Below are 63,003 nucleotides of genomic sequence, written 5' to 3'. Positions count from 1 at the left end.
TGTTTTGACTCAAAGTTTTCTGTCACATTCAGAAAAGTCAGAGATGTTCAGCTGTCAACTTGATTCACAGCAACATAAAAAAAACAGACAGCTGAAGACCCAAGCAGCCAGCTGAAGCTTTGTGAACACAGTTGATGTCAGCAGAGGATAATCAGGTATAGTTTTCAACTTTGGTAAGTAGAGCACAATACTACCACATTTGTTTGAGGACCTATGGTAATATACAGAAGGTAAATCGTGCTTGTGTATTTTCAATACTGTACCACTTTGATGCAGCTACCACATAATCAGTATGAGCTTAAGGTTGATTACAATGACTCACAAGACATTTTTGATCACTAGACAACTGTCCTTCTACCCTGTGAGGAGTACAGGCCTCCTGCAGTTTTGTCCTGACCTGTTGCCTCCAGTAGTCCATGTAGTCCCCCATGGATCAAAACCATACTCTGCTAACAACATTGTACTGGCAGCTGAGCCATCCCTTACACTGACAGACAATGATTCATCCAACATGTGTTGTTGCTCTGAATGAGTCAACATCGTAATCCAGTCATTCCTTATGTACCCCATCCTACCACCTGTACATAGATTGCCTCCTAAACCAGGAATTGTTGGTTTGAGATTCCCATCTGGTGGGATTTGCAGCAGAGGGGCCCAGAGGAGAGGAAGCGTGCTCGGCCAATTATATCACCTGTATTACGCAGTAGGTTTGATTTAATCTTAGCCATCTACTGTAGATGTTAATGGCATTAGTAGTTGCAAACAAAGTACAACTTGTAACAGTATGCTAGTCATTTGTTTCCTCACTGCAGAGATGTTAAAGAAATGTTATATTTGAGCTTTAGTATGCACACTAAATACTTCCACATTTGTATTTTTAAAGGTTCAGTAAGCGGAATGGTCAGTTCAGCTAACTTCCTGTCAGTTTACTGCAGTTAGCGGTCCCCTCCCTCTTTGATAAAAACCATCAAAACAGACATTGGGAAGGATTTTTACCTGCTCCGCCATTGTAGGCGCATACACATTCACCCATCTGTCGCTCTGCACGTACATCGGCACTGAGACGGGTGTTGGTTTGTAGCGTTCTCTCTTCTGATTAGATGCCAGTTTCGGGATCCCCGAAAAGTTTATTTGCCGATTACATGCAGAGCGAGTGACTTAGAGATCGGCTTTATGAAACGCACACACTATATAAGTGATCACTGTACGAATAAAGAGCGATTTAACACTTATATTAACATAAATAAATCGCTCACTTCACCTTTAACTTTACCCTTTTGGAAGCATTTTTTGTGTTTTTTCTTGTTATCTATGCAGGCAGTGCCCCATCTCCCTGTACTCTTTGTGTCTCTCTAGAGCAGCGTCGGCCCTGGTCACATCCTTCAGAACCATATATCAATGTCCTTTCCAGCCCCAGTGGCCTCACGTTTAAGGCGCTGCTCTCTTAAACCAGGGATAGTTGACTTAACTTGCTCACCAATGAAGTTTAACTTCATGGTAGAAAGAAATTGCCACAACCTTGAACCCATCCAACACCTTTGGCCTTAACGGTCGACCTCACTCACACACGTGGCTAAATGGGAGCTAAACTCCCTGTTACAAGTAGTAAAATCCTCCTTTAGATGGGCAGAGGCTGTTTTCAGCATTGTAATGGGTTCAGCAGCATGCAGTGTATTCAAACTGATTTACAAGGCAAAGACAAATGTCAACGTTTACACACTCATGCACAGTAAAAGAAGCGATGGAAATAAAATCATGTTTAAAGATAGTTTATTTGGGAATGTCATTTCTCCATCTGTAGTGATGAGACGTAATCTCAATTCTTTCTTTTAAAATAAAATTCTGCCTACAATAGAATTTCACCCTAAACATCAATGACCATCATTTATTCATTCATCATTTGAAGGCACAATGTGATAAAAGACAGAAAAAACAAAAAAATTATGAATGTGATTTCAACCATCACATAATTTAAAAACATTTCAGTGGCTACATCTTTAACTGGGGTTGACCTTAAATAAATGTTTACTCAGGGGATCTCAGAAAGTTAACATCGACTGTAAAGATGGCTATCACATTGCAAAGGGATTAGCTGCTAGTCTTCGGGACCATGTAGAATGATATTTTTGAGTAGTCTGAACCTTGAATAATTGTAATTCTGCTTTCACAAGTAACAGTGCTTCTCCTGGAGTGGAATGTTGTCATACAGTATATTATGTTCACGCCTGCAGTGTACCTCGAAGAAGGCAGAGGCGTTACTCATTGAGCAGGAAAAACAGCTCAGTTAATACAATGCAGAATCCTCCTTTTGCATTGAAGTACAAAACGATGTATAAAAATAGTAACATTTTGGCATTTTTTCGACAAAGGAATAAATAATTTAAAGAGTCAGTGATTCTGAAAAAGGTTTGTTGTCAAAATCGTTTAAGTCAAAATCAGTGAACGTTGCCACACAATCGAATACCTGTAGGCTACGTACTGTGTGTGCAGCCTAGGCTCTGTAAACAGGCATGTTTGCAATCAGCCAATAAAATCAGAGAAGAAGAAGAAACAATTATTTTCAGACACAAATAATTGTCTTATCCTCACGGTCTATAAACATTACGCTAACGTGGTTATCAGCTAATTGCTAATAGTTAAACTTATAAAGTTCACGGGTGCCGCCGGACAGTTTAACGTTCATGATGACTGTAAAATCCAAACGGGAGCTTTACTGACCACTGAAAATGTCTCATTAAGGCCGGGGTTTTGGTCTTTCATGTTCAGTTTTTTGCTGCTAGCAGCTTAAGTGTGGTGAAAGGCCTGTGTGTCTCTGTGATGTTATGTGGGTCACCAGGAGGAGGCGAAGACGGCACTGTTCATAACGATACTACTGAAAATGATTATATAATGCGATATTAATTTCTAGTATCTGAGTATTGATGTTTTTGACAATCCTAGCGTACACACAGTACAGAAAGGTAGTGGATTGTGAAGAGATAATCACTGATTTAGCCAAAAAGTGATTTTATCAACAAGCGTTCTCCAGAATTGCTGACTCCACCTTTTAAGTAAGCGCTTATAAAAAATATTTAGAATTCATTATTGCACATCTGGCATTTTCTCCTCTTCGTCGCTGCAGCTGGTGGAAGATGACGGCCCACCCTCGCCCATCTTCTTGAGCTTGGCTTTGTAGTAGGCTTTCTTGGCTTCAGAAGCCTTCCTCTTCTCACACACTGCTTTCTTCTCTTCCTTCACCAGCTCCTGCTGCATGGTCAGCAGCTTCATCTTGTTCTCCCACTCCACCATCTTCATCTGCTGCTCTAGCTCCAGAGCCTCCTGCCTGGTATCAGCTGTTAGCTGGTATTTCAGTTTGGAGCGGTCTGCTGTGGGCTGGTGCTGGAGTGGACAGCGGCCCGGCTCATCAGAGGTGCCTGTGAGGCCAGACATAAAGAAGATCAGGGAGGTGAACCTTGTGGCGAGAATGCAAAACACACTGAGGGATGACTCAATTTTTCCTTCTTTTGCTTTAAATGTGCACTGTTAACACAACATAAATTGTCTAAAATTCCTTTTTGGTGGACCCCCAGACATCCATTCATGAACATATTAAACCAAAACTCCAGACAGAAAGGTTGCTGCACAAGTGTCTCTTGGCAACCAACACTGTGGCAGCTTACAGATCTTCATCTGGTGGGTACCTGGTGGTATGAGGACAGCAGAAGATGTTACTTCCTGGTTTGCTGCATTGTGGGAGTAGGAGTGTGTGGTGGGGCTGTGGTGCCGATCCGACTCATTGTCGGTCGTCCTGTTGTGGGCGTCACGCTGGAGGCAGATGGCTAGCTGCTCCTTGCTGTCCTCGGTCTGAGACAGAGAGCAAAGTGGGTTTTTAAGTCATTACTTTAGTCTGCCATGAATGAATCACGGCTGGACGATAATATGAGCTGCTCCAGTTTCAATTCAATGTTGTTTTGTTGTTTACTTTGCTTTTAAACTTGAGATAATTTTGGAATATTTACCTGATACTCAAAGCCATTCATCTGCACAGCAGCATTTCTCAGCATCAAATTGTCTGTTCACGAGGAAAAAAGTGACAGGGAGGGACAGCAGTGGAATGTAAGTTTCAAGAAAAATAAGCAGAGCACGCCTCCCATTGGTGAAAGCAGGTACAACACCAACTTTACCATTTACTGTCAGTAAAATAGTTTCAGTAAATAAATCCAACACTTTAACATCAACAACAACTTCAAATTCTGGGACTTAACAATAACAGGCTGAATTCCTTTTGAAGTTGCCGTTTAACAAACTGATCAGGAGCAGGATGCTACAGACAGTAGGGAGGGTAGACAGACTTTATAGAGGATTTGTATTAACATTCTCATGGCAGCAAGCATACGATCCACCCTGCTGACGTGTCCTTGAGCAGAATTTCTAAATCCATAAATAAGTCTAGTGCTGCAGTTTTGTAGCCAATTCTGATTTCACTACTGGAAGAAAAGGGAAGTCTAATTAAATCCTAAACTTTGAATTTACATTTAAAACTTAAGTTTAACCACTGAAACGTATGACTTTAAGTGCTTTCAGTCATAAGACTGTGGGAACACTTCAGAAGCAGTCAAATAGTTACTTGGAGCTTTTATCAACGCTGTGAGCACCATCTCACACAACCAGGACAAATAACAACACAACCCTGTGCTTGTCTAAATAGCATTAGAGAAACCTGTATGTGAGAATATCTTTTTGTAATATGATTACTGACCCGAGTTTGGGTTTTAACTTGTTCAAACCAATGCTCTCCTGTTATGAAGGAAGAAATCAAATTGACCAAATATGTTGAAAACTACTAATTAAGTTGTGCTTTAAAGAATGTACCATATTTGTCTAATTATACCGCAAATTCAGGGGTGACTTCGTTAATATAAGGGTTGACTACTGATTTGTTTATTCATGGTTACATTAGGCTAATTATTGTAATACAAATCAAGATTTATCTGATTTATCTGTCTTGCTTAATTTTTTATATTTTTTAAATTTATTTTACCATTTAACTGTGCAGAAAACCCATTCATAGACCTACATTTTACAATCAATTAAGAATTTTCTTTAAACCCATTAAACACAAATTACATCATTATTATAGGGTGAATAAATAGCCCAATCCAAGTTTAACTAATTCACTTGTTCAACCATCTTAATATAGAGCAATGTATTCAGATTAATAAGTGTAGGACTTGAATTACTTTTTTATTGTTATTACACTTTATAATGGTTTATTGAATATTTTTCCCATAATTAAAAAAAAAATACTCCCATATAAAGGCAAAATTTTACAAAATAAACTTTTGGGGACGCTGCAACATAAGAATGGAGGTAATGAATATGTTTCTCTTCGGTCTCCCCTCATAGCGAACAATGTTATCAGTGGAGCTTACACAGGACGTCTCGTTTAGGTTAAAATGAGGTTGTAGCCCATTGCCTGCCTTACTACGATAGCAAGGATGCATCTTAGAGAAAGTACATTAAAACAACCAACCATAACTCACTATATGCAAGCCTACGTGTTGTTGTCATGCAGAAATTAATAGATGCGCAGAAAGCATACATGGACATGGCAAGAGGGGGCTGGTGTGGTTTATGACAGAGGACAGATGTGTCAGCAGTCACGTGTCTGGGCTGATGTTTTCAAACACACAGCTACGAAGCAAAACACAGCCTGCAATCACATCGTCTATAAAATCAAGGGCTTGAATAGCATGCACGAATACCCATAATCAATGTCAGGCATGCACTTAAACTGTATTGGCTGAAGTTAAGTTACCCTCTGCTAGCTTGCGGACAGCTATTTTGTGGCCAGTTCCCCCTGCGTGGCTAGTGAGAGCAGCTTCGCCCATGCTCTGAAGTTTGATGGATTTGCAACAGGCTTCGCATCGGGCCAGGTGAATGTCCTGGGCGTCTTTAGCCAGCCAGTCCTGGTAAATGCCCTTAAAGAGCCAGCTGTCTTGGAATTTACACTTGCCAGGCATAATTAGCTGTTAAGTCAGCTGGGCAGCTACAATGAATTATCCGGTGCTAGTCGACTAGGGGTGCGACACCTACACCGTTGTTCCGCATACTCATGCTGCTTTCAGGTCGGCTCGGAATATACACCTGAATTCTACACTTCCAACTCAGTTAGTAAGAATAACTGAATGTCTTTTAATATAAAGCATAAGTTAGGAAGTGTTTATACAACAGTAGCCTAGTACTAGATTTACGTACCTTATGAGTTCCTATACTACCTCAAATATTAAATGTTTAAAAATAAATCAATAATGAGAGTCATGAAACAGCGCAGTTCATGTGATTAAGTAGCCTAAATATAAATAAAAAAAACATATAGGCCAAATACAAAACAACAAAAAAAATAGCCTTTCATTCGTTTGTAAATAAAGGCACGTGGTACAACTGCTGCTAATCAGGCTAACAAACCAAACAAATCATATATTTCTGTAAAACACTTAAACGCATTCGGTCACAACCTTTTTTCTAACCAATCAGCGTTCAGGAAGCCAACAGTGCCGCCTGCTTATTGGTTATAACGCGGCACGGAAGACGGGAGAGAAACCACGACAGACAGAAACACATGGCTACCAGTTTGCTCATGGTTGGTGCACATGCATGTTTTATTGCCGATTTATAACACATTTATGTGGATCTTGGGGCCTTTTTGTAAGTACACCATGTAGCGGGATTGATACGGTCCAAGAAAAAGCAGTGTTCATTACGTGTATATAGCAAATAACGTTAGAAGCGCTCTTGCTGTTAGCTTGTCTTGCTAACTGAAAGGCTATACATGGCTATCACCGCCGACTTACCACACTCATATATTGTATATAAAGACCACATTGTCCGTTCTACCATCTTTAATTAAGTGTGTTGTAACTTCATATCTTCCAGGCATCATTGGTAAAGTGATTTATGACAGATGGAGACAGCAGCTCTGCTAGCTCCAGTCACAGCTTTGGAGTTCCTTCAAGATGCATTTCTGCTGACAGGTAGGAGTAAACATACAGTAGTAGAGCTATTTTTAGTGTACAATATTCACGTTTCAAGTAATGGGGGTGGGTGTAACTTAATTTTTTTGCCTACTGGTAAGAAGGCTGGACTTTGCAAAGGACCAACATTCTGAACTAAACTTTCTGTTACCCTTTCCTGGCAGGCGAAGGTCCGGTGTTGACGGTGTACACTATCAAACCTCGCCCTCAAGCCTGTGCCTCACTGAGTGTACTGCAACACTACAGGATCCATGGCATAAGACCTAGAAGTGTGAGGGCTGGCCCAGCACAGAGCTCTGCCACAGGGACCCACAGGGAGGACAAAGATGGTTAGCACAAGGACTGCTCTCTCTTTCTTATAGTTAATTCCTTCTGTTGTGTTCAGGGAGGTTGTTTAATGTATGCACTTCTGTTAGGATATATGAAACATTGAGTATGTTTACATGCACAGTAATATTCTGATATCAATCCGGTTATGATCATATTCTGAATAAGACATTGCCATGGAAACAGCTGTTTCTGCTCAAAATAAGGTCATAATCGCATTAAGCCATAATTAACCTTAATTGGACCTTAATCAGAATCTGCTTAAATTTAAACATAGTCTTTGACTCACCAAATTGAGTGAAATGAGACCAAGGAACAGATAATGTTGGTGTTATAGTGATGCAATTGCAGCATTTATTATACAATTAATGAAAATACAATCTTTTTTCAGAAAATTAAAGTGATAATATATTTAGCTGTAATAGCCACTTAAAGAACTGTCCAGTGTGCACTACCTGACATCCCTTGTCTTACTTTGTAAATTTGCTGTTTTTCAATCTATTCACTCTCATAAATTCACTATAAACCTTTTCATCTGTCGATCCCCAGAGCTGGTCTCCACCTCGGCAGAGTCTACCTCCTATGACCTGGCCGTATTTGGAGGGAAGGCTGTGAGGCTGCTGAGGCTCTGTGCGGATCTCCAGGATGGGGAGCAACATTTGCGCTGGGAAATACTGGGCCCTCTCACGGAGCTCAAGGACTGGGCCCTGGACGTCCAATGGCTCCCTGGACACAAACCCTCGCTTCTCTGTGTGGCTGTGGCCCACAATCGAGTTCTTCTCCTGGACATCGATACAGGAAATACCCTGGTCGAGCGCTCCTGTCTGGAGGGCTGTCTGCTGTACTCTGCCCTCCTCCTGGTGCATGAATCGTGGGCTGATACCGTCATAGTAGGAGGGACTGTTTTCAACCAGCTGGTTCTCTGGAAGCCTGGAGGCACAGACAACAACCAGAGCGGGGATTCTGCCGAGCACAAAGCCCCAGTCCAGAGACGTCTGCTGGGCCACAGCGGGGTCATCTTCAACATCTCTTACCTCCAGGAGAAAGGATGGCTGGCGTCTGCATCCGACGACCGCAGTGTGAGGGTGTGGGGCGTGGGTGCTTTAGGGGGCCCTGGGGGGCAATGTGGGGACTTGAATCCAGTTTGTTTAAGGGTTCTTTACGGGCACCAGGCTAGGGTGTTTTCGGTGCGTCTCTCCCCAGGGAAAGTGTTCAGCGCTGGGGAAGACGGGGCATGTTTGGTGTGGGACTGGGCCGGAGGCGCCAAAGTGGTACGGACGTTAAAGGGCCACAGAGCGGGTGGGGTTCGTGCGCTGGCAGTCAGTGAAGGAACAGCAGATGGAGAGAGATGGGTAGCTACGGGGGGAGCGGACGGAGGGCTGAGGTTATGGAAAGTAGAAGGGAGGGAGGAGACAATGGAGGAGGCAGAGGCAGACAAGCTCACCGACCTGAACTGTCCCGGTCCAGGCTTGCCTAAAGCGGTTTGTATAACAGGGGAGGAGGATACTAACGCAAGCTGGTGTCAGAGTAAGTTTGTGGTTTGCACCGACCAAGGAACGGTCTACCAATACAGCAATGGGCAGTGGGAGACGCTATGGCAGGGGACCACTGAGTTCCAATCTTATTGTGTGATGGAAACAATAACTGTCAATGTTAAAGACTCGGCAGCCACGGTTGATTTGTGTGCCGTGGGAAACCTCAGCGGGTCCATACAGGTCTTCCCCTGCTCTCATCCTCAGTGTGGAATCCTTCTCACAGGCGCATCAGGGAAGATCCACAGTCTTATCTGGCAAAAGGCAAAAGAGAGCTTGTATTTGCTGGCGTCAGGCGCTGAAGGACTTGTCTATCGCTGGTGTATAGAAGCAACATCAGATGAAAACAGTTCCTTGGCTCTCGACGCAAGCCAGCTCCCCGCCTTCCTCCTTCCCCCCTGCGCCAAACGCTGGCTGACGGCCGCGTTGCCAATCCAATCCAAGTCACAAGGGCTGCTGTGGGTGTGTGGGGACAGGAGAGGGTCCCTGCTTTTGTTCCAGGAAAAGGAGCAAAAAACAAGAGAAAGCAACACTACAGATGAAGGCTCAATGACAGTTTGGCAACACACTGATAATAAAGCTTTTGAAGTTGAAGAAAATGGAAGAGAAATGACAGAAGAGGAGAGAGAAAGGAAAGAGTTGAGTGACCTAACGCTGAACCCCCTCTCCTGCCTGTTTGGGGTGCATGGGAAACAGGGCGTAACGTCAGTGTGTGCCTACCAGGGCCTGCTCTACAGCACCGGCAGGGATGGCTGTGTGAGGGTCTTCAGAGTGCAGCAGACACCACGGGAAAAAGCCCAAGAAAACACTAGTAAAGAGGGAGAGCTTCAACTGGAGGTTCTCAGAGTCCAGCGGGCCTGCAAGGGAATGGAGTGGCTGGAAAAGGTTTTGATTCTGGAACCTGAAAATCCAGTAGAAGAAGAGGAGGAGGAGGAGGAGGACTGTGAGAACCACTACAACACAAATGAATTAAGCGTTCAAAAGACTGAGAACAAGAGCAGGGAAGCCAGGTTTGTTATTGTGGGCTTCCATGCCGTGCATTTTGTAGTCTGGGACCCGGTGAGGCAGCAGAGGCTGTTTGCGGTGCCTTGTGGCGGGGGGCATCGCTCTTGGGGGCTCTGGCCGTCTCACAGAGGGGTTTGGCCTGGATATGGGGCTCTGGTCTTCATCAAGCAGGGGGCTGTCATGGCCTCTGCAGAGGTACAGGGCTTGGTAGGGAAAGCAGGAAGGACCGGTGGATGGGGCCTGAGAGAGGGAGTCCATGGGAGGGGGATCGGGTGTGTGTGCAGGCTGGGGAGGATAAGGGGAGTGGGGAACTTGATAAAGAGCACAGAAAAGGGAGGGCATTGGGAGATAGCGGTGACTGGTGGAGAGGACACTAGCCTAGCAGTCGTAGCTATACATCCAGACTCTGGCAGAATAGAAGTTCTCTCAGTCATTACCGATCACATCTCAAGCGTTCGGACGATAGCGGCGGTCACACAGAGTGACGACCACACCCGGTCTCTCTCGGCCCTGCTGGTGTCAGCCGGGGGGCGGGCTCAGATGCAGTGTTACCGTCTGTTGATTGGCTGGGACGGGCAGAGAGCGGCTCCCTCCTGTCAGGTCATCCAGGTCGCCGGCCACCGATTGGACGAGCAGTGGGAGAGGAGGCGGAACCGACACAAGACGGTGAAGGCAGACCCAGAAACCAGGCAAGTTAGTTTTTATTTATATATATTACTATATTATTGTTTTTATTGTTTGAACCCATTTGTGATTTGTCCACTCAGAATTTACGTTTTCCAAACATTTGACACACAAAGTATTGGACGTGAGTGAAGGTCTGGGTCCAAAATGACACATTTTGTATGCAGAATGCTCTCACAGTAACAAAATATTTAACAGATGCAACAAAATCAAATATTTAATATTTCATTTATTATTACACTATATATTTCCCCCAAACTAAAAATGTTGTCAAATCAATATATTCCTTCATTCAATCATGACACAATGGACAAAAAAAATACTTAATATACATACATGCCATCTATTGGATTATATTCTCAAAAGATGAGCATGGGTAGGGTATTTTAACAAAGGAGGCCTAGGCTGTGTAATAAAACTGGATTTTTTTTCAGCACACACACAGTATGAAAATATTGACTGATCACAAGCATTCTCAAGAATCGCTGACTCTTCCTTTAACGGCAGCATTCATCTTCACCAATAAAAGCCCACAATATGTTTGTACTGTAAGAATGTGCAACATCTGAGTGCTGAAGAAACTCAGCTACTTTATTTCAGTTCAACCCACATTTACCCCCACACCCTTCTCCTTTAAACATTCATCTGATCCAGTCTCACCAGTTGTGTCTGTGTGGTTTCAGGTACATGTCTGTAGCGGTGTTGGACGAGAAGGCAGACGGTTGTCTCCTGGCTCTGGCCTGCAGCGACGGAGCTCTCAGGTAAGTGTCTATCACAACAAATTAAATATTTTCCATGCATCTGAAACTTTTTTCTCAAAATGTTGAAAAAACGTTAGAAAGAAGGTCTTCCAACTGTTTAAATGCTGTCCAATTCTTGTGTTTTTCTTCAGTAGTGATAATGGCAAAAAATAAATTAGTTCAATCTGAATCTTTCTGAGTTAATTGACTTTCAATCATTTTACCCAACGCTGTTTGTATTCCACTGCTGTCCATTGTTCTGACCTTTCACCTGCATCATTCTCCAGATTGTTCTCAGTCAGTGAGGTTAACCGTCAGATTGACTTGCTGTGGGAGACATTCTACCACCAGCGCTGTGTGCTCAGTGTCGCCACCTGCAGTCTGGAGGATGGAACAGGAAACAGGTGATGCATTGTTATGTTTTATTCCCTGAACCTGAAGTGTCCTGGGTACTTCCATCAAAACACGAACACTGATTACTTTCTAAATACTTTTGAATATTATTGCTTTTCCATAACGTAAATATGCACTGAAACAAAACGCTAAAATGGTATGCAACAATATGTAAACAAAATGGGTTCCACTTTAGTTAGAAACATGCCCGTTTACAGAGCCTAGGCTGTGTATTAACACCAGATAATTTTTCCGTGCACCCATAGTACATACAAGCAGATCGTGCGGAGATATTCACTGATTCTTACAAAAAGTGATTTTGACAACAAGCGTTCTCCAGTATCACTGACTCCACCTTTTAAGAGCTTGGTTCATTTAGCTTTAACATTTCTGTTTTGGGAATACGTGAAGAAAGCAATCTCACATTTGCATATTTGTATTGATGTACCCCTCTCTCAGGTACAAGCTGCTGTTCAGTGCTGCTACCGATGGCAAAATTGCAGTGTGGGACTTGACTGACACTTCTTCCTTATCAACTGATCCTTCGGGCAATGCCCCAACTCAACCAATCCCCTGCCTGGTCATCCCCGCCCACCAGAGCGGTGTCAACTCATTGGCTGTTTGGGCCAAGAAACCGGGACCACAGGAGGACTTTTGCTCGGTTACTGTTGCTAGCGGAGGGGATGATGGACAGCTGACGGTGTCCACGATTAGGGTGCAGTACCCAGAAGAAAGACAGACTGGGGTTAGCAAAGGGGTTTCACAGCTTTCTCTTAATCTACACTCTCAGTTCCACATCCCTCTGGCTCACGCTGCTCCTCTCACAGCCCTGAAGCTCCTCAGCCCAGACCTGCTGGTGTCCACTTCTTCAGATCAGAGGGTGTGTCTGTGGAGGGTCAGCAGTACTGGTATCAGCCACACAGGGGCACTGTTCTCCCATATAGCGGATTCTGCAGGACTGGCAGTGTGGCAAGGGCAGATAACAGAAGAGCAGGCAGGAGATAACAAGAGTAAATCAAGGCTTGTGTCTGAGCAGGAGATTTCAGTCTGTGAAGGCGACCCAGTTGGTAAGACCAGCGAGGAGATGGGAGGTGAGACGGCTGGTGGTGAGCGTATAAATCAATCAGAGAATGACAGCGTGGGTAAGACAGGCAGTGAGACAGGTTGGGTGCTGGTCTGCGGCCAGGGCCTCCAGCTACTACGAGTCAAACATGCAGAGCTGTGTTCAACAAGAAGAGAGACAGAGGAGGAGAAAGGTGAATCACAGAGTTAAAGTGACTGTAAAAAGAAAAGTCAACATAAATGGGATGGAATGATAGAACTGGTCCAAACTATAATGTTTTCCAATTCAGCCTACACATTTTTTTTAATGTAAAATCTATTTCAGGAACATTACTGTTATCAAATGAGTTTTAATTAAATTTTTAATAAAGATTATTTATACCGCTGATTTTTGGGGTATTTTTTGGTATATGCTTTTCTTATACATATAAATGGTCATTATTGTTGATCAATGAAATTTAAAAAACCTGTGTTAGAAGATATTAAACAGTTTTCCTTATTGGAGTTTTAGATTGATTAAAGTTTGTCCTAACTTCCCTGAAACTTAAACCCATCAGTCACCTCTGCTAGCCTGAAATAACTTTAATACAGCATGTTGCATCTTAATCAACCGCGGATAAGCCGTTTACTTGAAAGTAGCCTTGAATTTTAAGTATGACCAAGGTCAAACCCTCAAAGTATTTAGAATATTTATGGTTTTATATCTCGTTTGTGGTTAAAACCTGCACTCCTGGCTAATGACACTTTAATCCTATAATTGTTTTCATCACATATGCCCACAGAAAGCAAAATCTGGACCTTGTGGCCAATTTAAAACTGGTAGACAGACAACATGCGATGGTATACATCAGTAAATGCAAAGTAAACAAACAGGTGAGTGCATTGAAACAATCACTACAAATAGATTGATTCTCTGGATAGTAGGAAGATGCTTTGATTAAACCTCATTAGTCATTTTGAGATGTAGATCCCAGAAACCTGTGACGATAGAGATAACATAAAGCTTGAACAAACTAAAACATTTTTTTTTTTTATATTTGTTTATAATATGTTTCAGTATCCAGCAACAGAGTAAGGACATACTATTTATTAATATTTTACTAAATGTATTATACCATTATTTTTAAACATAAGTATACATCAAGACTGTGATCATGGAGTGTGTGTTTGGCCAGAGGTAAAGGTTTGTATAACTGCCCACTCAGGCGTTCTAAAATGCTAATTTAGCATTGTTGAAGCATAATGTGTTGTTATATGAAATGCTGGGTAAGTGACAGGCAGATATGGGACCGTGCATAATTATTTGCATATTTTATGTGCGTGTGCCTGATATGCAAATGTGGTCGTGTTAGATTAAGCGTGAGACAGTTAGCAGCATGTTCACCTGCACCATGTTAAATGTTGTTCACTGCAGATAAGTGTTTTGTGTATGTGTGTGTGTGCACACGCGCGTATGCGTATGTGTGTTGGTCCAAAGAGCTGATGTTACTGAAGCTTCAGGTTAAATGAGATGTGTGTATACCTGCCTGCATCCACGTGTGTGTGCGTGAGCGTGTGTGTGTGCGCGCGGCTGGCTAGATGGGGGTCAGAGCCCATGAAGGGGCCGATTGCAGGTGTCCATGAATATTTTAATATTTAAGCCTCGTCTCACGTTGCCTTTAGTCAAGCATCCATATCACCACCTGCCACTCAAAGAGAAGAGAAAGGATGGGGAAGAGAGGAAGAAAGAAAGCAATGTTCCCAATGAAGAGGAAGAAAGAGAGAGAGGAGGAGGAAAAAGGAGGGATTTCAAGAACGTCTCCCATGTTTATTAACCCTGCCTTTAAGGTGCACCCTTTTCTTTGTTCCAAGAGAAAGAAAGATAGATGAAAGGAGGGAAAGCAAGAGACAAAGCATCTTTGTAACAACCACTATCACTTACAAGAGGAAAGAAGGTTTTAGAGAGAACAGAAGAGGGAGAGTGAAAGCTGCAGTGCTGACCAGGGAGCAGTGAGGCAGTGGTGTATAAAGGTGACCTGAAAACCATACTTGAGTAGGAGAAGAGATGCCTTATGAAAATAGTACTCTGTTTCAAGTTATAAATCACCCATGACAGAGTATTCAGATCCTTTACTTCAGCAAAAGAAAAAATACCTAACCGTTAAAATACTCTACTACAAGTAAAAGGCTTAAGTATAATCAGGAAAATGTACTTTGGCCTATTTTTTTTAAACCTTTTATTTATATAGGTTATCTCATGAGACAGTATCATTCTCAAGAGAGACCTTTTATTAAAAGTAAAACTCTAAAATGTACAACTGCTGAATTGAAGTGAAAAGCACAAGATCCTCAATTGTTGGGCATATTTGCATTACCAATGACTTATCAACATTTTTGACAGTAAATTATTCAATATACCTACTAATGTCTTATGTGTGCTTTTTCGGCTCTTACAGGCCTACATAGTGTTGGGTAGAATAAAATATATTATTAACTCTACATATGATTTGTGTGCAAAAACCTACTTGGTAAGAAAATGTAGTGAAGTTAAAAAAAGTTGAATATTTCCCTCAGAATTGTAGTGTAGTAGAAGCATAAAGTAGCGTGAAAAGAAAATACTCAAGTAAAGTACGAGTGCCTCAAACTTGTGCAGTACTTGAGTAAATGTAGTTAGTTACATTAGGTCTCTCTGGGAGACAGAAATGGGGGAGGTACCTGCTGCACTGAGCTTTCACTGCCCGAGTGTGTGTGTCGGGTCGCAGAAGTGGAGTGAAGGAATTACAAGAGAGACCAGGCAGAAAAATGAAGGACAAGACGGATCCATAATACGAGAGTACACAACCAGGATGGGAGATTCAAATTTCAAGTTGTGTGAGGGCAGACTGCTTGTTTTTTAAAAAGATCTGAATGAGTTCTCTTCGGTCTTCAAACAGCATGGGCAGCGAGAGGAAGTAACATCTGTTCTACTGCCAAAATACAGAAGGAGTGAAAGTTAACACCCACCAAAGAGGTACACACACACACACACACACACACACACACACACACACACACACACACACACACACATATATACAGCTTTCCATCAATGCTGCTGATGATACGCAATTCATTTGTGTTGTGTTTTGTATATCCGGTATTTTTTTAAATGTTGGTATTTTTAGCAAGATACCCAAGACTTTTTTACCCAATTTTATCTTGAGCTTACACATCCTAAAATATTTAGTCTTCTTGGTGAATTGTAGACAGTCTGTATCTGCCACAGTGTTTGTATTTACTTCACCCTGCTGCTGTGCTAACCCTAACTTGAATGTGTGCATACAATTGTTTCCCTCATTTATTTCCAATGCATTCTCAAAAGAGTTTCTTTCAGACATAGAGAGATTTTTTTTAATTACAGTTCCATGAGTTTGGCCTTTCTTTCTTCTCCAACATAATTTGCCAACTCTGACAAGTGGTTATGTTTTTATTCTTATATCTTTGTTAGAAGGGCATATTAAAATGGATTAAAGTTTGACAGTATTTGGTGGACAGTTAATTCAATGTGCAAGTTATTAGGGCAAGGATTTTTTAAACAAAATGACATGCATGCTAGCGGCTCTATGGGCTGCACTTAAACATATATTTAAATGCTATCTTCAGCAGGCTAACATGCTCAGTGACAACAGGAGAAGGTCAACATGTTTGTTACAAGTGCGAGCATGTAATTTTTTTTAATTTCCCAACGTTGTTATGCTGCCAGGCTCCTTGATTGGTGATGTCACGTGAACGGCTGCCTCTCATTGGTCCACCCGGGAATAAAACAGGTGATCCACTCATGACCCACTCACTATGTAGTACTATGATGCAGAATAATGGAGTATGCACAAGCACACTGTGGAGATACTTGGTCATCAGACGTTGTTGTCTTTTTTAAAGGCTATACAGGGCAGGCATAGCAATTTGTCTGGTTGAGAAACATGTTCATGTGTCATACATTAACATTATTATTATTTAATTGTGTAATTACACAGTGTATGATGTATATGTATATTTATTTATTTTATGTTTATTTGCTTATGGACATGTGTAGCATGAACCAATGCCACACACACACACACCACATAATGTATAGCCTAAGCTAATTTGCTGTGCCTGTCCTGTATAGCTTTTAAAAAGACAACAATACACAGGAAATGGTACAAATGAGACAGTATACAGCCTAACTTGTGTACAGTAAAACACCCTTAAAATAAGAAGCACATATGTAATTGAACTGGGATACAGCACTGATGTTGTACCACCGTTTTTCACTACAGACAGTATATCCACCAACTTTTTTAACCTTTTTTTTATTCTTTCATCTTATCTCTCCTTGTTTTACCCCAGCCAAACCCCCTGTCTCCTCCCCTGCTCTCCAGCGCCCCCACCAGGCTAACCGCAGGAAGCCCATCCAGCAGCAGACCCCCTCCTCCTCTCACCCTCACCCTCCCATGCTGCTGTCAGACACCACCATGACGCCATGGGGAGTGCTGGCTCTGTCTGAATCCTCCTTCACCTCCATCCCTCCTCCTCCACGGCCCCCTCCACCTCCACCCCCCACCCCTCCTGCTCCTCATCCCACCCCGTCTGCTCTGTATGAGGGGAGGCACAACCAAGAGGACCAGCTCTCAAGTTCAAGTTTTAACTCCGAGGTTCAGTCTCCACTTGTTGCAGTCCCTCTGGACAGTGCAGGTATGTATGTATATAGGGAACACAAAAGGCCACTCGTAATGATGTCATTTGTGATTTTTTTTTTTGTTGAATAACGTCAACCTAATAATGTTTACTTTAGTTTTCACTGCCCTACTGAGAAATCCAACCGTAAAGTCCCAAATGTCCAAATGTTACCTGACAGTCCCATTATTGACATGTGCAACACGTTAACTTTTTAACTGCACTTCCTACTAATGTAAGCTACGATAACACACACTCACTTTGCTGGATTTGTTTCACGCAAGTCATTTTGAAACGCCACTACAGGCAACACAAGTGTACATAATCAAATGATTCTCATGCAGCTGCTTTCGTTTCAGGATCCTAGTAAAGCAGTGCTTATACTTACTGGATATACAGTAGATAGATAGATAGATAGATAGATAGATAGATAGATAGATAGATAGAGAGAGAGAGAGAGAGGGAGAGAGCGTTATTAACACCTGTACTTTTCCTCTTATGATCAGAAAATATGTGGGCAGTTAAAAATGCTAATTCATTCTTTGCTGCAATCTGAAAAACAACATGAGATGAATGCAACTTTTCTGTTGAGAGGGTTAACCCCAACTCGTGTTTCTACTCACCACCTTTCTGGAGCAGTTCGGTATTGTTTTCTCACTGGCAACCTAACCAATACATTTCCTTATACTAGTCTATCCCCTCTCTGTCTGTGTGTGCAGGTGTAGAGGGCAGAGGCTTGCGGGCCAGGCGGAGGTTGTTGCCCCAGAGGCGGGTCCCTCGTCCCCCCCGTCTGCCTCCTCTGCGTCCAGTCACTAACCTCAGCTTCTCCAGGAGCTTCACCTTCTCTTTCTTTGAGCTGCCGCTGCACCAGACGCCTCGCTGCAGGGCCGAACGAATCAGAAACCTCATGCAGCTTCTCAGACAGATACACTACTGAAATAATCTGTTCATTATTTTATATTACTGTTCATAGGAAAACGGAATCCGCTATGCGTCAAAGGTATTATTTTAGTTTTAAAAGCTATAGTGTGTAACTTCCCCATGATGATTTTTTTATGGATGGATTTTTATTTCCTTATGCTGTACGTCCAGGTTTTTTTCTTAGCAGTAGACTCAAAAACTGAAACATTTCGTGGGCGCTTCTTGAGCTCCTGCGCCAGTGTCGGGGGGGCGGGGGGCAACACCAGTTTGTAAACGCTGCCAAACTGAGAAATACAAAGAGAGTTTTGTAGAGCTGATGGGCTTAATCGACTTTGTGTCAACTCGTTTGGCAATGGCTTGAATGTAACCGACATTCATTCAGTTACGCACTATAGCTTAAAGGAATACTTCACCCATACGGAACCAGCGTTCTATCATTATAAAATAACTATTATAATATAATGAATGAGGTTTTTCTTCCCTCAGTCTTCCCTTAGTCTTCCCTTGGCCCAGTTGTCCTGTTAATCCTAACCCTTACTGTGATGTCACAAGAAGGAAACTGTAGGGTTAGACAGTGAGACCATAAAACACTCTTTCTGCCTTTTCTCAGGCTAAGATGATCCGCTTTTTAATTTTTTTTGCACATTTATACTAAATAGGATCTCCGAGTTCAATACACCTTCATATTCCAACCGGTGAAGTAGGCCTTTAAATAGTGCTTTTGAAAACATCAACAAATGAAGGGATATGCAAAGTTTTAGTGAACTTTCCGTAAACAAAAGAAACTGCTTGTTGGATCAGTGTGTATCGTGTTTTGAAATACTGGATGACTTTTGAATTTGGAAATAACTTTGCCTAACAAAGGGAGAATCTTCCCCATACAACTTCAAGCTGAACTGTAGGTCAAAACTGTTATTTGTTTTTAAATCTGTTGATACATTTCTTTATTTTTTAATCACCTGACTATTAATAATACACCTTGTTACAATCCTGGAGTCAGAATTTTTTTTATTATTATTATTTGCTTTTGTTGAAGACTTTTCATGTATTTAAATACTCATTGTGGTTGGATTAATGCGACAATAAAAAAAAAAGTACTGTGGAAAAATGTAGCACAAGTTTATTATATTATTATTCTTCTCTCTTTGGCTTCCTCCTATCTACACGTGCCTCCCATTCTTCAGTTCCCTGTATCCATCTTCCAAGTGACTTGCCATGTTATCAGATGGAATGGCTTCCAAGAATTGTGCAGTCCAGTACATTGAAATAGTTTAAAAAAGTAAAATATGTTATATCTTCCCTCTCTCTCTCTCTGGCTCCCTCTTTCACACTGTGCCTCTTTGAAAGCTGAGCTGTGATAATAGAGGCATTCAGACACACTGAATGGGGAGGAGTGAAGGGGCCGTTAACCCGCTGTAATGTACAGAGTTCAAGGCTACCTTCCCAGGCCCACGTGTGAGAGTTTGTGGCGCTGTGTGCGTGTGCGTGTGTGTGTGTGTGTGCGTGTGTTCCCCTCATGTAAGTAAGTAAGTAAGTGTTCTCCTCATACGTACACGCTGTCTCACACGTGAACTCTTAGCACTCATGCGGCTTTAAGCTAATGCAGCCTGGGTCAGCCCTTCTCTCTCACTGCTTTGGTTTGTTATGGTTAACTACAATGTTACTACTACTACATCTACTTTTTTATTATGTAACTTTAGACACACATTTTATACACGTAATTTACTTATACATTTAAACCACGGCCAGTGCTGAGACAAGAACAAAGTTAATTGAATATGCTATCATTTGTAATCTTTGAGGTAGATTTCAGATGGACAGCGTTGAGCGGAATGGCCTTCCCCACTACAAACAGCCTTATCTCAGTGTTGGCCTGGACCAAGCTCAGCTGGATGTCCTCGGGAAGCGGTTGGAAAAGGAGCCCCTGTCATTGTTGGAGAGGCTGAAAGCAAAATGCGGGTGAGTTGAAGGATAGGTTTCCATTCTGGCCTTACTGCGTGTCACAGGGCTATCTGAAGGCCTTAAAAACTGTGTGTGTGTGTGTCTGTCTGTGTGTGTGTGTTCATCCAGGTGTTCTGGTCCGAGGTTGAAGAGCTTCCTGCTGGGTATCTTTCCTGTCCTGTCATGGCTGCCTCACTACTCCGTCAGACAGAACGCCATTGGAGACCTGGTTTCTGGGGTCAGTGTTGGCGTCATGCACGTGCCACAGGGTGAGGATGAGCAGCAAAGTATTAAGTTCTACACTATTTTCTGAATGAGAGACGTCAGTTTGAAGGGGGTGCCAAACAATGATGCGTTTGGTGCCCCTCAGCAGTGTCCAGGTGGTGAGCTGGCACATCTTCAGGTCGGCCCCAGACTGGGCTGCTTAGGTTTTGACAATAAGTTGCTACAGTAACTTCACACACTTTTCTCTAGGTGTTTCAGTTTACCCCTTGTTCTCATTACTCCACATACTGTATATCTGTATGTCAATGATGTTAAATTAAATGTTTCAATGTGTATTTTAAATATCTTTTAGATTTGGATTTGGAATAATGACAAATAAATGTATGTTTTTTTTTATAGCTTTATATGAACTAGCATGAAAAACATTCATGCACGCTTTTTTACCAGACATAGTAGAAAACAAACAGTCCAAACAAGTAATGTGACCTTTCGTTTTCAGGTTCATAATCACAACAGCCATGATGGCAGGTTCTATGGGTTGCAATTTCAGAATGCAATCATTAAGTGGACCGTGGCATGAATACATGAACGCGATATTACCATGGTCTTGTTGAAGCCCACTAACTCTGCTCCTCTTTCTTTTTCCTGGTGTCTGGGATGCTTGTTAGGAAGAGAATGTTTCCTAAGTGCAGAGTCCCTGAAAACCCCCCAAACAAGTTTTTAATGAGCCACCAGTCTGACAATAAAGCCCCTCTGAGAAATGTTCTGAACAGAATTCAGTTTTGAATGTTTTTTCCTTTGCTTTAGTATCACTCATTAGCTCCCACTCTCTTCTCATTTCCCAGGTATGGCAAATGCAATGTTGGTGGGAATTCCTCCAGTGTTTGGTCTCTACACCTCTTTCTATCCTCTGATCATCTACTTCATCTTCGGCACTTCCAGACACCTCTCCATCGGTGCGACAATCTCTATTTTTATCTAAAAGAGATGGCTGATGCAATTTCCCACAATATTAGAAGTTTATTATACTTTAGAAGTTCTGTACATGGTTTGTGTGACTGTGTATGTGTGACAGGTACTTTTAGTGTCCTAGCCATCATGATTGGGACTGTGACAGCCAACGTGGAGTTGCATAGCAACGGTACTGAAGTCAGTCAGATTGATGTGGAAGCAGCCAAAGTGAATGTGGCTGTACAAGTCACCTTCCTCTGTGGCCTCATACAGGTAGACACAAAAACACACACACACACACATATAAGACGATGCATGGACATATAATATATGTTTTCACTTTTAGCATATGTGTCTCTGAATCAAAGAGGTAGCAATATTCAAGAATTATATGGGGAGACAGAAGAGCCATAGAGAAAAAAGTACGCTAAAAGTGTGTGTGTGTGTGTGTGTGTGTGTGTGTGTGTGTGTGTGTGTGTGTGTGTGTGTGTGTGTGTGTGTGTGTGTGTGTGTGTGTGTGTGTGTGTGTGTGTGTGTGTGTGTGTGTGTGTGTGTGTGTGTGTGTGTGTGTGTGTGTGTGTGTGCGTGCGCGTGCGTGCCTGCTCCCCTAGCTCCTGCTGTACCTGCTGGGTGGAGGAGGTGTGTGTCGCTGGCTGTCTGAGCCTGTCATCAGGGGCTACACCACAGCAGCGTGTCTACATGTCATCGTCCTGCAGCTGCCACTGATGACTGGAATACCTACACAGAGACACACTGGTCTGATGGCTTCAGCTTGGGTCAGTTGAAACATTTCGGTAGTACCACACACACACACACACACACACACACACACACACACACACACACACACAATCCGCTACCAGGTTGGATTTAAATTCCTCCTAGTGGGAGAAGGTAGGGGTATACTGTCTTCTCGTAGATTGCACATACAGTATGAGTCTTATTTTGTTTTAAGATATGGTAGTTCCATATTGTTGTATTTTTGTTTTTAAAGAACATACCAAATGATTGACTGTGTGTCTCCTCTTCCAGGTTTTGAAGGATGTTCTGCATGGAGTGACCAGTGCTGTACCAGCAGCTCTGTGCGTCTCTGTGGTTTCCACTGTGTTACTCATCGGAGGCAAGATGCTGAACGAACGCTTGAAGAACAAGCTGCCTTTCGCCTTACCATGGGAACTTATACTGGTGAAGGATGCACACACACACACACACACACACACACACACACACACACACAGTAGACTCATGCCCATATGATGCATACAGATAGACAGATGCCACAGTGATGAGCTAATGACTCACAATTATATAAAAATCAATTTTTAATCGTAAGTCACAAATACAATAAATATATCTGCACCTGTCGACTGATTTAGATAGCCATCACTCCTTTTTTTCATTATAAAATGATGTTTACAAAAATAAAAACTGATACATGGAACACAAATCCATAGTGAAACTCCAACAATCACATGTTTATGTATGAACAGACTGATTGATCGGACATTAGTTGTTAAATACTGTATTAAACTGCACATTCTGAACAGAACATGTCAGGAGGACTATGTCTTTCTCCCTCAGATTGTCCTGGGCACCTTCCTGTCAGTGCAGCTAGATCTGTCTGGACAGCACAGAGTGCAGGTGGTGGGACACATACCCACTGGGTCAGTACAACTGTGTCATTGTCTGATTTTCCTTGTCATCACTTAAGCTGCGTTTTATATAAATACTAGGACTATATACATGAAGACTATTATTGTGTTGATTTATTTTTAATTTTTTCAAGACCACATTATTCATTTTGAGGCAGTTTTCTTTCTAAGTTAAACTAATTAAACTGTGGGGAAATGTTTATTTGTGACTGTATTGTGATATATCTACCAAATATGCAGAATATACACAATAGCAATCCAACCTATTTGTTTGTTCGATGATAACTTTCCTCTATATAATGTACTGTAAAGCTCCATGACTCTCAACCTCATTCTGACCTCCCACTCTTCATACTTCTACCCTCATCCTAGAAAATAACCCACATTGCTTTTATTGTGTTATCACTGATAGCTTTAAGAGAATGCAAGTGTGTGAGATGAGAAATTCATGAGGTGACTCAGCTGGTGCTCATGATAATTCTTTACATTGCCATATATTTAATTTATATCCTTCGAATAAAACCATTCAGTTGATGAAGCTGTTATATCTTCCCTTCCTCCTCCTCCTCTTCCCTAGCCTGTCTTCCCCAGCCATTCCCTCTCTCTCTCAGGCAAGACAGCTGTTGATGCCGGCTCTGTCGGTGGCTCTGGTGGGCTTCAGTTTCCTTTCAGCCATGGGCCCAGTGTTCGCCCACAGACATGGCTACCGCGTGGACCCCAGTCAGGTACATACTGTACAGTAGTATTTCAGCTGAGAGTGATGTGAAATTGAGAAATCACATGACAATGGATTCAGAAAAATGCATGTAGAGAGTGGGAGGAACTGGTTTAAGGCTGTGTTTAGACTTGAAGATAAAGCGTAATGTCTTTCAGGAAGAATTAGGAGGATATTTAATCTGCAATGACTACAGGAGCTTTGTGAAAGAGTTAGTGTTACAGTGTTTTGCAGGGATGAAATAATGCTGAGATTTAGAGTTAAGGACAAAAAGAAAAGAACAATTAACACACTGGAATCAAACATACATCCTGCAAATCTTAACGACCATTTAGTGAAAAGCGACACACTTACTTTTACAAATCAATTTTAGTGAATAGAATGTAAGTCTATGTTTGCTAAAAATCCTAAAAGTAATCCTTGCATATTAGAAACACTGAATGATGCCCTTAAAGTACTGACTTTAATATTTTGTTTATTACATTCTTATGGACTCACTGCAGATTATTTGTAACACATCCCTGATGCGACGAGTTTAAATAGCTCCAAACTCAACACCTTAAATCTGTCCGTATAACTTGTATCTCAATGTCCATGGCTGTTTAATCCTTTCAAACCCTGGAACAATATTAATCCTCACTGCCAGGCCAGTCAAGTGCTCTGTGTATACTCACCAGCAGTAGTAAGACACAATTTCCAGAATGCTTGTCTGTCTGTGCCTCAGGACCTGCTGGCTCTGGGCCTGTGTAACACCATAGGAGGAATGTTCCAGTGCTTCGCGGTCAGCTGCTCCTTCTCTCGCAGTATGGTGCAGGATAATATTGGTGTCAAATCACAGGTATAGTTATAAGTACAGAAGACATGAAAACCCAAACCCACCTTTGGACTGTGTTCAAGAATGCATGGGGAAGCAATAAGGTCCACTGCTATCTAATCTTTTTTGAATGGAGTTGATGGAGCTCTCTTCATTGTCTGTTTATCTTTACATAGATGGCTGGTTTGGTATCAGCTATGGTGATTCTCACAATCTTGTTGAAGATCGGTCACCTCTTTGAGCAGCTGCCAAAGGTAAAGAGCATTTGAGATAAAAAAATAAAAATAAAATATTATTACAGTAAACGTATATTTTCTGATCTTCCATGCGTGTGATTGCCTAAATAAGGTCTTGTACGTATGTAAACCACCATAAACCACCATTATGAATTATTGAGATGTTTTAAGAAATGTCATCCATACTCATTGTCAAGATGATTGACGTGTCAGCGTTCAGTAATGTCTTGGTGTGTGTGTGTGTGTGTGTGTGTGTGTGTGTGTGTGTGTGTGTGTGTGTGTGTGTGTGTGTGTGTGTGTGTGTGTGTGTGTGTGTGTGTGTGTGTGTGTGTGTTCCAGGCTGTGTTGGCGGTGATCATCGTGGTGAACCTGCAGGGCATTCTGGCTCAGTTCAAAGATGTGTGTGTGCTTTGGAAGTCTGACAGATTAGACTTGGTGGGCTACACACAACACACACACACACACACACACACACGCACACACAGAACTGTAGTTTATCTTTCCTCCCTCATTTCCTTTAGTTGGTGTGGGTAGCGTCGCTGATTTCCACGCTGATATTCAACCTGGACCTGGGTCTGGCTGTGGCTGTCACCTTCTCTCTGCTCACACTCATCTACAGGACACAACAGTCAGTATATATCATCACTGCATTCATTTTGGAGACACCATAATAACATGAACAAGTGCATTTTCCATAATAAGTGACCTTTAAGTAGTACTTGACCTGCAGACACATTGCAGCATGGCCCACGTTTCATCATATGTATCCCTTTCATCTAAAAAAGCTTTATAATTCCTTCCCTCATCTCACTTGTCTCTCACAGGCAGAATTGGACTGTCATTAATATTCCTCTCTCCCTCTCCTGTTTTTCATCTTGTCCTCTTCTTCCAGCTCCTCCACTCTTACTTTGGGTGGTATTCCTGGCACAGACTGTTACAGAGATGTGGGACTCTACACTGAGGTAAACCCAATCCGTCTCACAGTTCTCACAACTACGTATTGTAATTCCAAAAGCCTCCCAAACGGATTTGATTAAAAGTTTGATTTAGCTCAATGTAAGTTGAGGAAAGTTAAGGCCTATATGGTAATTAGGGACATAACATGAAACACAACCTAAGCAAACATCCCTGTGAAGGCAACCTCTTTGTTGTCACCATGTTTCTATCTGCTTTTCTTGTGCTGCTTGGCCCCGTTCTGCGCTCATTAGTACAACATTTCTTTTGTCTGGTTTTGATGGGGAACATGGTGTCAGAGCTACAATAGGCCACAACAGGGTTCTTTATACATATTCACATCCATAGAGCAAATGGATTAAATCACATACAGATATTTAAAGATTTTAAAATACCTGGCGGTTACTGTTTTTGCTGTGATATCTGTCAGTTTTTCAAGAATGGAAATCAACATTTAGGCAAACGGGGAAAAAGTATATGGAGCTGAGTGAAGTATGAAATATAAACACTATCTATTTTATCTATCTATTATCTGATTGTGTTACTCCATACACAAACAGAAATGTATCAATTAAAAGTCGCCTGGTAACCTCCCAATGATGACCGTAGTTCAGTGATGCTGAAGAACGCCTGCTGTAAAAATGACTTTCAGTCAAAATCAGTGAATAGTATCTCCTCACAATCTGCTAGCTTTCTGCATCGTGTGTGTGTGCTGCAAAACAAAATCTTAATCCACAGCCTAGGCTCTGTGAACTGGTATGTAAGCAAATGGAATGTAAACAAAGGGGGCCCAATGTAGCTAGCATCATGCGTGTTTACAGAGCCAAATTCTGACCTTCTGTCCAGGGTGTCACTATTGTGCCAAGCTACGGTGCTCTACAATGGTGAATGCATTTACTGTGTGTGTCTCGGTTTTTTTGCTTTGTTTTTAATAGGCAAAGCAGGTTCCTGGGGTGACTGTGCTCTCCTGTTCCAGTCCCATTTACTTTGCCAACTCTGAAGAGATCTTCACAGAGATCAGACAGGTGCCAACATAAACACACAAACACGCACACGCACACACACACACACACACGCACACGCACATAAACATAAACATAAACATGAAATAAATACATGAGTGGGAAAATGCAGGGGAGAGGAGAAAGTGATTGGAATCATTCAAATGAGAGATGGTTTCAAGTGAAAGAAATTCAAGATTGAATGATGGGTTTACAATAGAAATTAGGATTGTATTACAAAAAGGGTGGGCTTACTGTCTTGATAAAATATATATATATATATTGAAATGGCTTGAGTTGCAAAAAGAGTGATCAGCTTATTATTACAAAGGAACAGTGATGATACACAAAACGTAGACGTAGAGAGCAAAGAATCTAAGAACAAAACATACATCTCCCTACCAACTGATTCAAAGAGGGTTTTCAGCAATCTATGTTCTTTTATCTGTTATAAAACTACTACACAGTGTAGCTGGTACGCTGGTTGCCAGGATTATAAATGCAAAAAACCCCTTCCCTTAGATCAATCAAGTTCTCAATATAAACGACAGCAACAACAATTTGATGGCTTATTTCTTTGATAAATATCCCTTACGGAAATTAACATTTTCATCATAAAAATCTTAAATAAGCACAGACATGTTAACACAATTTCATATAGAGGCTATGCCATGGTAATGGTTATAATAGCCACTATCAGCACATCTGAGCTGACTGCGGTGGCCTCTAAATGCCATCAGCTCTGTTTGAGACCCTGGGACTGTGGAAGACATGAACAACAGGTTAAAATTGTACCCAAAGATAAGTATGAATTAAATGAACCGAAATGCTTAAACAGTGAAATACGTGTGTATTATTTTGATGTGTGTATGTCCGACTTTGACCCCATTAGTTGAAATAGAAAACTTTTTCAATATGAAACTTTAAGGGTTTTCCCAATACGCCGTGTGTGACACTATACGCAATTTAAAAGTTATAAACTGATTTTCAAAGTGTCACTTTCCCTCACCACATGAAGACAGTTCGTCGTGGTCAGCAGGAGAATCCAGTTGGAGTCAACCCAGCTGCCTCCCTGTCTTCTGCCCACACATGGGGACACACTCATTGCCTGGTTCTGGATCTCAGCTCCGTGAACTTCATGGACTCTGTGGCCGTGAAAACACTTTGCAAGGTGAGGGAAGATTACTGACTGCAATGCTATGCACACACAGATAACACAGAGTATGCTCTACCAACACTAAAGTTGCTTTTAGCCTCAAGTAAATGTTGTAGTTTAATTTGACCTGTTAAGGTGTGAAAAGCAGTATAGGTTAGTTTGAATGGATATCAGCCTTTCTCTGCCATAATTAAATAAAGATGTTGTCAGCCTCCCAATTCTACACATTTTTCATTCTAGTGCTGTAATGTTGACTGTCCTAACGCTGATTATTTCTGCATTTCCACCACATTACCAAGACTAGGTGGGGGTATACAGTTAACTACGTAATGAAAATATGATAACACCCTCTTACACAGACATGCCACAGCCTTTTAATAATACATAAGTTACTACTACTTTGACCTTACTTATATAGAAAAAAAGTAATTCATAAGCCTGACAGACAGTGCTTGAATATGACTACATACGGAAAGAAAATATTTTCTTGATATTGTGTGTGTGTGTGTGAGTGTGTGTGTGTGTGTGTGTGTGTGTGTGTGTGTGTGTGTGTGTGTGTGTGTGTGTGTGTGTGTGTGTGTGTGTGTCCTTAACCAGGTTGTAGAAGACTTGGAAGTCCTGGGTGTCGGTGTGTTTCTGGCAGCATGCCCAGGTCAGCTTCATGTTTCATACCTAACTCCTGCTGAGTGACTATCCTTCTATGTCTCTCCTACGCACTCATTCACTCACTCACTCTACACCCACCCCTGCAACACATGCACACACACACACACACACACACACACACACACACACACACACACACACACACACACACACACACACACACACACACACACACACACACACACACACACACACACACACACACACACACACACACACACACACACACACACACACAGTCATCCCATACTGGAGGTCTGTGTGAAACGTTTTGTCCTTTATGAACTCAATGTACTTTTGCGAAACTGGATGCTCAAAACTGTCTTTGTTCTAATAGTTTACTTATATTACTCATACTCATATTAAAACATAACGGGTGTGATCCTCCTATTGCTCTCTGTATGTCGACAGAGAGAGTTTTATCCCAGCTCCAGACTCAGGGTTGCATACCAGATACCCTGCCCAGCTCCTGTCTCTTCCCATCAGTCCATCATGCTGTCCAGCACTGCCTCAAGGCCCTTCCCAGGTCTCTAGAGGTACGCATTGTCTGACAGGCCCAGGAAAATACGGTTTATATTCCTACAAAATATATTTCACTGTTTGAATTATTTATTTTAACTCTTCTCAGGAAATCAACCCAGATGCAAACGAACATTGAGCCTTCAATGTGACTGCTAGTTTAGAATGTAAATCACACAACAGTTATGTCATCTCACAGTAACACGAGGATGGAAAGAAAAAACCTTGGGTGATACTTACAGTTTTAAGATGGCAGACAGAATAACTACACCTGTAATTTAATTATTTCAGTTTGTATAAGCCTACACTGACACATTTCTTGACAATAAATGTTATTTTTCCCAACCATTTCTGACCTCTCTGTTAATTGTTTTTTAAATGTTCACAAGAAACACAGGACACCCCTCTTTATATCGCATTTTAGTGCATATTTTATTTTATATTAATATTTTTATGTTAAACATGTAGGTTTTTCGCCCAAAGCTTCCATGTTATGTGACCCAGTGTCTTCAAATATTTCCAGTAAAATAGTAGGGGAGAACGGGGGGATCTGAGGCATCGGGTAATGTGAGCCACCCCCTGTATCTAGGCAACGGAAAACATTTATGGTCATGTGAGATATATGTTTTCAAGCCCCTCTCATTTCCCCATGGCCATGAAAGAGAGGACCTCATGGTGCTGTGGTAAGCATGTTTTTTTCACCAAAATAGGTATTTTGCATGTAAAAGTAAATTTTCTTGCTGTCAACTTAATCAACTGTTGTGCCAAAGCAAATGTATTCACGTAGAAAAACTTCTATCATACGTGTTGATGAACTACCAACATATAAAAACCAAGTGATGATATTAGCTAAAGATTAGCCTGAAATGCTAAGAGAGGTAGTTTTTTCTCAAATTGTGGTGGTGGGGGAAAGTGAGCCAAATGCTGTGGGGGAAAGTGAGACACTTCCCCCACCATGAGGCACAAGTTAAGTTTAATCTTAAACATATTTTAATGTAATATTACATATGTTTTATTTTAATGTCATACACATTGTAGAAAAGCCATTATGCAAAGGAAATACACCACAAAGACGACTTGGGGCAACCACACGGAAAGAGCACCTTCTCATCTTTCCCTGTAACCTTCAGGGCTGGAATGTAGAGTAGGCCTAGTTTTAGAGTATGACAGGCTGATGTTATAATCCAGTTGGGTCTTCTCCTGTGTTCTGAATCCCAGGCTGTTCTCGCTGGTTCTGATTTTCTTATGCTTTGACCCCCAGACACAAGCTGGCTCTAAGGGTCCTTTGTTCTGACCCCCAGACTGTGTTCTAATCTAACTGGTTCTATCTTTCATTTTAATCTTATTAAAACCTTTTGAATTATAATGTGTTGTATTTGATTTTGTTCAGAGTTACTTTCAAGTGTTTAGAAAATTTGCTTTGCTTAATTGACCAAACCCCATAATTATTTTACTAGTCCGACATTAGTTCTGGAATGTGTGGCTAGCTTTCAGGATTCTAACTGTTACAATATGTGTTGTTATGGTAGTTTCAGAGTGGAAAAAGTAAGTGGATCAGTTTACCCCTAACTGGTTCACTTTACCCCCTTGATTTTTCTGGTCTGTCTCAGTTTACCCCACAGCTGGGGTAAAGTGAGCCACATGACAACTTGTTTTAAAACAATCATATTTTCACTGCCCTTTGTCTTGAAAAAATTCTGCTAATGCCAATTTCTAGGAAACATCCTGAATTAATGGGAAATGTGTACATTTGAGTGATAAATCATTTTAGCTCGCTTAGAGGGGAGCAAATGTAAAAAGTGGCTCAGATTACCCCGTTCTCCCCTAATATCCTACACACACAGGACAAGTCTCTTTAAATGAGATTTTAGTGCCTCCAAAATATTTTAAAAAAGGTAATAAAGGTTGCTTAGGTAAATATCAATACATTTATACACAAAAGAGCTTTTAAAAATAAATTGGCATACATATTTGAGATACCGTATGATCTTAAAATTCAAATTTGTGAGTCATTATTAATATAAATGTTTTGCTGACTGATTATATTAAAATTAGTGAGTCATAATTGATCCCTCCCTGTTATTGGCCTTATAAATCTCTCGCTATCTGCCATGTTACTCATACTAATGAAAAGAACACAGGGACAGAGTTCAAAGATTATACAAGTTAACTGGTTACTTCCTGCCATATAATTAAATAAAGATATTCTCATGTATGGTGTATTTTACTGGCAAGGAAAAATTAACTGGCCTCCTACTAGTTGGAACACACATATTTTTAACCTGTCAATGCTCCAGTCTGTTAGGCCCCACATGTTTCATGGAGTCCCCAAAAAGACCAAATGTCCCAAAAAAGCCCAAAAGCCCAACCTTTACCTAACCTTTACCGTGACAAACAACTGCTTTCAGCAGTTGGGCAAAACACCTATTTCCCTCCCTGGATCACTGGACCCACTTCAGTTTGCAACCAGACCAAATAGATCAACACATGACACCATCAAGCAGGGCAGATAGGTTGTGTTTATGTCTTTCGGTATGTCCATCCGTCCGTCCTGGCCATTCTTGTGAGCGCCATATCTCATCACGGGGCGGCAGTGGCGAAGTCGGTAGGGAGATCGCCTCTGGAGTGCAGGGTCGGAGGTTCGATCCCCCGTCTCCCCGCCACATGTCGAAGTGTCCCTGAGCAAGACACTGAACCCCAAATTGCTCCCGATGGTTCAGAGAGCGCCTTGCATGGCAGCTTCTACCATCGGTGTATGAGTGTGTGTATGAATGGGTGAATGTGGTAAGATATGTAAAGCGCTTTGGGGCTGAGAAAATCGGCTAGAAAGCGCTATATAAGTCAAGTCCATTTACCATTTACCATGAATGCTTTGAGGGATTTTCCTCAAACTTTGTACAACTGAGTGCATTTCGGAGGTCAAAGGACAAGGTCATTCTGACCTCATGACTCATGAGCGCAATATCTAATGAACACTTTGAGGGATTTTCCTCAAACTTTGCACAAATGTCCACCCTAATTCAATGATGAACCGAGTACATTTTGGAAGTCCAAAGTCAAGGTCACTGTGACCTCAAGACTTATGAACGCAATATCTCATGAATGCTTCGAGGGATTTTCCTCAAACTTTGCACAAATGTCCACCCTAATTCAATGCTGAACTGATCACATTTTAGGGTTTATGCTGTAGGTCAAAGGTCAAGGTCACTTTGATCTCATGAACGCAATATTTCAAGAACGCTTTGAGGGATTTTTGTCACATCTGGATCGAACTTTGACACTTTGTCTAGAGGATATTGTTAACGCAATATCTCAAGAACGCTTTGAGGGATTTTCTTCAAAGTCTGCATACATTCCGACTAACTCAAATATGAACTGAATAGATTTTGTAGGTCAAAGGTGTGAGGGAATTTTGGGTCTTTAGTTGTAATATTAATGGGAAAAATTAATAGGCCATATATGCCTATCTTGTGTGTCTGTCTCACAGACTCTAGGTCAGCCTTGGAGACTGTTAGGAGACACTTAGGTCAGTTGTATAGATAAAGTCTCATCTCCTTAGACTCCAGAATGTTATGGTTCACTGTGTTCAGCTCTGAATCAAAACATTGGTACGCTTGGTGCCCGAATCGGGGAGGTGATAGAGATAGCGCGAGGTTAAAACACAGCTCTAAGCATGAGGTTGTCAGAATTTAAGTGCAAGTCACGAGAGTTGCAGTCCGGTTCTCCTTGGCCAAGTCTGTAATAAATATTGCTTCATAATTCATCCAAGTCTCCTGAAATATTCTTCCACCTGAGTTGACCTCCAACCTTAAACAGAACTTCCATCACAAAAGGTAATTGAAACCTTAAATATTGTCGTACTATTCACTGTACTTCCACAGTTCTGCAACTGTATGCATCACGGAGGCATATAAAAGCATGGCGTCATTTCTAGTTTGAGGAAGTATTTAGTATGCATACCTTAGCTCAAATATGGTATTTCATGACATCCATGGAGCCGGGATAGTCATGACTAGCACACTGGTACAAGTTGTTTAACCTTGTCTGGAACTAATGCCATGTCATTGACATCTACAGTAATTGACTCAGATTAAATGAAATGTACTGGTAGAATGGTGATGGGGAGAAGTCTGGCTGGATGACGCTGTTCACTAATTCGAAACTACAACATAGGTGCTCCTAGAACAGAACCAAGGGGCTGTGCTATCCAACACTCCAGATTTCAGTCTGCATTGGAAGTTCTCAGATTCACTTGGAGGAAACAAACAGAGCTCAAGGGCAAATACGAAATGTGAAGATGGATCCCTCCAGGTAGCATACACTGTGTCTTTAAATATGCATATTGTTTTTCCTCTTCAGTTAAACAATGTCCCGTCTTCCAGTGATTAGGCCATTTATACTCATGTGTAATCATAAATGAACAAAAACAACCATGACTGGCCTGAAATGGCTTACTTATCTAATCACGCACAGATACAAGATTACGCATGAAACACCCAGATAAGACTCTTCTCAAAATGTGTTAGTTTACCAGTATGCTATATTCAGCGTCTTCAAATGCTAAAGGTGATTAACACTATACATTTGAAGGCTATGCTAATAGATTTAAAATGAGTGAACTTACTCACAATGTCATTGATAAAACGTGTACTGTAAATTAATTGCACTGTTATCTTTCATTTCTACCAGTTCTGTTAGCACCTGTACAACTGCATGCATCAGTTTGGGACTTTGCCCTCTCCCTCCGTAACAATGTACAACTTAATATTCACATTGGTCTTCGAGGTATCAAGGCACAGCAGTGGAGCCACAACACAGGCAGAGACTGTCTCACCCTCAGACAACTGAGAGAGGAGCAAGAAAACTTGTTGTTTTTGTTCACGACTTACAGTATTTGGTTCCATTTGGATTTGATGGATAACGCTACAGCGGATTTATTTTGAAACCCCGGGGACCCTGACCAAAGATAGATTTGGAGTTGGAACTATTTCTGGAACTGGAGTAGACATATTTAGAGACATCAGCAGAGAAGACCAAAAACTTCTGGAAACCTTCACTGAACGTGCCTGGTTCTTCTAAGGGCTTCGGTGCTTTATGGGCTTTTTGTGAAAGCTGCAAACAGATTAGATCAACTGATTCAACTTGAACAGACAAGGTAATCATTATTAATGCAAACTGTTGCTCCCATGATGAGATGTACAGTTTAGTCCCAGAAGAATTGTGATTAGGACTTGAATTAACACAAGGCATCAATAATTTGATTGATTAAAATGAATTATTATAAACTTATAATTTATTTAAATAAATTATATTGCTATAATAAATTATTTTATTATATTTATATAATTAATTGTATTCACCAGCCTTCGGGAGGATAAAAAGCCATGTTGTGTGTATTACAGCAAGCCTTAGCCATGGCGGAGAGGAGACCACGGGGCTACAATGTGCACAGGGAGATCCTGGATGAAGGAGCAGTGGATGAACTGGCAGAAAAAACAGACTCAAAAATGCCTCTGTCTCAGAAGGTCAAAAATTCACTAAGGTAAAATTCCCAACCTCTAATCAACTGCCCATCGCAACTTACTGTATCTCTCTCTACGTATTCAGAGATGTTCTGCGTAAAGCAATTACACAAAGTCCTGGGTACCTAAAAACATAAATTATAGCTCCTTTCTCGTAGAATGAAGTAGCCTTGAAACACCAGATTTCTTAATATTTCAATCAAAGTACTACATTTACTTACTGTAGTGTGCATGTCAGAAACTCAAGTATATACAACATTCAAGTAAATGAGGATGCAGGTAGTTAACTTTCCACTTTTGTCCAAATCTTGTATTTAAAACAATCACAAGAGACTATTTTCATGTGTGAAAGTACTTTTTTAATATCAGAAAGTATTTGAAATAAACAGGGTCAGGACCACATCCATGTTAAAGCAGGAAGTAAAGTCCTTCCAAATGTGAGAATTCTGTTCTTTAATGATTACATGAGGACTCTGACTAAGAAATGTACTCATTCACTCACTGTTTGGTGAGCTCTAGCAAAACACACATGACAGGCAGTCTAAGAGGAAACAAGATCATGTATTAACTTTTTTGTTGTCAAGACGTCAAAAGCGTCAAAAAAATTGTCAAAAACAACAATACTCAACATTAATAACAAGACACTAACCGCCACCAGTGACATCAAAACATATCCCCCCTTCTCTCTCTCTCTTTGTACTCTTTGACACACAAACTCAGGTGCTCTGGCCCCCGGGTGAAGAGCTGTTTTTTGAGCAGTGTTCCTGTTTTTTCGTGGCTGCCTCGATACTCTCTCAGGGACAACTACCTTGGTGACCTGATCTCTGGACTCAGTGTGGGGATCATGCAGTTGCCGCAGGGTGAGGATGGAAGTTCAGGAAGTACAGTAGAGATGCAGTGAGGGGGTGAACAGGTAGAAGAATGAAAGGGAATAGATGTTTGTTTTCTTTTGTTTATTTGAAATAGTAATCTGCAGCTATGCATTGCTGTGGTCTCTTCTAATTAACCTACAACTCAATATCTTTCTTGTTATAGCAGGTTTCTAATCAGTACTGTACCTCTGCTGTCCCTGTAGGTATGGCCTATGCCTTGCTAGCAGCTGTTCCTCCAGTCTATGGCCTTTACTCATCCTTCTACCCAGTCCTCATCTACTTCATCTTCGGCACCTCCAAGCACATCTCAGTCGGTTTGTATTTGAACACTTGATGTTTCTGCACACTGGGTAATTTTTACACTGTAAAAATGAAAAAGTTAAGAAAACATTTAAGTTTTAATGAAAGTTGCCTGCATTTGAGTGAACTTATTATCTTTTATTGAGATAACTTATCATTCATATGTAGGGGAGAGTGAACTGAGTTGTGCCAGTGGGGAATCACATTTGTCAGGTGGCAGTTGTTTCCACAAGCACGGAGCAGCTAGTGCAAAGTAAATGTTGTGGTTGTGCCAGTGGCATGGCTATATACGCTGGTCACCCAAAAGAAAGTGATTGTCTACAGTAGCTCAGAAGAGACTGACATCTCCATTCAACTTAACGACATCACTGATGAGAGTTCAGATGGCCAGAAAGATGATGATGGTGACTTTGTCATTGTGAGCTTTGCAGGTAAAACCACCTAGATCTGCTAGGCCTTGATTAAGAAAATTGACCATACATTTTTATTTATTTTAAATAAACCTTAAATAAGTAATTGTCTTATGGATTTGTCTTGAATTACAGTTTATGAGGTATATATCAATGGCACAATTTACCCCACGGTATTATTTCCAAAGGCACAACTTACACCACTTCGGGGGCAATTTGTGCCATAAGACAACTTTTTTTCTGAAAGCTATATTTCTTAAACAGTTTATTCCAGATCCAAAGCTTTTGTTGCCAGTGATGCACAACATTTTGAAATATATGTACATATTTGAGTTGGAGACACAACGTTCAAGGCCTCACTTTAAGTAGTTACTCTTTGAGTAAAAAGTGGCACATCTCCCCCCACTCTCCCCTATAGTGAAAATGTATCGTGTATAAGACTCTAATTTTGAGTTCTAAGAATTCCACACAATAACATTTGTGCCAACTTGTTCTCTGTCACTCATTCCCGCATGTGTCCCTTCTCCAGGAACATATGCGGTGATGAGTGTGATGATAGGAGGGGTGATAGAGCGAATAGCCCCAGACTCTTCCTTCATGATATGGGACAATACGACCAACTCCAGTATAGTTGATATTCTAGCCCGCGATGATGAGAGGGTCCGGGTGGCTGCAGCTGTCACTTGCCTGTCTGGATTATTTCAGGTAAGATAAGATTCAATGGAAAGTCAAACATATGCGGGGAAATTTAACCACGTTCTAATGTGCCGAAAATCTGGTTAGTTATCTTTTATGTCTTGTTTGAGCGGACGGATATGCTGTCATAATCATCAATAGCCTCCAGCAGCCAGAAAGGAAAACATCAACGAATCAATTTAAAAGCAGTAAAAATGCTCAAAGCCTGCATCCCGCCTAGACGACTGTATGTCAATAAAAAAGCTTTTTAGCCTCCATAAGATAAATTTCAATAACTTATTGATCACTTTAAAAGTATGAAAGGGAGCTGTATTTTCTGACCTTTGAATGCATGTGAATATACAGTATATGTACTATGTGAACAGACCAGGCTAGAAGGTCAAACTGTAACTAAATAAGAATTATAGCTTAGGTCTGCTGGAATAAAACAGATGGTAAAACAGGCTTATTCCTGATTGTTCTCCCTCTTAGTTAAAGTATATCTCAATATGTTTTTCATTGTGTCATATGTGTAGATTCTGCTTGGACTGATTCACTTTGGCTTCGTAGTGACCTACCTGTCTGAGCCCCTGGTCCGAGGTTACACAACAGGGGCTGCCATCCACGTCATCGTGTCCCAGCTCAAATACACCTTTGGCATCAACCCTAAGAGATACAGCGGAGCCTTCTCGTTGTTATATGTAAGAAAGAACACACGTCACAGCCAATGTGGGTTACATTCAAGCCATTGCCAAATGAGCTGAAACCAAGTCGATCAAGCCTTTCAGCTCCACAAAACTCTCGCTATCTGTATGGCAGCGTTTAAAAACTGGCCCCGACACTGGCACAAGAGCTCAAGAAGCGTCCCAGAAATGTTTCAGTGGACGTACAGTAGAATAATATCCATTCTCGATCACTGAAGGCTTACCTCATGTAGATGCGCTGACAGTGATGTTGTAATTTCTCAGAATTTCTCATGGGGGTGACAGAAGTTACGTACCATAGCATTAACAGCTGCTCAGTTATACATGTTGTTTTAATTTAATGGGGGAAGGATTAAAACACACACACACACACACACACACACACACACACACACACACACACACACACACACACACACAAACAATAATGATGTTATTTATCTTCCTTCCAGACTGTGTTGGAGGTGTGTTATCTCATTCCGCAGACAAACGTTGGCACTCTTGTGACCAGCATTGTCGCTATAGTCGGACTCATCCTCACTAAGGAACTCAACGCATACTTGAGTAAAAAACTGCCCATTCCTATACCTGTGGAACTGCTTGGCGTGAGTATACAGAAATACAGAATGAATGTACTCAATAACATTATCTACGGACAGTTAGTTTGTACCTAAAGATAAGCTCACACTATTCCAGCCCCAGCTATTCCACTTACCAACATCGGCTATTTATATGTTTCATCAGATTGTGATTGCCACAGTCATCTCCTGGCAAGTGAACTTGGAGGAGAAATATGGAGTGGATGTGGTCGGACTGATTCCCTCGGGGTGAGGCCACAGCAAACAAACAGGAACATAAGGAAAATTAAGTTTTTTTTTCTTATAATTATTAATACAGGCCAGATATACACTTTACACATACTGTACAACCTATAGATGACAAAAAATGGGTGAACAAAACATACAAATGCACAAATTACTGTAATAGAAAAGTTAGTCGGAGGGCTTGAGTAATTAAAAAGAAAAAATAGTATATATTTTAATAGACAGTGCCAAATCAAATGCATATGTTTGTTCATATCATAGATAGTAAATAATATGGATGTAGCATCCGGGCTGACCTCAGTTATTCACACGGCATCCAATAATCCTGGTTTGTGCGCGTCGCCATTTTGTGAGATTTTTACTCCGCCTCATGTCGGGGGGAGGGAGATAGCTGACTTATACCTCCGTGGCAAAGTGAGGGACAACGGGCGGAGAGCTGTCACTCGAGAGATCGCGCCAATACATTTTAACCTCCGATAAAATAAAAACTAGCGTGGTCCAAAAAAATTCACCCCCCTCAGTGTTGTCATGGAGATATGACCTAAACATACAGACTAAAATGGTTTTGTGGACCAGGCTGTAAATAGGTTTAATAAGACTTTGAAAACGGCCTGTCTAACAAGTGAGTCAAAGAAAAATTGCTCAGTCTTGGTACCACCCCCAGTGGTACTTCCGGGTTACTACAGTTGTGGTCACTTCCTTATTGGATGCTGGTAAAAATCGCTGAGGTTGGGGCTTGGTTCATATGTAGTTCGAGTCCTACTATTCAAAAGATCACGTTTCTCATTTGTGCTACTTTATAATGGTTTGTTGCAAATAGTTTCTCGAAAACAGATTGGCTTCACAGCTTGTTTTTTAGAACATTTAAATTCAAATTAGTTTTTCGATTGAGTTTTAAATATAACTTACAAAAACATAGTTATTTTTATCAAAGGGAAGTGAAGTATGAGTAATGGCATGATGCATTCTACTCTCTCCATGTCTTCCAGTCTCCAGCCGCCTGTTGTCCCAAAGTTGTCCCTGTTTGGTCAGGTGATTGGGGATGCCTTTGCTCTGGCTGTGGTCGGCTACGGCATCGCTATCTCACTGGGAAGAATCTTTGCCCTTAAATATGGATACAAGGTGGACAGCAACCAGGTAGGGAGCGGATAGGTGGAATCCAGAATCTGTTGCTCTTTTAAGGTTGGATACTTGTATGTCACGTGTGTTCTTTCTCTGGCTTTAGGAACTAATTGCCTTGGGTCTGAGTAACACGGTCGGAGGGTTTTTCCAGTGTTTTGCCATCAGCTGCTCCATGTCTCGCACCATGGTTCAGGAGAGCACAGGAGGGAAGACTCAGGTTGGTACCACTGAGAAGTGCCTTGGAGCGATGCATTGTGGGAGTGTTCTCTTTTCCATCCTGGAGGCAAGGTTAAGATAAATGTGTGCAGAGAATCTTGTGTGATTTTAGAAAATCGGTGAGCAAAGTAGGTATGGTTGCAAAAATTGACAGAACATCTAAGTGAACTCACCCTTTGAACAGGATGATCGCTGGAGATCAACATCTCTTTTGTGAGAGAACCTCAGTCAAAATAAAGTATTCTACATAAATCCTCACCGTACTAACAAAGAGGCATGAAGGCAAACACATCAAAAGCTCCACCACTATCTAAAAAAACGTACATCTTATTAATTCATAGGAGTTTTATCTCATATGAGATCGTAAACTGCACACTGTTTGAGAATGTCAATAGAGATTGTGTTTTGTTATTTAGTAATGTAACTGTCTAGCTGTGCCCTATCATTTTAATCAACAGATCTGACATCTGATATGTTACTTTTCTTGGCCAACATCATACTGATGCACAAATATAACCTTACATTTTTAAAGCTGTTTTAGGTTGCACGATATTTGCTACTTCTCCTTTAGTTTTTTTCCACACAGCTGAGCATACTGTAAATGCTCACTGGTGTTTATGCTTTTAAAAATAACATGGACGTTGAATGAGATTCCTTTTCAGACCAGTATTTTCTTAATCCCAACTTCGCCCGCACTTATAAAGTTGTGCAAATCTTAAAGGTTAAACGGGGTGTCATAGTTGGTCATCATTAACGTTCCTCTGTTTAGTGGCATCATTTAAAAACACTTAGGGAATCGATTTTGGCTTGTATTGTTGAAGTCCACACACACAGATTCACTGAAAGGCCAAACTAATTTAGTCTGACAACACCATTAATTCAGCTAAGGCCTATTACAGAGGAGAGAGGGAGGAGAGGCCTTAACCCATCATGTCTTGACTCCTCTCATCAGCATGTACCAGTTCACACTAACAACCACTGCATCATTCTTCCCTTATGTAGTTGTTCTTCAAGCACTGGTCAATTTTTACCAGTGCTCCAAGCACTTTCCATGCTCTCACTCTGTCTCTCTCTTTCTCTCTCTCTCCTGACTTCCATTCATCTTGCCTCTATCTTCCCTCTCCCTTCACTGCAGGTTGCTGGGGCTCTATCAGCAATGATCATCCTTATCATCACGCTCTGGATTGGAGCCCTCTTTGAAGATTTGCCCAAGGTACTTTATCCATGTTCATATCTGTGCCCAAGCATATGCACATGTCCAAGTCTGAGAGTAAAGGCTGTTACATACTCCGCGAGAAGAAAGAACAAAGTTCTCGGTGACAGAGCTGCGAGAAGTTCTTTCTGGTCTGACATTACATACTTCACGAGAACTCAACTGCCGAACTCCTCACCGCGGCGCATTGTTACCATGGTAATTTACTCAGTAGCGCCAGCTGATTTCACTTCGCTTTCCTCATTGACTTCAGACTGACCAATCACACAATAGTTCTCGGACAAGCTGCGAGAAGAAAGTTCGGCCCGGGTGATGTGTCGAGGACAAGCTGCAAAAACAGCTAAACAAGAGCTGAGAGAAGAAAATGACGTAATTTTCTTCTCGCAGCTCTGTCACCGAGAACTTTGTTCTTTCTTCTCGCGGAGTATGTAACGGCCTTTAATGTGGTTTCCCTTCCTCCTTACTCAGCCAAAGTAAAAAAAACAGGAGCTCAGGTTGTGTTGCTATAATGCTACTAACAGATACTATTTTCGCATCTGATAAAGTGAATGGCTTCTTTAACACAAATAATAATAAAAAAACATCTCAAATGAATTCATCTAGTTGATTTTACTTGAATACATTCAGTTGAACAAAGTACAAGTTTCCAGGTTCTGAAGCATAATTCTTGTTTAACTGCGAGTTTTTAAGTATGAAGCATACACTGGGGATGGACCCACAAACCAGACTCACAGAACAGGTTGAGTACAGGGTTTCAATCGGGCTTAGGTTTACTTTACGTCGGCACATTTGTAATCTGTAGCACATGCAAAGGTGAATGTAGCGAGTGGGGCGATGAAGGGGGAAAGAATAGGGGGGAGAGAGTACCGACAACGCCACCAGGGGAATTACACCCCTGGAAATGAAGTATAATAAAGGATGTAACTTTTGTGTTGAATAATTTTAACAATGCTGATAAGGCAAACAGATTTGTTTAACTGACAGACAGAGACGGGAATTCAAAATAAACCAAATCTTTATTTCGATGGAAACCAATTAAGATGTGCAGGAACTGGAACTACTAAGGATAAAAAGGATTAGTGTGTAAAAATAAGTAAACAAGATAACTAAAGAGAAAACATTCTTTATTACAAAATAGCTAAAAATCATTTATATAGAAAATCTAAAAGTCACAATGTCATCTAAAATCGCAGTCCCGCACTTAACACTAGAACCGCCAGCATTCTATTTATACCTAGAACCGCCAGGCGGGTCAAATTGACCCGTGCATTTCTAGTGTGATATAAAGTCATAAATTAGTTTGTTTAATAATCATCTGTGTTTTGGACCTCTTGTTTTATAATCTAAGTATCTTTAAGAACACTAATCACGTTTCGTAGCGACTCAGTAATGAAACTGAAAGTAGATATAATATCGCAAATAGTAATGAAAACAGAAGGTCAAAACAGCGTCCAAATGAGCTAAAATCCTAAATACAATAAACAGTAACATGGTAAACTTATTTTTAGGTAAGCTCTAATTGATTATTCATTCATTTTCCCCCACGTTTACATGTTTTGAGGCGGAGGATCCCTCCGTCGCTCTCTGTCCGGCTCACAGACAGCACTCAGCTGTCTGTCAGTTGAGCTGCGAGCCGCGGTGTGTGGAAGACAACGCTCAGTTCTGATCTCTCGCTATCAGACTGGCATCACTCATTTCACTTAGTAACTCTAGTGTTGTTAGGTATTTATCTTCATCTCTAATTTATTGTAAGTGTTTATGAATGACTGCACGTACAGTTGTCAGATCGCGGACCCCAAACAATGCCGTTGCCTAGCAACCTGCTCGAAAATATTCCATTTTCCTATGCGGGTCAAATTGACCCAGTGTGGCGGTTCTAGGTATAAATGCCTGTTTTTTGAATCCAGTTTAATTGTGACTTTATTTAACCATAGGGAGAGCATCACAACACAATTTTAGGAAAAGTCAAAGAGTTGGGGGCTTCAATATTTCGTAAAAGTATAGTTATAGGCAGTTGAAAAACCGCCACGGGTCAAATTGACCCCATGGCGGTTCTAGTGTTAACAAAACGAAACAGACTAAAGCTGAGGCCAACTGCTGAGAGGCAAACTACGCCGAGGAGTGCCTAGGCGTGCTACCACTCACCACAAGTGCCTCACATCAATAGTCACTACACAATAAAACTGGTGAAAAACGTGTTATATCCCTGTGCTTTAACTCACATGCAAGTGACGGGACCTCACCAGGGGTGCCTAGCCTCCTTACAGTTTGGCACCCAGCTCCAGCCTAAAGCAAAATAACTATTAAAACATCAATCAAAAACAAACATTTAACCCCCAGTTGGTTCGATAAATACTTAAAACAAAACAATAAGGCAAAGCAAAACAGCATTAGGGCAAAACAGAGCAAAACAGGGCAAAACAGCAGCAAGTGAACCACCACAGGTTTGGGGGTAAGCATGAAAGTCACTCAGTCACAGGGGGGGGGGGCTATCCTAAAGATGGTCACCACTCAACACCAGCCACAGCAGAGACAAAGCCATACTGAGGCACAACACACCTGCTTTATATAAGGGACTTGATTGGGGGACTGGGCCATTTGCAGGCTGCGTTCAAGAGCACTATGTTCAACACTGTTTAGAAATGCTTCTAAATTGCTACATATACAAATCCACAGACAACAAGGGCAGTCAAAAGGCAAAATATAAAAATAATATCAAAGGGAACGTGAGATTCTCACCCGAAAGTAGGTGATATCTATTATAAAATGCTTCACACAACCACATAACAGGTTTGTCTCACATAAAATAACTCACCTTCATCTTTGAGGCCTTTGAAACCGTAGCGCTGTATATAAAATGTACTATATTGGACTCACTTTGCAGGCAGTGCTGGCCGCTATCATCTACGTAAACCTCCATGGCATGATGAAGCAATTCATGGACATCCCTGCACTGTGGAAGAGCAACAAAGTAGACATGGTGAGTGTACTTAAAAGTAGACAAGGGCATGATTCATGTGTGGGGAAGATAAGATTCATTCATACTTTGGTAACAGGATGTACTGCACTGATGGGCATATCTTCTTCTCTGTAGATTCAATGTCGTTTGAAATCACAGCACTTCAAAAGCTGTATGTGTCATACTCTTTTCTGAGGAAAAGTGCTTTCTTCAATACAAAATTCTCCAGCATAGGATATAAAAAGTTGCTTATTTATTTTTACCTTAAAATGAGCATTTTATATCTACACAGGAGCGGGTCGGGCAGCCATGTTGCACCGCCATGTTTGTACAGTAACACAGAACGGACAAACTTAACGGCCCGACTTATTTTTATTTGTAGTGGTTGTTAACCGGACATCCACCTGTTGGAAGACAAAGAAGAAGTTCCATAGAATAAATCAATAAATAAATACATATTCACCTCATCACTATTTATACACACTTGAGGCTGTGGTGGATGCTGACATCTTCAGTAACTAGCTTCTTGTCCTAAAAGGCCACTTCAGCTTCTTTAAATTCTCTGAAGGTGGTGGCGTAGAAACAGTGTTGCAATCTAGATTGTCCACCACTTGATGCTGCCAAAATACACTTTTATTTCACACTGCACCTTTAATAAAAACATACTGTATAACAAGTCACGTGTAATCATTGTTATAATTGACGGTATCTAGTCTTATTACATAATCACTCTATTTCTCTCTTTGTCCCCAGCTGGTCTGGGTGGTCACCTTCGTCCTAACCTGTTTGTTCAACCCTGACCTGGGACTGGCTGCTTCCATCGCTTTCTCCATGCTCACCGTCATCTTCAGGACACAGCTGTAGGAAACCTTGAGCTGTCTCTCTCACACACCCATTATTATAGACTAATAAACACTAATAGTTCAGTGGAAAGGGTGTGTCTGGTTGACAAGAGCTAGAGCTATCAATCTTCACACCCAATAATTAATTAAATAATTCTCTCTCTCAAACCGCAACTAAACATAAACTATTACAAATTGTGTTTGTTCTGTGTGTATTCCAGGCCTACGTACTCCATACTAGGGCAGGTTCCAGACACTGATGTGTACAGGCCACAGGAGGAATATAACCAGGTAAGGTACATTATTGTCTATAACATGCGAGCAGAAAGTGAGGGTGATCAAGCTCTGGCTGCATGTTAGCATTATGGTTGCCAACTTAGTCAATATATTGCAGCGGTGTGGGTAGGGCTGCTCGATTACGGCAAAACAACATTTAAATAGCGTCCAGTTATCTCTGATAAAAGTATTTTGTTAATGATAATAGAAAGGGAATGTTAGTTCTTTATTTCCCACTATAATTGAGTAACTCATTCAAGGACCAATTGATTTTAGGTGAGGCAGGTGCCAGGGATTTTGATCTTCCGTTCCTCTGCCACCCTCTACTTTGCCAATGCTGAGATGTACCAAGAGGCCCTTGGAGAGAAGGTGATGACACACACACACACACACACACACACACACACACACACACACACACACACACACACACACACACACACCCACACACACACACACACACACACACACACACACACCCTTAAACTTAGTTTAACTTTAAAACCAAGTCAAACAGGCCTTCAAAGAATAAGGTTTAAAAGTAAAAAATCAACCATATATACTGAAACAGAAAAGTATAAGATACAAACCTAGATTTACATCTAGTTAAACTCAACACAACCACACACAGAGAAAAGAAAAAACCAACTCCTGCAACAATCCCCCTAATGTCTGTGAAATGAACTTCTCTTCCAAACACTATTCCTGACACAGTAATCAATGACACGGCATTTTGACTGATTCAAACATCAAGATCGTGACATACATTGTTCAAAATGTCATCCCCCCATATCTTCCTCTCCTTTCTACTTTGATTAAAGCCCTCCCCTCCTTTTCTGTGCCCTTTCTCTCTCCCTCCCCCCTCTTCCTTCGCGTCTCTTTGGGGCAAAAGGGAAGACAGATCGAGGGAAGGTAGAAGAAATATGACAAAAGATGGAGGCAGGGTGAGAGGCTGAGATCGAATAAGTGAGGGAGATAATGGAAAAGTCTCATTCATTAAAATGTCAAAATGTCAAAGCCAAAGGGTGGCTCTTTTCTCTCTAGTCTTCCATGCACAAATAAGCTCTCACTGAGCTGCTGTCGGCTGGCAGAGGATGCAAGTTTGTTTACAAGGTGAGACATTGCCACCAGATGCATTCTGGTGATTTTAGGATCTGGCAGGAAAAGTGTTTTCTGCTACATCAGTCCACTGTAGACTTGTTGTGTGTAGTGGGAAATGGAGAAATTTGGGCCAACTTACTGCTTTGTTTTCAGATGCAGAGACTAATGGGTTGCACTTGTGTATAATGCTGCAATAACATCAATTGGTGTTCTAATGCTACAAGAGACGGTATAAGAGCCAAATCATACATTATTGCATGAATTACTTTTTCCATAATATCATTACATCAGTGTTTTTAAGACGCTATACTTTTTTTCAGATGGCTTAAATGGTGCTGTTAATCTTTCGGCCTTTACTCAGAAAAACGGCGTTGGTAGCAGGTTAATGGAAGAAGACGCAGTTTGAGGCAGATGAGGAGGTCCCAGGAACAATTATTTTATTTAAACAACAAAACTCATCCTGCAGTCAAAACGAAGCCGATAAAAAGTTAGTGTTTGTAGCCAAAAAACTAATAGAGGTACATGCATAAAAGAAAAAGCTATGAAGAGTTCCTGTAAGCTAAAAGACATGTCTCTTCCTGCATTGTGGTGGCCTTTAACCTGCAAATCTAAGTGAGCTGATTGGTCCTTAGGTCAGTAAGCTCCGCCTCTCCTAACTCCTGATTGGTGGACCCTAACTAACTCCAACCTATACTGTTTAGAGGACATCTGTGTTAATCTATCCCTAGAGGCGATATCCCGTGGGACACTAAGAAGTCTGATTCAGTAACTTTAGGACAATCCTTTAGCCAGGGGCCAATAAATTAGCTGTTAATTCTTAACCAGGCTGTCCTAAATTGCCCCCCACATAGGATCATCTCCGAGTCTCCCTTTGTGTGAAATTTAAATGATCTCCAGATCAGCCTGCTGGCTTCCTCAACTTAAGCAATACACATTCCTCTCCTGGTCCCTACAAGATGAGACCAACTCTGTGTCGTGTCCTCCTGAAGCAGTATACCTTAATATAAAATGTTTAGTAACATAATACACTACAATGGCAATAATCAAATCCTCATCCACTTTGCAACTGTCCGGCAGACATTTTATTCGGGCTACGCAAGTCACAAAAACAAACAATGAGAATCTGATTGGCTGTTGCTGACCGATGATCATTTTTCTTTGTATTTCCTGTTACCTCATTTGTCCTTACTGATTGCCAATTATGTTTTCTACACACTTCAGAACTACTATTAGACCTACTATGTGATTTTAAATATACAAATGGTATGCTTAAATTATACATTGCATCTGTGCACCCTTTCAAAAGGTTGGATAAGGTAAGGTTGCTCTATTCATACCCTTGGGTCTATGCATTTTGCAGCAAGATGATTACATATTGCAATCACAAAACAAACTTTAACGTAAAACAGCATGAATTACAGGCTGCTGGAAAAAAGATAAGAGTACTCAGTATGGAGTCCTCAGTGTTCCACCATTCAGAGAATAAAAGAGAGAGAGAGAGAAATAAATATCAATAAATAATTCTGGACTGGAATGAAACCAGGATAAAATCAGGTAGAAAACCAAAGAAATAGTGCTGACAAAAAGGATAAATAATTGCGTTTATGTGCAAAAATCGCTATCAGATGTTCAACTCAGTGATAGTCGCAGGAACAAAGTTATTTTTGAAACTCTTTGTACTGCATCTTGGGACTGAAAACTGAAATTCACTGTACAAAGGATGGAAATCATTATCTAAAAAAAGGGGCTAGCAATCTGCTGTAGCTGTCTGGTGTTGTACTGGGAGGTGTTTTGGTTAAGGCTCTGACTGGTGAGAACTTTCTGTGAGCGGCAGTACACTTAGTTATTTTGCAAATTCCTGGCATAACTGGAGCTATCACATATTTCAGTGTGTATGTCATGTATAATTAAAAAGCACTAAAGCTTGCCAGCACACACGCTTGTAAGACATCAGTATCTTTTCCCTACCTTTTGAGATAAAAACCCTCTTTTCCATTGTTTGGTTTGTTGGAAATCACCCCATTTGGAGGTATATATTGTCAGTAGCAGACTATTTCTACTGCACATCTCACTGAGGCTGCTAAACAGAAACCATATTTTAATATTTAATTTTTCTTGCTGTTATCATCTCTCCTTGTTATGTCCATATTTGCCATGTAAAGATCATATCCTGAAGTTATTTGAATATGAATTATGGATGCATGAAATGAAATGAAATGCATGATTTAAAGTTAATATGAGACAATCTAGTGGAAATCTTCCAAAGTTTGAAACAAACAAACATCAAGGAATGCACTTGGGATCCAGACAAAAGAGTTGAGTTTTTCATTTCATGTTTACTTCAAAAACGAATCCTCAAGCAAAAGCACATAGGCTTCATGAGCATACAGTGGAGGAAATAAGTATTTGATCCCTCACTGATTTTGTAAGTTTGCCCACTTACAATTAAATGAACGGTCTATAATTTTAATGCTAGGTTTATTTTAACAGTGATAGACAGAATATCAAAAAGAAAATCCAGAAAATCACATAAAAAAAAAGATAGAAATTATTTTGCATTTCATTGAGAGAAATAAGTATTTGATCCCCTATCAAAACACTGCTTAGTACTTGGTGGAGAAACCCTTGTTGGCAAGTACAGAGGTCAGACGTGTCTTGTAGTTGATGACCAGGTTTGCACACATCTCAGGAGGATATTTGGACCACTCTTCTTTGCAGATCCTCTCCTAATCTTTAAGGTTTTGAGGCTGTCGCTTGAGCTTCAGTTCCCTCCACAGATCTATTGGATTAAGGTAAGGAGACTGGCTAGGCCACTCCATGACCTTAATGTGCTTCTTCTTGAGCCACTCGTTTGTTGCCTTTGCTGTATTTTTTGGGTCATTGCTGGAAGACCCATCCACAACCTATTTTTACGGACCTGGCTGAGAGAAAGAGGTTGTCATCTAGTATGTCATGGTACATGGCCCCATCTATAGTTCCCTCGATGCAGTTAAGTCCACCTGTCCCCTTAGAAGAGAAACACCTCCAAAGCATAATGTTTTAACCTCCATGCTTGACTGTGGGGATGGTGTTCTTGGGATCATAGTCAGAACTCCTCTTCCTCCAAGCATGGCGAGTCACTATGATACCAAAGAACATGATTTTGTTTTAATCTGACCACATCACCTTCTCCCAAGCATTCTCTGAGTCGTTAAGGTGTTCATTGGCAAACTTCAAACGGTTCTGTACATGTCCCTTCTTGAGCAGGGGGACCTTACATGCACTACAGGATTTCAATCCATTACGGCATAGTGTGTTGCCAATGGTTTTCTGACTGTGGTCCCAGCTTCCTTGGGATCATAAACAAGGTCCTCCTGTGTAGATCTGGGCTGATCCCTCACCTTTCTCATGCTCATTGATATTCCGCAAGGTGAGATCTTGCATGGAGCCCAAGACCGAGGGAGATTGATGGTCATTTTGTGTTTCTTTCATTTTCGAATAATCACACCAACAGTTGTCTCCTTCTCACCCAGCTTCTCGCCAATGGTCTTATAGTCTATTCTGGCCTTGCGCAGGTCTACAATCTTGTCCCTGATGTCCTTAGACAGCTCTTTGGTCTTGCCCATGATGGAGATGTTGGAGTTTTATTTATTGACACTGTGGACAGGTGTCTTTTATACAGGTAACAAGTTGAGACAGGTGTGTTTTATAGAGGAAACTAGTTGAGATTAGGAATACTTTTTTTAAAACACAAGGACTAATCTGTGGGAGCCAGAATTCTTTATAATTGGTAGGGGATCAAAAACTGTTTTCACTCAATGAAATGCATGATAATTTCTATCTTTTTTTTATGTGATTTTCTGGATTTTCTTTTTGATATTCTGTCTATCTCTGTTAAAATAAACCTAGCATTAAAATTATAGACCGCTCATTTCTTTGTAAGTGGGCAAATTTACAAAATTGGTGAGGGATCAAATACTTATTTCCTCCACTGTATGTGTCATGTGGTTGTTTCTTTATTAGTGATAAAGCATGAGATGTTTTTTTTCTCAGCCTGCTACCTGACACACCTGCTTACTTGGATTAGGGTTATATTTGTTTTGATGATTCAATCTAGTTGGACTGACTGAACTGGCTAAACTGGCTTATTAAACCTTTGTGTTTCATTACTAGGACCATAATAAGAGGAGGGTATAGCAAGAGTAATTCATGTTGATCTATCACCACTTCTATTATTGTGACACAATAACATCTTGTGCAACATTGTACATTCTTTTTTTTTCTGGTTAGAATACTTTTTTACACTTTATTTTATTGAATTTACCAATTCTACAATACTTCTACTCTTCCCAGTTGTTTTTAGTACATAAAACATCACCAGACAATTGGTGTAAATATTTACTCCACTCTACAATGTTTGTCAAAGGGATCTTCAGTTTAAATTGGTTTTAAGGAGGAATCTTATCAGCTTAGTTTATTGCATTAGGTGGTAGAGCGGGTTGGCCAATGATCCAAGGGTTGGCCACTTAACCTCGTCTGAATGTGTATGACTGCTGTATGTTTGAGGTGGTGGTCGGAGGGGCCGTAGGCGCTGAATGGCAGCCACGCTTCAGTCAGTCTGCCCCAGGGCAGCTGTGGCTACTATCGTAGTTTACCACCACCAGTATGACTGTGTGTCAATGAATGGAACCTGGAACCCTGTAAAGCGCTTTGAGTGCCTTGAAAAGCGCTATATAAATCCAATCCATTATTATTATTAGAAAGTCAATAATAATAAAATACAGCTTTTGAAACAGTTTGGAAAAATATGTGATGATGCTCAAAGTAGATATATCCTCTGATATCATCATTTGTTTCCATTTTCCAGTTTTTTTTTACCATGTGTGATTGTCTTTTGCTGTGTCTTATAGTCGGGCATAGACATAACCAAACAACTGTCTGCGAAGAAGAAACTGGAGGACAAAAGGAAGAGGCTAGAGAAGAAAAACGCTAAGAAAGCCAAGAAGGAGGCCAAGAAGAATGTGGACATGGTGAGGATGACCAGAGACATTATATTTACTTAGTTTCTTACTGAACCCCTGCTGAACTTCAATTGAAATCAAAAGTCAAAGTCAAATGTATTTCTATAGCACATTTAAAAACAACATCAGTCGACCAAAGTGCTGTACACAATTGAGCACAAAACAACATATAAGATACATGAGAACAAAAAGGGAGGGAGTGTCAAAGTCTCAACTTTTGTTAAAGGCCACTGCAAAAAAAAGTGAGTCTTCAGCAACGTTTTATGACACATTCCAAGTGAAACTGTATTCAACCATACCTGATCCTCAAATGTCTCGTTCTGTTCTGAACTCTGATAGTGATTTATTATTATCTAAAACACAACACTTGACTTGGATAAACCTGGTGTCTCCTCCCGTACAGGAGGGGACGGAGCATAGGGACGTGGCTGTCATTGAGGTGTTTGCTGAGCCCGACCCCTCACTCCCCACAGCCATCATCCTAGACCTCAGCCCCGTCAACTTCCTGGACACAGTGGGAGTCAAGACGCTACGTGGTGTAAGCATTCGGCCGTCACATTTTCACATCCACACACACACAGGGGGAAATACTTATCAATGTTTAAATTGCTTTATTAAGAATTCAACCTTTTTTGTAAGAGTGCATTCGTAAATACATCCCATTAGTTACCTGTACAAAATCTACATGTGTGCCTTCAATTTTAACAAAACAAACTGGTTACTCTTGAGCTCTACATTCTTGTCATCTAAAATGCAAATCCAGAAACACATTTTTACATAATTCAAAGGAACAAACATGCATACTGCAGTTGATAGTCAATAAGGAAATGTCCTCCAAAACTAGACAATGAACTAACAAAGATGACTGTTTCTGATGCTTTTATCTCAGCTGTGCAAACGTCTTTCTCTTTAACCAACACTTGTGACCATGCATTTCTCATCTCTTTCCTCAACAATTACAACTTGTCCTCCATTCTTCTCTCCTTTTCCTTATCATTGATCCCCTCAGGCATACAATTACTGTGAATTGAATTGTCAGAGTAATGAAATGAAACCCCAGCACGACCTTTGCTCTGTGCCTCTGTGTCTGTTTCAGATCCGGAAAGACTACGGTCAAATCGGTATAGAGGTGGTTCTCGCCGGTTGCCAAAGTAAGTCCCTTTTAGAGCTAGATATCAACCAGTACTTTTTTTCCACAAATTTGTGTTGATTTGGGCATATTAGTTTTTCTCACACATTATTTTTTACATGAAATGAACCAGAAAAGATAAAAATATATGAGAGATAACTCTATTACAGTCATTGTTTACAACTGTATGAGCTTTCTGGGCATATCAGTGTTAGTAAATGTATTTTCCTAAATCAGTGGGCTGATTGTCCATTTGTCTTTCTATTATACAAAAGTTTCTAATCCATATGACTCGAGTAGACGTTAATGATTCCCTGACAGTTTGCCAGAATAATATGTCAAAATTGCACAGGGATTTTCTCTTATCCCACAAACAAATGTATGCTATTTATTTTGACATCCATGTTACAGACCCGCTGGGCCACACACAATTTAAATTCCCTCAACAACACAGGATGTTGCTTTAGCTGTTTGCCTATGTTATTGTAACATTTCCTGTGAATGAAGTTGATGTATGATGTTGGTACGCCGTTTTCCAGAGAACACTATTCCAAGTTTTTCTAAGCCTGGCAAGTTACGTAATACTTGGTCACTCACGAGAAGATTGTAATGGGTCCTATGGGAAGTTTGGGAAATACTGATGTGTGGTGGGCTGGTTGGGTTCTTGGTTTTATAAAGCATCTACTCTTCGTTTAGTTTATATACTAGCCCACATATATTTAAGTCTGACTTTCTGGATGGAAAAAAAAGAAAAGTGGTTCTCCAGGGACAAATATCTTAAAACCACAATGCTAGAAGCCATCCAGTTTATTTTAGAGGACAAGCAGCTCTAATTAGTCTTTACTCAGTTGACGGCCTGGAATGAGAAAAGGGAGCTTGTTAAGAATATTCATACAGCCAAGAATTACAACAAGGTTCAATTATAACATACCGCTCAGTTTTTATTTTTACTTTTAGTTAATTTAATTTTTCCGACTTTGAATGTTTCAAAATGTTCTCTACTTATCCTCATTTTTTAAATTCCATTTCTTACCATCGTACACTTAACGTATGCTTATCATCCTTCTATCCTACCACAAATACTGATAGACAAATCTGAAATTCGTATAAATTATTATTTTTATTTTATTTAAATCTTTATTGAACATGTTTAAAACAATACAAACAAAATAAAACAAATGAGCAGTAAAAAAGGAAAAAATAAATAATAAAAAAAATTGGATCCTGAGGATCCTACGAAACAAATACATAACTCATAATTCAAATAATAATATAGTTATTCACAAGAAATAATAAATGCTTAGTTTGGCTTGACAATAACAAAATAAAATAATGGAACCGATGTACGAAAACCATCAAACAGAAAACAGCAAAAACAGTAATTCACTGCTCCAGCTCATAACAATTCAGTATTTTGTTTCTGAAGAGTTTTTTTAGTTTTGATATTGTTGGACATTTCTTCAGTTCATCATCGCAATTGTTCCAGAGACTTACAGCCTTTGTCGTAATACAGTGTAGTTTTGTATTGGTTCTTATTGATGGTTTATTGAATATACAGGTTCTTTTTAACTTGTATTTGCTTTCTCTCAGTTGTAACAACTCCTGGATGCCATGAGGCAATTGGTGATTATTTGCTTTGAACATTATTTGAATAGTTTTATAATCAATCAACTCTACAAACTTAAGTGTTCTTAGCTCAACAAATAATGGATTTGTTGGTTCTCTGTAAGCGGTTTTATATATGATTCGTATAGCTCTTTTTTGCAGGATGAAGATTGGATGTATATTTGTTTTGTAAGTGTTCCCCCATATCTCCACACAGTAGGTCATGTAAGGAAGTATGAAGGAGCAGTACAATGTATACAGGGAGGTTTTATTCAGCAGGTCTTTGGTTTTATTCAGTATTGTTATTGATTTGGATATTTTTGCTTTAACCCATTGATGACTATGGCAATCTAGGATGCATGTCCTTAATGCCTGAGGGTTTTCTGAAAAAATAGTACGAATTGTCAAGTCTACCAAAACCTTAATATCTAAGCCTGTGTAGCAAATAGAAACATGAAATAAAATACATTTAAAAGTTAAGGTTCACAGGTGTTATTTAAACATGCTCCCTTAGCGCTTACAAACCAACAAATATTTCAAAAAATCGTCAAAATTAGATGAATTAGAAAATTATTAAATATTGTTAATAAATAGATGCAATGTGTTGTGTGATTTTCGTCAGTAGTCTATAGTAGACCTTGATTCTGCGCACCAAACGCCACTAACTGTTCTGTCGCCGACATAGCTGGCGTATTTTTTTTATTATTTTGTTTTATTTTTTAATTTTTAATTTTTTTGATTGACATGATTTTCGGCAAACCACACAACTTTTGGGTGGTCACGTGGTCTTAAAAAAATCAACAAAACCCACCTCATGTGTATTTGAACCAATGACAGTGCATTCTATGCTGGGAATGCCATGAAAATTAGATAAAGTAATAATGCTGCGCGATGCAGCATCAGGCAGGAGAGCCAATGTGGCATCGCGCAGCAGCCGTCATCAATGGGTTAATATAATTTGTATGAGGTTTCCAACTTAATTTGTCAATTAATACTCCTAGAAACTTTATTTCAGATACTCTTTCTAGTGGTATGCCATTTATCATTAGTTTATTTTCCGTGTTGGTTGGTCTATTCCCCAAAATTATAAATTTAGTTTTACTTATATTCAATGTGAGTTTATTTTCATCAAACCAGATCTTAATCCTGTTCAATTCCTTTTCCAGTATCCAGAAGCAGTTCCAAGTTGTCTCCACAGCAGAGTACATTTGTGTCATCAGCAAAAAGAATAGTGTTGACAGTTTTTGATACTTCACATATATTATTAATGTACAGAATGAATAATAATGGCCCTAACACTGAACCATGGGGCACCCCACATGTATCCTGTTGCAATTGTGATTTATGATTTTGAATTTCAACATATTGTTTCCTGTTCTGTAGGTAGCTGGATAACCATGCCAGTGCAATGCCTCTGATGCCATATATTTGTAGTTTTTTTTATTAACAGCTCATGATCAACATGCTGTCGAATACTTTTTTAAATCCAGAAATATCCCCACTGCATATTCTTTATTTTCTATTGCCTTAGTGATTTTGTCTACAAATTATATGATTGCAAATTAAGTAGTTTTCTTTGCTCTGAAACCATATTGTTGTTCGTACAGTATATTATGTTTGGTGATGAATTCATTAATTCTTGTGTGGAATAGTTTTTCCAGTATTTTGGAGAACTGGGGAAGCAATGAAATGGGTCTGTAATTTGAGAGTACATGTTTGTCTCCAGTTTTATGTATTGGTATGACTTTAGCTGTTTTCATATTGTTTGGAAATACACCGGTTTGAAGAGACTGATTGCGGATGTGAGTTAAAGGCCTTGCTATACATTCAATTACATTTTTGACAGTGCACATATCAATATCATGACAGTCTTTGGACTTTTTGCTCTTAAGTTTTTTAACAGTGTCAATAATTTCCTTTTCCTCAGTCCCTCTTAGAAACATTGTTTCATCAACATATATGTCATTACTTTCAACACCATCACTAATACCAGTCTTTGGAATTTCCCCGGCCAAACCAGGACCAACCCCAACAAAGAATGTATTAAATTCCTCTGCGGCTGAAGCCATATCAGTGATTGTTTGTTTGTTTTCTCTTTCTCCCTCTCCTTTTCTAGCTGGCGTGGTGGACAACCTGCAGACCGGAGGTTTCTTTAATGAGACAGTGACGAGGTCCTGTCTCTTCTCCAGTGTCCATGATGCCGTGTTGTTCTGCCAGTCATCCAAAACACATGATTATGATAAGGTGATATACAGTCCCGGACAAAAGTCTTGTCACTTATCGATTTTGTAGAAACAACAGCTTATAAACTGACTTTTAATTAATCCACTGGTTTTAAAAAATGGCTCATATAAAAGCTAAAACCCTCCCAAATTATGTTTAATATACGAAAATAAATTTGCTTCACTGCAGAAATATTGATCATTTAATGAACACAGAAAGGTCAGATTTTGGAAGGACAAAAGTCTTGTCGCCATATGTGTGATGGCATATTACACTCTGCTTTGAATACATGGGCATTGCGTGTGTAAATCTCATTTGTGCACCTGTGCTTGCACGCATGTCTGCCTAAAGATCGGCACTTTTCCTCAGTTTCTGCTTTATTATTTAGTTCGGTTCGTGACTTCATGTGTCGGATTGCGTAGGAGAAATCCTTCAAAAAGAACAAAGACGTGGTCCATGACAAACAGTCTTTGATGGAACAGATTATCTTCTTGGGGGAGATAGGAAGTTCACATTCACGCAAAAAGAATAGAGACTGCATGGCACGATAACACGCACACACACACACAGACACACACACACACACACACACACACAAACAAAACACATACACATACACACACACACACACACAAGAACAGGGGAAACAAGAATGCGGTGGGTATGAAAATTAGGAATGCAAAAGTTTGGTTTGGAAATTCATCTGGCATGTGGGCTCCCTCAAGTGCATATCTATTTAATTCCATTAATTGAAGTAATCTTGATTGGCATAAGTAAAAAGGAGAGCATCACAGATGCATATCGTGATCAAGTAGAAGAGCCTAACATTCACCCCCAGAGGCCCTTAAGAAATGCAAAATATATTATATTTATGGCAATGCAGTGAATTCCCACGGTGCAAAGTGAACACATCAGAATTTTCAAATAGTTAGACTGAGAAACATTACTTCTGAGATTGAAAGCGTGCTAATCCAAAGTTCAGGGCAACATGTTCACAGTGCTGTTCCGTTCCTCCTCATTAACCTCCTCATTTCAGACTTGATGCCCCTGGAGAGAAAATGAAAAATCTCGCACATATTTATTATTATTATTATTTTATATCAGGCTGGTATTTTTTCACTTCTCTGTCGTCCTTAGTATCGCACTTCTTCTTGTTCTCTGATTTGATCTCTCAATCTCCTCCTTTATTCACAGGAGATCGCAGCGACACACTTCTGAGTCCAGAGATGAACGGCGGACAATATTCTGATGGAGCGCCAGACCCTGTATGATTTGGTCTTGTAGGATTTGTTTTTAGCACACACACACACACACACACACACACACACACACACACACACACACACACACACACACACACACACACACACACACACACACACACACACACACACACACACACACACACACACACACACACACACACACACACACACACACACTATCCTACATGCCAACAGTGGACTATCGGTCTACATTGACCAAGTGTGGACCTCTATGTCTGGTCATTTTTCAAAAACAAAAACACATTAGAAAATGTACTATTAAGGTTTTTTGTCAGAATATTACTTAAAATGTGCTTTCTAAAACTGTTTAGAAGAAGGTGCCAAGGGGACACTTGATTCGTTGAGTGGTATCTACATATTATAGAGTGAAGACACATACACAATTGATCTGAGATGGAAAAACCCAAAACGTAAAAATGACATAGTAAAATACAATATACAAGCGTTTTCCTGTATATTTTATTTATAGGATACAGGCCAAGCTATTTTTTTTAACCAAAAGGGACTGGATAAAATGCTTCATAATGGCCCACTATAACAATTAACACATACACGCAAACACTTGTATGCAAACACACCCACCTGCAGACGCAAAACATGAAGACAAAAACAACAGAATTAAAATGAATGACAAAAACCTATGATACAAAAACAGACACGCAAAACCAACACACACCTTGTCACTCGCAGTTAACTCATATTGTTAATTGATACGCTTCTTTTGTGGCCAACTTTGTGTGCCGTTTTTACATTGCCTTTTTAATCACTGACAAACACAAAGGAATGCCTGATTACATGGTTTATTTATGAAAATCTAAAAACCTGACAATATTCATGTACTTCAATGCAAAAAAATAAATATGAATTTACTTAGTTGTGTGTTTCTCTTTGCTAATTTCCTTTCCGATTACAATGAGTTTTACTACAAATTTCCTAAGGAGGACATTAACTATCTGTTAGTTGACACCCCTGCTGTTGAATGGGGCCTTACATGCTCTGTTTGACCATCACATATTGCCAGTCCCATCGGGGGCTGACCTTGTAGGTCTTGTAAGCATTTATATGTCTAATTAAAATATGTTATAACCCCCCCTTATTAATTTACATTAATAATAGATAATCAATAGAAAAATCAATATAGTCTGAACTTGATTTAAACTCTCTTTTGTTTTTCTCACTCCAGACTCGTGAGAGAGTCGGGGAGGCAGAGATGACTTTGCAATAAAAAGCCCAGTCATACATTTCCCATAGAGATAGCGATAAGAACCAGACATGAATATAGTTATAAACACCAGTCTTTTGTAATTTTGATACATTCGAGGACAATAGTCTAGACATGGTCATGCTTCTTTCCCAGAAATCCAGATGATGACGTCAGCCAGAAGAGGAGACGCCTTGTTTAAATTTTATATATAAGATCCTGATGTTGAGAGGATCTGGACTTCACTACTACTACTTCATTTTCTGTACTTCTTTTTGCTTTTTGTCTTCTCATACTGCCTTGTCAATTTACTTAAATAAATACTGAGGACGAGATCCTGAATTTTACACCTTTCTCCATGGTTATTTTACACCTTCATAAATAAGGCTAAGAACACATATATTTTTATTTCTAGCAGTCTGAAGCTTTACACTATCTTATTATAAATGTAATTAAATTCTTAAATTCTCTGTGAGTTTAGTTTTCTATTACAGCATGTCGGAATATAGTATTTCCCCGACAACTTGGCGATTGAGGATGGTCTCAAATGTACAGCTCAGATCCCTGGAGAGGTGGATGGCCACAACTATGAAAATTCCTAAAGATTGGAGTTGCTGCTTCTCGTGGATCTGGGTTGGAACATTACGGTTAAATAGGAAAAAGAACCACGCGGTAAGAAATTTGAAATTATAAAGACACACAGTCATGGTTTTAAGTTTCAGAACAGAATTTTTTTTTTTTAAAGATATGAAAGTGTAGGCCTATCTCATGACAAGAGAGTCATTGGCAGACGTGCCATGGTTATTTGTGGTATTTTTAACAGAGTCTGGGGACATCCTGTGAAATTATAGTATTTGATAATACTAGTACCTCATGGGACCAGTCTTTCATTTTAAATGCAGTAAACAAATAGCTTGAGATGAAGTCGTAGTGAGTGAGAGATGGACAAATTGTATATATCAAGGTTTTGTTCATTATGGTAAAATTTTGGAAAACCACTGGCAATTTAAATCTAATACATTTTGGGTACTCTCTGGGGTTGTCTAAAAAAATCATTTCAAACAATTTAAGAAATGTTTGGAGAAAAAGGAACAAGGAATCAGCAGGGAGCAAGCAGACGTATCCAAAATGTAAATTAATTAATGAGCCTTTTTTATAGGGCAGACTGGAAGAGTTGAAAATTGGAAGTTGAATGAGAGGGATAAAAAGCAGTTTGGGCTTGAAGCATGGGAAAGATGAAGAGTTTGACATTGATATGAAAAAACTAAATATTAATTAATTGTATTATTTTCGCCGAGGTATGCATTGTAAGGATTTATTTCTGCAGATTGCTCCAAAACTGGATTTCACTTCACCACCCAACGCTCCTTCTCTCAACACATGCCTTGAAGACAGCACATGCCCATTTCCCGATAGCAGCCCAGCACAGCAGCAGCCTCCAGGACACACACCCTGTCCTGCCCAGCCATGAGCCGCAGGGCCGGTCACAGGAAGGGGGGCCAGCAGTGATGGATTCTTCCTTGTACACCAAAGGCCAACTGAACAGGTTTTGCCCGCACAAACTACAGGCATAACTACTGTGTTGTACTGATGGACACTCTGAACTTCATTGCTAAACCTATGCAGACTGCACCATGTTGGAAATAATGAGAACTTTCGAACTCTACTTTTGGACTGGGAAGGAGGTGAGGAGTTGATCAGAGCAGACAACCGCTGTTCCCAAAGCACACTCTCTCCTCCTGCACCAACCACCCCCTCACCAGCACTCCCCCACATGCCTGGACAAGGCTTTTCTTTGGAGGGTGATTTAAGACATCACGAGGCCACCCTACCGTTCTGAGATTAGGCATCTAGTTAACTGGTGTGAGGAGAATAATCTCAAATAATCTCCCACTCAGTGTGCTCAAGAACTTCTACACCTGCACCATAGAGAGCATCCTGAGCGAGAGTATCACCAAATGGATGGGGAGCGCCACCATGCAGGTTCAGTTGGCTTTAAGGAGGGTGGTCCGCTCAGCTGAAAGATGGACACTGTTTTGCCTTGGCATAAAGACTGCAGACGATACTTCTGGAAGTGGGTGCAGTGTGGTGATGAAGTGAACCCCAGTTGGACCAATCTGAGCTGAGCAATTTGCCACTTGATAATAATTGATATTTCACAGATAGTCAACAAACTTAAATCTAAAAATGTAATGTGTAATTAAATCTTATGGGGCGATCTAAAAGATGATCAAGGCATGAATCAAGCTCAAATGAGTGTTTGAAAGTTGAGATACTTAGAATACACCCACTGCATTGCAACAAAATTAGTAAATTAGTATGATAAAACATTAAAACCAGAAAGTGAAGTGGAAATTTGTTTTGAATAGAGAAGCATGTTGATTCATTGGCCCTCATTTATCAATCTTGCGTAGACCAGAAAAATGGGTGTACGTACATTTCCACGCAAATCTCGGCATTTATCAATATGGACATGATGGGGTACGCTCAAATCCCACGCCAGCTCTAAGCTCGTGTACGCAAATTTGAAAACAGCATGGACTCGCAGTCCAGGCTGTGCCGGGTAGCCGATGACTTTGTTGGACAATTATTAGAAGATAATACAAATGCAGTGCAAATAAGACCGAAATAAAGATATTAATCACTTAAAAATGAGCAGTTTATGGTGTGCAACTGAGTAGGAGAGCTGATTCAATAGTGCGCACACCGGCCACTTAGGAGGGCTGCATGGGACTGCGTAAGGGCAGTTGTCTCCGTCTTGGAGCAGCTGGGGGGACACTGAGGCACAGGGGCTGCATTCATTCAAAATGTTAGCCTAAGTATTAAATATGTAGTAGACATACACTGCTCTTTATGATACAAAAAAATACACGGCACAACATTCAGCTTAACATTTTATTTATTTGACGCACTTTGTAGATGTTAGTTCCTCTTTTAATGTGTCATTAATGCTAAAGCGAGCGATTTATTTCCACCGTTAACCGGCACGTTGTTCCTATCTGCTGGTGGAGCAGGACGGTGGGCGCTCTCACAGCTGATCGCTGCCGGGTCGGCTTGTGCAGCTGACGGCCGGGCTGACCACTCGTGCCAAGCGCATGCTGTCATACAGTAAAACGCTAAATGTGTTATTTTTAGTTTTTAAAACCCTTTTGAATAGTGCTATCTAAAAGGGCCAATACATTCTAATCATTCAAATCTCTGCAGACCTGTATTTATTTTATGGGGACCATTATCGGACAGTTCGTGCGTCTTTTTCTCCTCTACCACTTATATTATGCCCGCAGCCCCGCACCCCCATTTGGTTGCATTTCAGAACAGCAACACGCTTTTTTTAGTGGCGATTTTGACCGCAGCAGTTATTTCCTTCCTAACTGCTGCCTTCTGTCGTTATTTGATGCTGCTTGTAGGCTAATGCTCCAAAATGATTTGGAATTGTAGTTGTGTAATGGTAGGTCATAACAAGATTGAATACCAAAGCCTTTACAAGTACAGTATTGGAGTCATTTTAAATAGTGTAAATAGCAGTGTTGGGAACGTTACTTTAAAAAAATAATTAGTTATAGTTACTCACTACTTGTTCCAAAAAGTAACTGAGTTAGTAACTGAATTACTTTATAATAGAAGTAACTAGTTACCAGGGAAAGTAACTATTTGCGTTAGCCTACTGTAAAAAAAAAAGTTGCTATATGTCAAAATGTTTTGATTTTTCGGAGCAGTTTTCACAAGTCAGTTGAAATGAGTAGAACAGACAGGTAGGCCTACTTGTAGGCTACATAACCTTCAATATTTATTGCACATCAACAGACAGCAAGAGGTTTATCCTGCACTTCAAGTATTTTGTTCTCAACAAAAGTAGTAGAGGAAACTGCTGAATGTACCGTGCTGATCTGCTAATAGGCCTATCACTGGATTCACTTCAGGGGTGTCGGCTAAAACACCACTTAAGGCCAAAAAACGTCAGACTATGAAGCATGAGACGATGAGAGGAGGAGTAAGGATGTATCCTATGTTTATTTCCTTCTTTAACATGCACAGCAACATACAGATCCCAGGAAAAGAACAATAGCAATATTTGGCTCGTGATGACACGCTAAACAGCTGTTGCAACCGGCGAATCTCGGCCGTTTAATAACGTGCATAAATTATAATTTATAGACATCGGGAAAATCCAAGCACTTACTCACAAGGGCGACGCAAACAAACTCAAGGAGAGCACGTTTCAACCGTGGATTGATAGGTGGTTACTGCGGCAACATGCACGCTCACACAACAGAGAGAGAAAGAAAAAGAAACTTCACTGAACAGGCGCTCCGGCTGACTGACGTGACGGCGCTAACTGACA

At 40.5% G+C, this 63,003-nt stretch overlaps 4 protein-coding genes across 5 annotated transcripts; 3 read left to right on the top strand and 1 right to left on the bottom strand.

Annotated features, from left to right (window-relative positions):
• Window positions 1–1,782: 1,782 nt before the first annotated feature.
• fsbp (fibrinogen silencer binding protein) lies at window positions 1,783–6,043 on the bottom strand. The gene is made up of 4 exons (XM_080031364.1): window positions 5,798–6,043; window positions 3,999–4,051; window positions 3,681–3,843; window positions 1,783–3,413 (listed from the first exon to the last, which is right to left on the bottom strand). The coding sequence occupies exons 1-4, from the start codon at window positions 6,000–6,002 to the stop codon at window positions 3,082–3,084; spliced, it is 753 nt and encodes a 250-aa protein (XP_079887490.1). The 5' UTR covers window positions 6,003–6,043; the 3' UTR covers window positions 1,783–3,081.
• A 535-nt stretch (window positions 6,044–6,578) lies between these two features.
• Window positions 6,579–13,144, top strand: wdr6 (WD repeat domain 6). 2 transcript variants are annotated; one of them, XM_080030302.1, is made up of 7 exons: window positions 6,579–6,622; window positions 6,916–7,013; window positions 7,178–7,342; window positions 7,890–10,566; window positions 11,245–11,322; window positions 11,589–11,705; window positions 12,154–13,144. In XM_080030302.1, the coding sequence occupies exons 2-7, from the start codon at window positions 6,944–6,946 to the stop codon at window positions 12,965–12,967; spliced, it is 3,921 nt and encodes a 1,306-aa protein (XP_079886428.1). In that variant the 5' UTR covers window positions 6,579–6,622; window positions 6,916–6,943; the 3' UTR covers window positions 12,968–13,144. The 2 variants fall into 2 exon arrangements, with proteins under 2 accessions (XP_079886428.1, XP_079886429.1); XM_080030303.1 differs by having other exon boundaries at window positions 6,599–6,687.
• Window positions 13,145–20,164: 7,020 nt separating this feature from the next.
• slc26a6.1 (solute carrier family 26 member 6, tandem duplicate 1) lies at window positions 20,165–29,213 on the top strand (the record flags this gene model as incomplete). Its single annotated transcript, XM_080030763.1, has 17 exons — window positions 20,165–20,310; window positions 20,422–20,561; window positions 21,363–21,473; window positions 21,593–21,741; window positions 22,080–22,244; window positions 22,501–22,653; window positions 23,050–23,132; window positions 23,698–23,845; window positions 24,560–24,673; window positions 24,826–24,903; window positions 25,225–25,320; window positions 25,407–25,513; window positions 25,778–25,847; window positions 26,775–26,864; window positions 27,859–28,011; window positions 28,594–28,648; window positions 29,074–29,213. The coding sequence occupies 17 exons, from the start codon at window positions 20,165–20,167 to the stop codon at window positions 29,211–29,213; spliced, it is 1,998 nt and encodes a 665-aa protein (XP_079886889.1).
• A 5,382-nt stretch (window positions 29,214–34,595) lies between these two features.
• On the top strand, window positions 34,596–60,761 carry LOC307252940 (solute carrier family 26 member 6-like; the record flags this gene model as incomplete). Its single annotated transcript, XM_080030762.1, has 23 exons — window positions 34,596–34,723; window positions 35,424–35,563; window positions 35,779–35,889; window positions 36,815–36,990; window positions 37,497–37,661; window positions 38,117–38,269; window positions 38,409–38,491; window positions 39,478–39,625; window positions 39,714–39,827; window positions 40,962–41,039; window positions 43,924–44,019; window positions 44,752–44,858; window positions 45,062–45,131; window positions 45,393–45,485; window positions 51,107–51,226; window positions 51,621–51,755; window positions 52,314–52,368; window positions 56,068–56,195; window positions 56,597–56,681; window positions 57,369–57,439; window positions 58,644–58,647; window positions 60,078–60,207; window positions 60,560–60,761. The coding sequence occupies 23 exons, from the start codon at window positions 34,596–34,598 to the stop codon at window positions 60,759–60,761; spliced, it is 2,592 nt and encodes an 863-aa protein (XP_079886888.1).
• Window positions 60,762–63,003: the final 2,242 nt, after the last annotated feature.

This window comes from Ammodytes marinus (assembly GCF_949987685.1).
Source record: "Ammodytes marinus genome assembly, chromosome: 7".
Lineage (NCBI taxonomy): Eukaryota > Metazoa > Chordata > Actinopteri > Uranoscopiformes > Ammodytidae > Ammodytes > Ammodytes marinus.
The sequence above is the reverse complement of the archived record's forward strand: the minus strand, read 5'-3'. Positions and strand labels throughout refer to the sequence as shown.

Coding starts and splice junctions, on each gene's coding strand:
- fsbp (XM_080031364.1), bottom strand. CDS start 6,002: ATGCCTGGCAAGTGTAAATTCCAAGACAGCTGGCTCTTTAAGGGCATT. Junction 4,052..5,797: donor TGTCCGCAAGCTAGCAGAGG/GTAACTTAACTT, acceptor CCTCGTGAACAG/ACAATTTGATGCTGAGAAAT. Junction 3,414..3,680: donor TGCTGTCCTCATACCACCAG/GTACCCACCAGA, acceptor CTGGCCTCACAG/GCACCTCTGATGAGCCGGGC.
- wdr6 (XM_080030302.1), top strand. CDS start 6,944: ATGGAGACAGCAGCTCTGCTAGCTCCAGTCACAGCTTTGGAGTTCCTT. Junction 7,014..7,177: donor AGATGCATTTCTGCTGACAG/GTAGGAGTAAAC, acceptor CTTTCCTGGCAG/GCGAAGGTCCGGTGTTGACG. Junction 11,323..11,588: donor TGCAGCGACGGAGCTCTCAG/GTAAGTGTCTAT, acceptor ATCATTCTCCAG/ATTGTTCTCAGTCAGTGAGG.